General features: G+C 50.4%; 2 protein-coding genes across 2 annotated transcripts; one reads left to right on the plus strand and one right to left on the minus strand.

The window, feature by feature from the left end:
• Positions 1–1577: 1577 nt before the first annotated feature.
• On the plus strand, positions 1578–39019 carry MYOC (myocilin). Its single transcript, XM_050963273.1, has 4 exons — positions 1578–1669; positions 21446–22398; positions 33963–34091; positions 36419–39019. Exons 2-4 carry the CDS (start codon positions 21807–21809, stop codon positions 37201–37203), a joined length of 1506 nt encoding a protein of 501 aa, XP_050819230.1. The 5' UTR covers positions 1578–1669; positions 21446–21806; the 3' UTR covers positions 37204–39019.
• Positions 39020–42045: 3026 nt separating this feature from the next.
• On the minus strand, positions 42046–50438 carry LOC127055896 (allograft inflammatory factor 1-like). The gene is made up of 6 exons (XM_050963438.1): positions 50399–50438; positions 50260–50315; positions 45727–45793; positions 44805–44846; positions 43463–43625; positions 42046–42217 (listed from the first exon to the last, which is right to left on the minus strand). The coding sequence occupies exons 1-6, from the start codon at positions 50436–50438 to the stop codon at positions 42046–42048; spliced, it is 540 nt and encodes a 179-aa protein (XP_050819395.1).
• Between the last annotated feature and the right edge of the window lie 948 nt (positions 50439–51386).

A 51386-nucleotide genomic window follows, 5' to 3' on the forward strand; every position in this document is an offset into this window, starting at 1 on the left:
ATCAGATCCAGTATCTCCTGTATGGTCCATGCTGGAGCTCCTTTTTGGTTTTGGGACTGCATCGCCACCCGTGCTGATCAGAGGTCCATGCTGGGCAAACAGGAAATGCAATTCAAAAGTTCGCGGGGCTTTTCCCGTCTACTTGGCCAGTGCATCCGAGTTCAGATTGCTTTCCAGACTGGTCACAATGGTGCACTGTGGGATACCACCTGGAGGCCAATACCGTCGATTTGCGGCCACACTATAATTCAACATGGCAATACCGATTTCAGCGCTACTCCTTTCGTCGGGGAGGAGTACAGAAACCCGTTTAAAGAGCCCTTTTTATCGATATTAAGGGCCTCGTTGTGTGGACGGGTGCAGTGTTAAATTGGTTTAATGCTGCTAAATTCGGTTTAAACACGTAGTGTAGACCAGGCCTCAGAGAACCACTCCAGCAGGAAAAGGACTCTGGCTTTAGCTGAAAGAGCCAGCTATTGCTCCAATGGAGTTTTCAGAGCAGAGGACTGAAGCTGTGGAAGACCTTGTTGCTTGAATTATGACCATTTTTTATAATACCTCTTGAGCCTGCAGTTACCCAGGGGCAGACACTGGGCTGCTTTGCTATATCAATTATCTAACTCCTAAGGTATGTGAGGCTGCCAGACTGCAGTGAGTTTGTGACCAACAGGCTTTCACAGATCCCTGGCGGCCGCCAGGAACTGGTCCTCCAGTAAACGTACCATGGAATGCAGAACACTACATGGTACTTGGCAAAAGCCTGGCTCAGCAAACAATGGGCAGGCTGCATTCTGTGTGAGGAAGGTAGGAATGTCAGAAGTCACCAAGCCTGATCTCTGCCCCTACTGTCATGATAGAAAACCTGCAGTCTTGCAACAAGCTTCTGGGCCGCATCTCGTCCTCCGCACAAGAGTGGTAATAATGTATAGGATGTTCAAGATCTCCGCTCCTGCTGAGCAACTCGGACTGATAACAGATGAGTGAGACAAGGTCCTGACTGATGATCTGAAGCTCACGGCATGCTAACCATCCCCCCTCATTTCCCCCACCAATTCCTGGTGAGTCCAGATCCAATCCCCTTGGATCTTAAAACAAGGAAAAATCAGGTTCTTAAAAAGAAGGCGTTTAATTAAAGAAAAGAAAGGTTAAAAAAAAAAAAACCTCTGGAAGACAGCATATCAGCTAATCTCACAGACAATAGATTGAAAACACAGGATGTTCCCCTGGGCAAAAACCATAATACACACAAGAATACCCAATTTGATAATTCCCTTAATGGGAAGTTACAAAGAAAATAAACATAAACCTATTTATTCCTTTCTAAAACTTACTACTCTGATAAGAGGCTGGTTCCTTGATCTTTTTCACTCCGGCTGAAACTGAAACTGACTAAACAAAGGAAACTTCCCTCCTTCCTTTTGAAACATCTTGTTCCCCCATTGGTTCCTCTGGTCAGGTGTCAGCTAGGCTAGGTAAACTTCTTAACCCTTTACAGGTAAAAGAGGCATTAACCCTTAGCTATCTGTTTATGACAGGGTGCCTCCACCAATACGGTCATTACAAAGGCATGGCCAGTACTGGAACCCAGTGCCAGTCTGCTTTTAATGCTGGAAGGAGAAGCTGCCAGTGTGGTGACTGCTCGGGGAGAGCCAGCATGGCCAGCCAGGAGGTACTTATCGGCATTTTAACATATTGCTTTCTTCTGCGTCTACAAATCCTCCCATAACTGGCCTGCACAGCTGAAGGCTAAGGCGGCTTATCATAAGTTACAGGCTTTGGGGAAATATTTATTTAGAAAGAGGGCTAAAGGATTGATTGGTTTATTGTGGACAGGAGGTCACTTTAGAAGTGGAGATCTCATAAAAAGCCACTTCACTGTATGCCAACCCCACCAAGGGCATTGCAATGCAGTTGCAGCATGTTTACGGACCTGTGGTTATACAGAACTTGCAGCATGGTAAACGTGAGAATGGCTGCTATTTCAAACAGAGTGTACCTGCTTCCTACACTCATTTGGTTTGATTATGTATTTGAGCTGGCTGGTCTTTTCTGTCAAAATATTTTTTTCAGTGGAAAATGGGATTTCCAGACAATCGAATTGTTCCACAGAAAAAAGCTGATTAGACCAAAATTTTTCCAGTGGCAAACTGAAATGATGGTTTTGGGGGGTGCAGGGAGAGACTAGGTCACCCCCAAATGTTTGTTTGAAAAATGGAATTGAACTGGATCCACTTGAACTGCCACAGTGCCTCATGGGATTTGTAGTTTGAGTGTGCTAGGCTGCCTGTATGGCCTACGTTTCCTATGATGCATTGTGGTCTGCCCTCTGGCTGAGCCATCCCAGTGCATCATGGGAGTTCCAGGTCTGCAGTGCATGAGTACCCCACTGTGCTCTGCTTTGTGCATGGTGAGACAGTTCCTGACTCAAAGACTTTCTAATCTAAGGCAACAGGACAGAGCCAAGGGTGGGCAGACAGAAGTGTTGTTATCCCCATTGTATAGTTGGGGAACTGAGGCACACAGAGATTAAGGCCAGATTTTCAAAAAGAGGTAAGCACCCACTTTGGTCAGCAGAGCCCCTTTGAAAATTGCACCTCCTGGGCCTTGCCTACAGTAACAGAGCATGTTGTGGGTACTGCCAGAAAGCAAACACATCCCTCTTGAGTTCCAGTCCAGTTCCATATGACGCTCCCTGCTGGAAAGGCTCTGGGGATTCCAAACTGAATATGAGACAACAGTGTGATGTAGTTGCAAAACCAAAAGGTACCATCACTCGGGGGTGTACAAGCAGGGCTGTTGTACGTAAAACTGGGGAAGTAATTGTCCCGCTCTACTCGGCACTGGGGAGACTCAGCTGGCGCACTGTGTCCAGTTCTAGGTGCCATGCTTTAAGAAAGATGTGGACAAATTGGAGAGAGTCCAGAGGAGAGCAACAAAAATGATGGATAGAAGGTTTAGAAAACCTGACTTATGAGGAAAAGTTAAAGAAACTGGGCATGTTTACTCTTGGGACAAGAAGCCTGAGGGGGCACTTGGTAACAGCCTTTGACTATGCTAAGCATTGTTATAAAGAAGATGGTAATCATTTGGTCTCTGTGGCCATGAATGCGAAGACAAGAAATCATGGACTTAATCTGTCACCCCATTTCTAATCTAGCACAACCCCAGCCCCATACAAGCCTGACCCCTAGAATCCTGCATATATCCGCAGCCTCTTATGAAGCCCCAGCCATAATCCCCCCAACCCCTTATACATCCTTGGTTCCCCCATGGAACCCCTGCCCCCCCCAATGCCTAGAACTCCCCCACAAATACTCTAGGATCCCTCATCTACCTCAGTTCCACCTCGCCCCACCCCCACCCCAGGACTCCTTGGCTGGCTAGGTTTTCACCCAGCACTCCCCTGTTTTGGGCCGTAACTTCTACACACCCTGCTGTGCCCTAGCTCTTAAATAGACCCCCCTCCCAGACCCTCCATGTATTTGTATGTTCCCGCAGGCTGCAGGATCCCCCTCCATCAAGCCCCCTCCAGAGTTCCCAAGCACCCAGGCCCCCTGGACCTGGCCATACATCATACCTGGGCTACCTACATTATTCCCCTCCCCCAAACCAGGAGATTCCCCTACCTCCTTGTGCAACCCCCACCTCCACTTCCACAGGCCCCCTATCCAGCCCCCCATGTACCTTGGTGTCCTTCCAATCTTCTCAGCTCTTCCCCCCACAACCGCACCTTGGCTCTTCAGCCTCCCCTACACTCCCTGGCGCCATGTCCCCCCCCCCCCACCCCCCCGCTTCATCCCTGCTCCCCAAGGCAGGTCACCTTGCCATTCTAGTGTTGCTCAGGTTTGGCCTGCCCCACCCCTGCAGCGTGAGGGAGGGGCCGCCAGGGCAAATAGAAGGGAGTGGCTTTGTAACCTGGTGCATGGGTTGCAATATTGTGAGAAATTTTGGCCAAATCAAAATGTGTGTGAAAACATGGCAGTGGTGTCAAGCCAACCTTTCCATGACAAGTTTCCAGTTGAAAAGCTTTAACCAGCCCTACTGTTGAGCCGCAAGGAAGAAAGAAACACTACTGAGGGTTTTAAATAAATATTGGCACAAGAGAACAGGAGGTGATGTAAATGCTCCTCTTGAAGTCTTTGCTTATCTAAAGCATGTGAGAAAGGCCCCCAGCTCCCGATTTCTCACCCTGGTCACTGCTTCATAGACATGTAAACACAGCTACATTGATTTCTGTGGCTGCAAGGTAGGAAAGTGGTGCGGCTGCTTGCTAGGTTAGCCAGTAGGATGAGGCTATCTGTGGCTATTTCTAGCACGATGAGAGAGGAGCAGATGCCTTGATGTGCTTGAGGCATGACTTTCCCATGGGGCAGGCGTCCCTTTAAGGGGAGAATATACGCAGTTCTAAAGGGCTCTTTAAATCTAGCCGCAAAAGGCATAACAAGCAATAATGGCTGGAAGTTAAAGCCATTCTAATTAGAACTAACACATTTTTAACAATGAGGGTGTTTAACCTTTGGCACAAGCTACCAAGGGAAGTGGTGACATCTCCATTGCTTGGTCTTCAATGTAAGACAGGACAAATTGCTGGAAGTTGCTTTAGCCAAATTATTGGGCTTGATACAGGCGTCATTGGGTGAGGTTCTCTGGCCTGTGTTATTCAAGAGGGCAGGTGAGATCTGCTAGGGCTCCCTTCTGGCCTTGACATTGATCACGCCAAACAACCAAAATGATGAGCCCTACAGCGTGAGATGGGGCAGGGCACCACCACCACGTTAACGTCTGTAGGTGTGACCCTAAAGACTGCTCAGGCCCCAAGTGAAATGCATTTGACAGGAGTCACTGGGTCGCTGTGTGACTAGTGGTCCATGCCCCATTTTGGCACAGTTCACAGGCGTGGCTCAGGGCTGGAATAGCAGGTGAGGCAGGAGGTACCGTAGCAGAGCTGTGTAGGGGAATGCCTGGAAGAGCAGGGTTGCAGGTCAGGACTTATTTGCATCACCAAAGCACTGATCAAATACATCAGTAGCAGCAGAGAATGTGCATGGAAGTGCCCAGGGACTGAGGGTTGAGGCGGGTCCTGTTGACATGCAGCAGTGATAGGAGCTGAGCGTGATTATACAGAGCCTGTGTGACATGGATCATCTGGGCCAACGGCAGCCCTGCTGTACTGTACATGAAAGTGAGCCCTTCCAGGCAAAGATGCGTAAGCCGTACGAATAACATGCTGAGCCCAGATTTAGACTGATTGCCTGTCAAATGCAGAGCCCGTCAGCTCCAGTCTTTCTAACCCTATCCCTCTCCCACCTGGGGGCCATACTTTTCTCCTTGCCAAGCAAAAGTATTTACAGGCAGGGAGCTCTGTGGGGCTGGAGCCCTGCTGTGGCATCGGCAAGACACAGGCACATCTGTGTACATTAATGGGGTCCTACATGCACCGTAGGCAAATTGTACATAGACCCAGGCAGGACGTAGACAAGTGAGGCTACTTGTGGGGACTGCAGACAAGCTAAGGGCAGCGTTGTCTGTAACCACATTTTGTCCTCCCCTGAATCCTTGCTGCTCCATGCAGCTTCTATATGTAAGCTTGGCCATCTGCACACTTTGACAGAGTGCCACCTCTGGCTTTGGGCCTGCCTTGTCGAGCTGGTTTAAACCTTTGGAGTTGGTGACAAAGTGGGCAAATTGCCAACCAGAGTAGCCTTGGAAAGGGTTAAAGCTGAATTTGCTTCAGCAGAGTCCAGCTAGCATGCCCCCCAACCTGGCATTGTTACCAGTCCTGCCCCTTTGAAAGGCCCCTGACTGTTAAAGTTTGGAAGGGTTAAGGTTTCCCAGGCCCTGGTCCCACTACCCATGTTAGATCCCAGAGAGCCAGTATGACAGCCCCTAAGCCAACTGCTGAGAGATGAGGAGTAGACATGTCGTGCCACCCTTGAACAGTGGCTCATCTCCATCCACTGGCTCTCTCAGACCCCACCTGTGCCAAGGAGCAAGCCAGCAACAGCTCCTTCCCCTGGGGTAACTTGGCTTTGAGGCACAGCGTCTCAGTCGTCTGGGGAACTTTATTTCAGGCTCAGAGTGGCTTGGGATGCATGCGTGCGGGTTTGTCACTGCAGGCACCTGAGGGCCCAGAAATACACCCGAGGGAGAGGCAGGTGGGGGGGGGGTGTGCTGATGACATTCTGTAGCTACAGATGGGCTGCTCTGGGCACAGAGTCGGACATTAGCTACGTTGGCTCAGATCCTTAGCTGACTGCTCTGGGCCAAAGCAGTCTCGTTGCAGTACTGAGCATGCACATGTCCATCCCTGTCTATGTGTCCTCTCCCCCCCCCCCCCCCCCCCCGCTCTCTCTCATCCCCTGGGTTCATGAGACAGATTTAATTGCATTTAAAAAAAATATTAATTTTGCTAGCAGCTGTGCTAATGTAAGTGCTGTCAATCTCACACAGCACCTTCCCCATGGCTTTAGCTGGCGCCACTGCAAGGAGTGGGATGTTCTCTGTGCAGCAGGGCTAGCCAGAGAGGAAATGAAGAGATTAAAGCACACGAACTCTTAACAGATTTGAAACCATGGTATTTCTTAGTAATAAGGTTTAACATGCACAAGGCTGACAAAGGGAAGCATAAGTCCTTTACTTAACACATCTTCAACTAGCAGATGCAGATGAGAGGATAGGTTTGTCCGTGACTTGGTGCATGGCCTTGGGGGAAGTCAGTTTCCTCAGCTTTACAATGCTGCTGCTGATACTCACACACCCCTAATAAAATGCTTTGAGTGCTAGGGAAATGCAGGGTATTTATTCATAAATCGCGCTTCACTCTCACAGCTTCTGCAGTCTCCACATGGGTGAAATTAGAAAACATGCCTTAAACTCAAAGAGCTCAAGCTAGTTAGTTTACCAAAGAGGTGACTTGATCACAGTCTAAAAGTATTTATACAGGGAACAAATATTTAATTTTGGGCTCTTCAGTCTAGCAGAGAAAGGTCTAACACAATCTGACTGCAAGTTGAAACTAGACAAATGCATGCTGGAAATAAGGTGTAAATGTTTAACAGTGAGAGTAATTAGCCATTGGAGCAATGTACCAAGGGTTGATTCTCCATCACTGACAATTTAAAAATCAAAATTGGATGATTTTCTAACAGATTTGCTCTAGAAATTGTTTAGGGGCAGTTCTCTGGCCTGTGTTATACAGGGGGGTCGACTAGATGATCACAAAGGCTCTTTCTGGCCTAGGAATCTGAATATCAATCTATAAATATGAATCTGACAGCTAGGGAAGGGCAGGATTAGATTTCCAAGATTACTCTGCTCAGCTACCATGTAGGCACCTAATGGAAAAAGCCAATGGGAGTAGGAAAAAAAAAAAGCAAGCAAGCAAACAAAAACAATGTTAATGTTCTATCCTGTTGCTCACTACCACAGTATCAGAGCACCTTTCATGTGAAATCCATGGCAATAACTATGGTCCTAGTAGATTTCATGGAGTCTCTAGCACTGCCACCTTCATACAGTTGGGAAAATTTGCCCCCAAAATCAGTGACACCAAATACAATTGTTTGCTAGAAGGTATAAACCCAGAAACTTCAGTTTGGCCTAGACAGTACCATGGAGAAGATTTTATGACTTGGCGTCACCAGACAAACTGGATGAACGTTAACCATGTGACATTTGGGACAAAAAGCCATGTCATGCTGCAACATTGTCAATCCCCCGCATTCAAGAGTCATGGGTCAGGTCCCCATAAATCAGGAATTTGACTTAATTTTGGGCTTGACTCTTTAGTGTGGACATTGTCACATTTCGATGTAACCGTGAGAGCTAGAGACTTTCTTTAAAAAAAAGATGGGTCAGCCTGTGGCCCTGGGGCTAAGGAAAAAGAAAAAAAACCACACCTAATATCATAAGTCTTGCAATAAAGTCATGAGAGTTGGCAATACGGCTGCTGGGAGATATTAATGAGACGATGGTGTGTAAGATGAGCAAAGTAATTAATTAGGTAGTGCAATCGGATCAGTTTTTGAGAGCACATTATTAAAAAAAATATGGTCCACACAGGCGAGAAAGTGGCACTAAAATGAATGTGGTGTCAGAGGTTGGATATGTTGAGGCTAAAGAACTAAAGGAGGGAGAGGATAACTCACAGAGAACATTGGTGGAGGTTATGAAGAGGGCAGGGAGAGATTATTCACTTGTTAAGAAAAGAACAAGAAGAAATAAGCTTACGCTGCAGAAGGGAAAATTAAATAATAGGTTGGAGCGCAGGAAAATAGGAACAGTTAATCAATGGAACGAACTGCCAAGGGAGACTGTGGACTCAGCATTACTGGAGCGATTGCAGGCTGAGCCCCTGTGCCAGCAATAGGGCTGAGTCTGTTGTCTCAACATCCCACCATGCAGAAAGGGGGATTTGAACACATCACCAAAGCCTGCAGACCTTAAAAAGCCGGTGCTGCAGGGCAATGGATCAGCTTTTCCAGAGGCATCAGGGTGTGAGCTTTAATGCAGCACCACTTGTCCAGCTGACTGGCTGCTGGAACACCAGTGCTGCTCCTCAGTCATTGTCTCTGGCTTATGCTTTACACCAGATTAACACGAACTGATTCAATCATCCTCTTATCCATCTCTCTCAGGGCTGGTCTACACTACACAGTTAGGTCAAGATAAGGCAGGTCTTGTCAATCTAACTATGTCAGTGTCTCTCCTACAGACTTGCCCCACTACACCAACATAAAAATTCCACCTCCATGAGACGCATAGGGCTTATATTGGTGTAGTTAAGGTGACGCAGGACCTGTGGAATTGACAACAAAACTCCTCCCTGCCCTGGCTCCCTTGAAGAAGCCCAAGAGTCCCCCTGCCCACTCCCTGCTGGGAGCCAGGCAATCTTGAGCTGTGAAATTGACAAGGCTGGCCAGCTCCCTGTGGGGAGCAGGCAGGGGTGAGGAAGGGAGGCGAGAAGCCCTAGGTGGCTTCCCCAGGCTCCCAGTAGGGAACAATGGGGGGCAAGAAGCCCCAGGCAGCTTCCCCCCACTCCCTGCAGGCAACGGGGAGCAGCGGAGGCAGCCCACCATTAGCCCTGGAGCCTGTGGGGCAGCCAGGCTCCTGGTAGGGAGCTGCCAGTGGAGCTGAGAGATGGGGCTCCCAGCCACTCCCTGCCCCTTTTAGGTCGGTGGAAGCATCCCTGGTGAGGATGCACACCACTGACCCAAGGAGTATAGACATGAACCACCGCAATAATTACTGTGTTGGCTAAAAGTTGACCTAATATAGGTCAACTTACATTTGTGGTGCAGACATACTCTCAGTCTCTGCTATGTTCTCTGAATTCCAAGCGGTCATGGACCACAGTGCCACTGCGTTAGTGCTGTACAAACAAAGAACAAAGAGATGGCCCTGCCCCAAAGAGCTTCCAGTCCATATTCTGGCACCATTATCTTCAGGCATTTACCAAGTCACCGAGGGACAGCTTCCTTTGTGAAAAATCCACCCCTCTGAGCGACGTAGTTACACCGACCTAACCCCCCATGTAGATAGCGCTATGTCAGGGGGAGAGCTTCTCCCATCAACATAGGTACTGCCTCTTGGGGAGGTGGATTAACTGTGTCAACAGGAGAGCTCTCGCCCGTCAGCTAGGAGCATCTTCATTAAAGCACTACAGATGCATCAGTGCTGCTGCACCAAGTGTAGACTTGCCCTCAGGCAAAGAGGCATAGCGAACACCTCTACAGTCACTGCAAATTCTGAGGGAGCTAGTCTTAATAAATCCCCTATAGGAACATTGCTCCAATACTGTAAAGAACAAAAATGGAAGGTTTTCGATATTTTGGCCATACGTGGACTTGGAAGGAGCAGGTTTTCAGTCAGTGAGTGTTGGTTAATTGAAATGTACAGCTAGGCAAAGTAAGAGAAATGCTGCTTAAGAACTTAGAGTTTGCCCAGTTCTTAAATCAATGAGGCACAAGACCATGTAAGTGACTTGCCCATGGTCACACTGGAGGTCTGGCTAATCTGAGAGTTGAACCCAAATCCCCGGCCACTAAACTCTCCTACTTACAAGGATGCCCATTCTATACTCAGGCCAGCTGTCTCAGCCACACTTACTTACCTGGCTTCTCCTCATAAGTAGACTCTACATCTCTGTAGTCCATTGGGGGGAGTGGCTCCTCCCCCTCTGGGTTTGTGGGCAGCCAAGCTGCCCCACTATCTCTCTGGGGTGGGGGGGGGGTCAGGGTCACCTGACGTGGGGAATCAGTGGGGTGATGGGAGATGTGAGCTCGGGCCTGTGATCAGGGCCAAACAACAAACACAGTTACGGAGCCCCAGCCCCTGGTCAGGGTGGGGCAGCAGAGTCTCTGGCTCAGGCCTGCACTCAGGTTAAGTGGCAAACAGTTGGGCCTCCTAGCTCTGGCAGAGGGCCAACAAGCGCAGGCTTCTTGCCTAAGAGATGAGGAGACTGCCACCCACGGCTTGGGGTGGCAGGGAGGATGTCAGCCCACCCACTCCTCTGCATCCCGGCCCAGGGCCCTAGCAGCGGTGGAGCGGTTTGCCACTGGGTCAGCGGGGATCCTGACCGCAACACACTGACTCACTCACTGTCAACACTGCAGCCAGACAGGGGTCGGCTCCCTCGGGCCACTGCCTAACTGCCTCTCGGTGTACTTGGCTCTGTAGAGGGTGGTCTGGGAAGAAGGCCTCTGTCAGCACTTCAGCTCCTCCGTGCTCGGGTCTGTAAATGGCCCTGGCCAGTCCTGCAGCAGCCTCCCAGCTCAGGAGCTCACAGGAGGCATCTGGCTTCTCTGGCAGCTACCTCCCAACTGAGTGCTCCAGCCCGCCTTTTGTACTTCCGGTCCTGCCCACTAACTTCCGGTGGGAGGGTTAGCATAGTGTGGCTCCACCCACCAGGGTTCAATGAAAGGCTCCTCCCCCTCCAGGTCTATGGGCGGCCAATCCACCCTGCTACAATCTCCCAGACAATGCTGCAATGTCAATCATCTTTCACACATCTGCTGGGCTGACATTGCCCTTAACTCCAGTATCTATTCAGAGAGTCACTCTGTGTTTATTTATTTCCAGTATCAAACCAATTTGTTGTACACAACCACTTGGCTGTGTAAGTGTACCATGACCAAGCAAAGAGCTCTGTTTCTGCACCACTGCTTTCTTCTCCAACTATATGCTTTTATATGGGGGTACCTATATATTTGCAATGTGCATACAAAGCAACACACCTTTGCAATATGGTTGCATTTAATGGCTCTTTGGCGACTGCTAGTGGCAAAAATCCTCAACTGCTAGAGACGGGACACTAGATGGGGAGGACTCTAAGTTACTACAGAGATTTCTTTCCCAGGTGTCTGGACAGTGGGTCTTGCTCATGTACTCAGGGTCTAACTGATCACCAGATTTGGAGTCCGGAAGGAATTTTCCCATAGGTCAGATTGGCAGAGACCCTGGGGGTTTTTTACCTTCCTCTGCAGCATGGGGTACAGGTCACTTGCAGGTTTAAACTAGAGTAAATGGTGGATTCTGTGTAACTTGAAGTCTTTAAACCAGGGATCAGCAACCTTTCAGAAGCAGCGTGCCGAGTCTTCATTTGTTCACTCTAATTTAAGGTTTCGCATGCCGGTAATACATTTTAATGTTTTTTAGAAGGTCTCTCTCTACAAGTCTATATATTATATAACTAAACTAGTGTTATATTGTAAAATAAACAAGGTTTTCAAAATGTTTAAGAAGCTTCATTTAAAATTAAATTAAAATGTTGATCTTACACTGCCAGCCCACTCAGCCCACTGCTGGTCTCGGGTTCTGTTCATCTAGGCTGGCAGTGGGCTGAGTGGGGCCTGCGGCTGGGACCCCAGCTGGGAAGGATCTGGCACCCAGAACCCCAGACCGGCAGCGGGCTGTGTGGGGCTAGCAGCTGGGACCCCAGACCGGCAGTGGGGTGAGCAGCTCAGTCCACTGCCATTCAGGGGTTCCATCTGCTGGCTCCTGCCAGCCGGGATCATGGCTGCCGGATCCGCTAAGCCTGCTGCTGGTCTGGGGTCCCAGCCCTGCCCACATACAGTGGTTACCTACCTTCTCCCTGGTTCTGGCCCATTCTCTTCCTCTCTCTGCACTGAGCTAAGGGTGGGAGTGGACCGAGCACAGGGCTGGGGGTGAAGGGTCTGGCCAGGAGCTAGAATGAGAGAGAGGGCTCAGGGTTGGGGCAGGAGGTTTGGGTGTGGGGGCACTTACCTGGTGTGAGGGGTGCAGGTGGGAATGTGAGTGGGGGTGCAGGAGCTCCCGTTTGGTGCTCAGGGTGGGGATGGGCATGTGTGGGGTGCATGGGATATGGGGGGGGCTGGGGATGTGTGGGGTGCAAGAGTCAGGGCAGAGGGCTAGGCACATGTGTGGGGGGGTGCAGGTGTCAGGGTAGGGGGGCTGGGTATGTGTGGAGGTGCCAGAGTCAGGGCTGGGGTCATGTGGGGGGGGGGGTGAAGGAGTCAACAGAGGGCTGGAGGGTACAGGGCTCAGGGCAGGGGCCGGGGGGGGGGTTGTGGGGGTGCAGGGCTCAGGACAGGGCTGGGTGTGTGTGTGTGTGGGGGGGGGGGATCAGGGCAGAGGGCTGGGTGACTGCCCCCCCCCGAACCCCCAACACCCCCTGCTCCTTGTCCTGACTACCCCCTCCTGGGACCCCACTCCCTATCTAAGCGTTCCTGCCCCTTGTCCCCTGACTGCCCCACTAGGACTCTACCTGTCCCCTAACTGCCCCAATGCTTATCCACACCCCCGCACCCAGACAGAACGCCCTGGACTCCCATGCCTATCTAACTGCTTCCCACCCCGACAGGCCCCCCAGAACTCTGGACCTATACAACAATGCCTCCCTGCTTGCCCAACCCCTCTCCACACCCCTATCTCCTGACAGTCCCCCTGAACTCCCAACCCCCCCCAGCTCCTTGTCCCCTGACCATCACCTCCAGAGACCCCCCCCCACCTAACTGCCTCCCCAGGGCCCTCCTTGCTCCCTGTCCCGATTGCCCTGACCGCTATCCACCCCCCACTCCCTAACAGACCCCGGGACTCCCATGCCCCATCCAAGTCCCTCTGCTCCCTGACTGTCCCCTCCAGAGACCCCCACGCCCTAACCACCCCCCTGGGATCCCACCCCCTACATCCAACCCCCCCTGCTCTCTGTCCCCTGACTGCCCCCACTCCTTATCCAACCCCACCCCCCGGACTCGGACTCCTTACCATGAGGTTTCCCACCGATCTGGATCCCTGCCGCCACATGTGCAGCGCTCTGAGGGGCGGAGTGGGGCTGCACGCGGCGGCGGGGCTCTGGATGAGCGGGGAGCATCTTGCCCTCCCCACGGAGCCAAACGCTGCCCTGCGGGAGTGCGCAGCCCCAGCTCCCAGAGCACTGTGCGCGGTGACATGGCTCATGAGGAAGGAGGGGAAGGCGGTGGAGAGGACGGCGGCTCGCTGTGCTCGCCCGGCGCTCCAGCCCGGGTGCATGGACCTTGCAGCTTGTTGCGTCAGCAGGATTTTTAATGGCACACTGGGGTGCCGGCAGGCCCCAGCGTGCCATTAAAAATTGGCTCGCGTGCCATCTTTGGCACGTGTACCATAGGTTGCTGACCCCTGCTTTAAACCATGATTTGAGGACTTCACTAACTCAGCCAAAGCTTAGGGGGCTATTTACTCCTGCGCCAAAAAATTAAAAATTCTGCACCAAAAAAAAAAATTCTACACACACTATTTTAAAATTCTGCAAATTGTATTTGTCAAATAAATGTGGAGGCTCCAGCATGGCACCGGAGAGCACAGGCCACTGGCTGCACAGACGTAGGAGATCACTGTGCAGCTCCGACTCCCCAGGACATGGACTCAGCAGTGAGGCTGCACCCAACCCTGACACAGCGCAAGGACGGGCCTGCCCCAGAAACACCCTAGGGCTTCTCGAAGCCAGGTGCACCAGGTGTGGACAGGCAGGCTCAGCAAGGCAGGATCCAAGTGTGGAGGGGCTTTGTGTGGGGGGGATCTAGGTGTGGATGAGAGGGTTTTGTGTGGGGAAATCTGGGTGTGGGCAGCTCAGTGGGGGATCCGAGTGCAGGGGGGATCTGGATGCACAGAGGCTTGTTGGGGGCGTGGTTCTGGGTGCAACAGTGATGGGACTCTGCAGGGGGGTCCAGGTGAAGGTGGTTGAGGCTCAGTGGGGGGGAGTCTGGAGGGCTAGAGCTCAGCTGAGGGGGTTTGGTGTGGGGGAGCACAGTGGGGGGTCCAGCTGCAGCTGGTTGGGGCTCGGTGGGGTGGGGATCTGGGTACCAGTGGCTTGTCTGGGTGGCCCAGGTGCCTGGGGAGTGGGAGTCATGGGCGGGATTCTGAGTGTGGGGGGCTGAGGCTCGGCAGGAGGGTCTGGATGCATGGGAGTTGGGTGAATGGGGGAGCAGCTACCTGTACAGGGACCTCTCCCCCTGCAGCTGAGGAGCGATGGATGCAGGAAGGGGGCAGGGGAGAGTTTGCAGAGCTTCCTGCATCCAGTGGGTCTGACTCGGCTCTGGATGCTCTGCAGGGGAAGAGGAAGTCCCGTCCTCTCCAGCCCAGACGGGACTAGCAGCTGAGCCTGGTGCAGAATAGGAGCCACCAGCCGGGTCTTCCCCAGTCCCGCCTCCTGCCCCACAGTGATTTACCGCTCTGCTGACTATCCTGGGCCTCTGAAACATTGTCATAACCTAGTCCCAGATTTGGACCTTAGCATCCAAAATATGGGGGTTAGCATGAAAACCTCCAAGCTTAGTTACCAGCTTGGACCTGGTAAAGCTGCCACCACCCAAAAAATTAGAGTGTTTTGGGGCACTCTGGTCCCCCTAAGCCTTCCCTGGGGACCCCAAGACCCAAATCCCTTGAGTCTCACAACAAAGGGAAATAAACCTTTTCCCTTCCCCCCCTCCAGGTGTTCCTGGAGAGATGCACAGAAGCAAGCTCCGTGAATCTAAACAGAGGGATTCCACCCGCCCCGTTTCCAGCCTTGGAAAACAGAAGTACCGAGAGCTAATCTCTCTTCCCCCCCTCACCCAGAGGGAATGCAAAGTCAGGCTAGTAAATCTAACACACACAGATTTCCCCCTGACTTCTTCCTCCCACCAATTCCCTGGTGAGCACAGACTCAATTCCCTGGAGTTCCCCACTAAAGAAAAACTCCAAGAGGTCTTAAAAAGAAAGCTTTACATAAAAAGAAAGAAAAAGTACATAAAAATGGTCTCTCTGTATTAAGGTGACAAATACAGGGTCAATTGCTTAAAAGAAATATGAATAAACAGCCTTATTAAAAAAGAATACAATTCAAAGTACTCCAGCAACTACACACATGTAACTACAAAAAAAAAACCAAAACACCTATCTTTTGTACTTACAACTGGGAAACAGAAGATTAGAAGCAGGAAATAGAAAAATCCTTCCCATAGCCGAGAGGGACAGATACAAGACCAAGAACAAAGGACCCACACACAAACTTCCCTCCACCCAGATTTGAAAAAGTCTTGTTTCCTGATTGGTCCTCTGGTCAGGTGTTTCAGGTTACGTCTTTCCAGGTGAAAGAGACATTAACCCTTAGCTATCTGTTTATGACAAACATACTGCTGGGGAGGGTGGCATGACAACTCTTGTAGCTTCCCTTTGCTTCCCCATCAAAGTCATTTTGCTGCAGGAAAGCAAAAAATCTGTGGAGGACATAAATTCTGTGCATGTGCAGTGGAACAGAATTCCCCCAGGAATATCTGTTACAGGAGTGGAAAAGTTCTGTGCCCTGCAATGTGCAGGAGGTCAGACTTGATGAAGTCTGTGAATCTATAATGCATCTATAAAACGCTGCAGACCTATGGCTGGACACCTTTGTGTTGATTGCTTCCACATTTCCTGCAAACAAGTCTCTAGTCTCTGCTGTTTACTGGTGTGGTCTAGTGGACAAAGCACTGGATTGGAACTACATCACTCAGGGATGTGGATTTTTCACCCTCCCCCACCCGGCTTTCATTCCCTGCTCTGCCACTAGCCTGGCTGGGTGACCTTGGGCAAGTCACTTCCCCACTCTGTCCCTCAGTTTCCCTATCTGTAAAACTGGGATAATGAAACCAACCTTCATAAAGTATGTTGAGATCTGCTGATGAAAAGCACCGTACATGAGCGAGGTATCATTATTCCATCGCTATGCTTTGGTGTGCATTTTTACTTGGAGGTACTTTTTTCTGCTTTCTAATACTCACTTGGGAAACAAGGGAGCCCTGAAGCTGTCCACTGGCCTTCAGGGTCCAGCCTATTTTTCCTAATACCCCTGCTGTGAGCTGGTTATTGGTCATGCCACAAACAACATGGTCCACAGTTAGTCTACTATTGACTATTCAGGAGCTGCTAACAGGGAGTTTTGCAAGGGAGTTCTCCAGGTGAAGGAGGAGCACATACAGCATCTGTGGGGTAAGTGACTGTCTGCAGTGTTTGTGTTTGTGTTTGGGGGTTACTGGCTGTGTGCTGAGCTTGTGTTTGTCAGTCTGTTTGGTTTGTTTGTTTGAAGGACCGTGTGCTGTAGCTGGCAGTTGGAGGCAGAGCTACCAGGAAGGTTTGAAAGCTAGAAGCCTCTGGTAATTGGCTGAGCCTTAACCAGTAGGCGGGGCATTCACTCAGGCCAGGGCTTTATAAAGCTGCGCACAAGCGACCAGGGAGCTTAGCGAAACAGGAGCTGCTAACAGGGAGTTTTGCAAGGGAGTTTTGGAAGGGGAGTAGGAAGGGGGGGGGGTCCCTTGTCGGTCTCATCTGTGACCCATTGGTCCCCTGAACCTATAAACTGAGCCACATCCAAAACCTTTCAGTTTACAGCAGAGCAGAGCGGACAGGGAGCTGCAGACAGGAATTTGAGAGAGTTTGACAGAGGGAGGCTTACAATGGTGAGGAGGACCCGCAACACCTGTGCCAGCACTGCTTCTGTCTCCTCCACCTGCGCCTGTAGCCAGACAGAGCACCAAAGCATGGATGCTTCTACCCAGATTCTGGTGTGGGCTTGCAAAGACTTCGGCTCTATGAGCTAAGATCATTTGCAATTTCCACTTACTGATATCCAGGCTGGTGGTGGCATCCAATGTGAAAGGTGCCTACTGATGGAATCTCTCAGGCAGCAGGTGGGAGAGCTGCAGGAGGAGGTGGCTAGGCTGAGGAACATCCATACCCATGAGCAATTCCTGGACAGTATCCATGTGGAGACAGCTGACGTAGCTGTCCCAGTTCACAGGACTACCGACACATCAGTGGAGGAGGAGATGCCTCGGGGTGTATCTGACACACCAGTGGAGGAGGAGGCTCAGGGTGGACACAGCCAGCTGGTTACTTCTAGCAGGAGGCAGTGCTCCACCGCTGCTGCAAACCCTCCTGCTGTGGTAAAAGATAACCGTTATGCTCTTCTTGATACAGGAGAGAAAGAATCACCCCCAACAGTTAAGGAGGTGAAGCCTCGTACCCCTAAGGCTGGGAGGTCTGCTGCCACCACTGATAAGAAACGTAGGGTAGTGGTGGTTGGATACTCTCTGCTGAGGGGGACGGAGACACCCATCTGTCACCCTGACCGTTCATCCTGGGAGGTATGCTGCCTGCCAGGGGCCCGTATCCGAGATGTTACAGAGGCATTGTCGAGGATTATCCGGCCTTCTGACTACTACCCCATGCTACTCATCCATGTGGGCACAAATGATACTGCGAGGTGTGACACTGAGCAGATCAAGAGTGACTACAGGGCTCTGGGAGTACGGGTTAAGGAGTTTGCAGCGCAGGTGGTATTCTCTTCGATTCTTCCTGTTGAAGGTAGGGGGCCGGGCAGAGACAGATGCATCGTGGAGGTGAATGCCTGGCTGCGAAGATGGTGTCGCCAGGAGGGCTTTGGCTTCCTCGACCATGGGATGCTATTCGAGAAAGGACTGCTAGGAACAGATGGCGTTCACCTTTCGAAGAGGGAAAAGGCCTTATTTGCGCACAGACTAGTAAGGAGGGCTTTAAACTAGGTTCGACGGGGACAGGTGAGCAAAGCCCACAGGTAAGTGGGGAACAAGACCTGGGAGATGGGTTGGAAACAGGAGGGAGCACGGGCTATAATGGCAGAGAGGAAGGAGGGTCAGGGCAAAGCTGGGAGGCAAGATCAAACCAGTATCTTAGATGCCTCTATACAAATGCAAGAAGTATGGGTAATAAGCAGGAAGAACTGGAAGTGCTAATAAATAAATACAACTATGACATTATTGGCATTACTGAAACTTGGTGGGATAATACACACGACTGGAATGTTGGTGTGGATGGGTATAGTTTGCTCAGGAAGGATAGACAGGGGAAAAAGGGAGGAGGTTTTGCCTTATATATTAAAAATGTACACACTTGGACTGAGGTGGAGATGGACATAGGAGACGGAAGTGTGGAGAGTCTCTGGGTTAGGCTAAAAGGGGTAAAAAAACACGGGTGATGTCGTGCTGGGAGTATACTACAGGCCACCTAATCAGGTGGAAGAGGTGGATGAGGCTTTTTTCAAACAACTAACAAAATCATCCAAAGCCCAAGATTTGGTGGTGATGGGGGACTTCAACTATCCAGATATATGTTGGGAAAATAACACCGCGGGGCACAGACTATCTAATAAGTTCCTGGATTGCATTGCAGACAACTTTTTATTTCAGAAAGTTGAAAAAGCTACTAGGGGGGAAGCTGTTCTAGACTTGATTTTAACAAATAGGGAGGAACTTGTTGAGAATTTGAAAGTAGAAGGAAGCTTGGGTGAAAGTGATCATGAAATCATAGAATTTGCAATTCTAAGGAAGGGTAGAAGGGAGTACAGCAGAATAGAGACAGTGGATTTCAGGAAGGCGGATTTTGGTAAGCTCAGTTAGTTTAACCTCTGTGCCAGGGAAGATAATGGAGCAGGTAATCAAAGAAATCATCTGCAAACACTTGGAAGGTGATAGGGAATAGCCAGCATGGATTTGTAAAGAACAAATCGTGTCAAACTAATCTGATAGCGTTCTTTGATAGGATAACGAGCCTTGTGGATAAGGGAGAAGCGGTGGATGTGTTATACCTAGACTTTAGTAAGGCATTTGATACAGTCTCGCATGATATTCTTATAGATAAACTAGGAAAGTACAATTTAGATGGGGCTACTATAAGGTGGGTGCATAACTGGCTGGATAACTGTACTCAGAGAGTAGTTGTTAATGGCTCCCAATCCTGCTGGAAAGGTATAACAAGTGGGGTTCCGCAGGGGTCTGTTTTGGGACCGGTTCTGTTCAATATCTTCATCAAGGATTTAGATGTTGGCATAGAAAGTACGCTTATTAAGTTTGCGGACGATACCAAACTGGGAGGGATTGCAACTGCTTTGGAGGACAGGGTCAAAATTCAAAATGATCTGGACAAATTGGAGAAATGGTCTGAAGTAAACAGGATGAAGTTCAATAAAGATAAATGCAAAGTGCTCCACCTAGGAAGGAACAATCAGTTTCACACATACAGAATGGGAAGAGACTGTCTAGGAAGGAGTATGGCAGAAAGAGATCTAGGGGTCATAGTAGACCACAAGCTTAATATGAGTCAACAGTGTGATACTGTTGCAAAAAAAGCAAACGTGATTCTGGGATGCATTAACAGGTGTGTTGTAAACAAGACACGAGAAGTCATTCTTCCGCTTTACTCTGCGCTGGTTAGGCCTCAACTGGAGTATTGTGTCCAGTTCTGGGCACCGCATTTCAAGCAAGATGTGGAGAAATTGGAGAGGGTCCAGAGAAGAGCAACAAGAATGATTAAAGGTCTTGAGAACATGACCTATGAAGAAAGGCTGAAGGAATTGGGTTTGTTTAGTTTGGAAAAGAGAAGACTGAGAGGGGACATGATAGCAGTTTTCAGGTATCTAAAAGGGTGTCATCAGGAGGAGGGAGAAAACCTGTTCACCTTAGCCTCCAATGATAGAAGAAGCAGCAATGGGCTTAAACTGCAGCAAGGGAGATTTAGGTTGGACATTAGGAAAAAGTTCCTAACTGTCAGGGTAGTTAAACACTGGAATAGATTGCCTAGGGAAGTTGTGGAATCTCCATCTGTGGAGATATTTAAGAGTAAGTTAGATAAATGTCTATTAGGGATGGTCTAGACAGTATTTGGTCCTGCCATGAGGGCAGGGGACTGGACTCGATGACCTCTCGAGGTCCCTTCCAGTCCTAGAGTCTATGAGTCTATTCCGCTTCACAGCCCTTTGCTTTATGATGCAGGTCTGTAACGTGATGCTCAATGGTCTCACCTGGCATGAGTGCCTTTCAGTAAAGACCTGGCACAGAGAAGTGCAGGGTGATGCAGCTCATGGAGATAAACCTGAGCTAGCTTGAAGTGAGCTAACTTTGCTACCAGAGCGGTGAAGCTGCCAAGAAGCCTGGGTGATTATTCATGCAGCCAGCCTGCATCAAAGCACGGGCTGCTGCAGCTTCATTACTACCCATACCCAAGCCAGCTAAATCCAGGATAGCTTGGGTACGTCTACATGTGCTCCAGTCACACCCTCTGGCTGCTGCCTCTTGAGATGCAGTGGTGTTACAAAAGGTTAATATCCCCAGTCACCCAACAGGGGGCAGTACCACTAACTGTGGTCAGAACTCACTAATTCAACACTTGGTGGATTTTCTCCAGATCATGCGTGGTCTCCTTGCTGGGGCAGTGACCCAGGTGCTTGGGGGAAGATGGAACAGATTTTTATTCTGAGCAGTTAAAAAAACAAATTGTCTTGTTAAAAAACATGCTGAGCTTCACACACCTGCCCCGGACTGGAGAAAGGCTGGTGCTGGTCAAGATTGAGCAAGCCCATCCCTTCAGCAAAGGGTTCGGAAACATCCTAACCCACCCGAGTCCTCCAATGAATGCTCTAGCAGAACCAGGGGTGGGCAGATTTGACACTTGTAGAAGTGCAAAAGGGTAAAAGAAGCTACATTTCTCCCAGCCTCTGTCTCTTGGGGTAGGTCTTCACCGCAATCAGGGTGTGTGACTGCAGCACAGAGACCCATACCTGAGCTAGTTTTGATGTAGCTAGAATGGATACCAATAGTAGTGAAGCCACAGCAGCATGGATTTCAGCGTATGGGGAACATTGTATGGGCATGTACTGAGGTGACTAGCTAGCTACCTCCCCTTACACAGATTTTTTTAAACTCAGGCCTTACAAGTGTAGAGCTCGGAGATTTAACCAAACTCAGACTGCAACTGCCTGCATGACCCAACTCTCTGCTTGCCAGCCCGTCAGCCCATCCTCTCTTACAGACAGCAATCTAGTGTGAATCCCTCCCCCACATCCCTAAATACACTGATTCTGTGGGCTGGCAAGCGTGACAGGTTATCATTGGAAAGAAAACCCTAGTGCTCTGTTCCCCTCTCACTCATGCCGATTTTACAGCAGCGTCACTCCATTGCATTCAGCAGATCAACTCTTGATTTACACCCAAAGACCCCAGCCTAACGTGGAACCTTTGGCTCATGTATGAACACGACCGCACTCTTTGCTAAAAGTCCGGCTGCGAGCAGGAGGGAAGGTGGGGATCGGAGATGCTGTTCCTTTAAGAAATTCTAAAGCCAGCTCTCGAAGGTTCCTGTTATTCCATGGCTCTGGCGCAGCAACCCTCTCCCTCCGCCTACCCCGAGTCCCAGCTGTATAAATGAAGCTCCAGTGAGCTGGCAGGCGTCCCTCACTCAGTAGCCAGCAGCTCAGGAAGCAGCTCTCCTCTCCCAGGCACTGACGGGTACCGTGTGCAGTGCTGATGGGGGCAGCATCCATAACAAAGACGCTCGTGGTTTGGCTGTTGCTGTCAGTGGGCCTGGCCCGGGTGGCTCTGGGGAGTACGGTCCATCTCAGGAGAGCCAATGACAGGAACGGTAGATGCATCTACTCATTTGCCGTCCCCAGCCCGAATGAAGCCAGCTGTCCAGAACTGGGCCAGGCAACATCAGCCATCCGGGAGCTCCAGAGGGGGAGCAACGTGCAGCGCTCAGAGCTGGAGTCAGCCAAGGCCAGGCTGAGTCTCCTGGAGAACTTGGTGACCCAGCTGCATGTGGCGCTGGGTGCAGGGGGCTCCCCCGCTTCCACTGCGGAGCTCCAGAGAGAGCTGGATAGGCTGAAGATGGAAAGAGCCCAGCAGGAGTCTCAAATCAGCAGACTGGAGGCTGCCTACAGCACCCTGGGGCAGGAGAAGTCCTTTCTGGAAGAGGAGAAGAGCCGACTGGAGCAGGATAAAGCTGAGCTGGGAAGGAGGTTGGAGAGCAGCACTCAGGAGATAGCTCGGCTGAGGGCCAGCCAGCGTCACCAGGTCAGCGAGGCACCCTCCCAGGACTCCCAGCAAGGCTCCCAAGAAGGTAAGGTTCATGAGAACTTAGCCAGTCTCTCACTGAGTTTCCCTTACACCTGGTTCAGCCCTTTGAGCCCCACTAGGCCACACGGCCTCGCTGTCTCCTTTGCAGCAGAGGATGCCCATGCAGAGTCTGCACCTGGATATGTGTGGCTGTCCCTTGGAGCGTACAGTTGGGGCGTGGGAAATAAGTTTCCCTTGCCTCGATTTCTGTCCTTAGACCATTGTCTGCAGGGCCGGCTCCAGGCACCAACTTATCAAGCAGGTACTTGGGGCGGCAACTCTGGAGCGGGATGGCACTTTCAGGTATTCGACGGCAATTCGGCGGAGGATCCCTCCCTCCTGCTCAGAGCGAAGGACCTCCCGCTGAATTGCCACAGATCACGATCGCGTTTTTTTTTGGCTGCTGGGCAGCAAAAGCCCTGGAGCCAACCCTGATTGTCTGGAAGGGAAAGGATGGTCGTTAATGCACTGGACTGGGAGCCAGGAGACCTGACATCAAATACCAGCTCTGCCACAGACTCTCTGGCACATCACTTAATCTGTCTCCCATTCTTTTTCTCGTCCTCTGGGATGGTAGACTTTCTGGGGCAGGGGCCGTCTCGCTGCGTGTAACTAACCCAATGGGGTTGTGATCCCCTTTGGAGCTTCCAGCTGCTTCAGTAGCAACAATCAACAGCAAGAGACTCCAGGGAGCCACCTCCCCAAGAGAGCTGAGGCTCTAGCTAGAGATAGGCTCAAGCCCAGGCGCCCTCATAGTTCGAGGGAGTTCAGACCCAGATCTGAACTTAGTGGCCAGAGCCCAGCTCCCGCAGCAGAAGAGGGAAAGAGTTACAATACGCACACACAGTCCCTTGGCTGCAGCCAAGCCCACCGACAAGCTGCTCCAACAGATAGATGCCCAGAAGTGCCTTTATTTGGCATTCCCTCTGCTGTGCCTTTGTGCAGGTGTCCCTCTATCTGTCCCTGCCCCAGGGACTATAGCCTAAGCTGTACTGTTGCTTTCTCCCCCATCTCTTTCTCCCCAACGTGCTTAGTTCACTGTTGCCCTTCCAATTCCTTTCCCCTTCTCCACCAGCCCACTGGCAGGAGAGGACCCATTCCTGTGCTATGCAGCCTGGGACACGTGGGATTAATGGAGTTGGGAGCCAGTAGGCTACAGCTCTTACCCGAGATGGGAGCAATAGGACAGACACTGCAAGTGCAAACATCTCGGGCATTAAACAGAGCTTCCCGCCGGGGAAGAACCTAGAAACCCTGCTGCTGGGCAGAGGACCTTGCAACCTCAGTGAGACCCTGATTCCTCCCTGTGAACACACTGAGCCTCCCCTGGCACAGCCACCGCCTCCCTGCTGCCAGACACCTGGGCCGTGGTGGCCCCGCTTCTTTCCCTCCCTGCTGGGAAGGGTTTCCGCTGAAGTTTTTGCTTATTTTGCAGTTTCCCCAGGCAGCTGAGGAGGCGCTATCTGCTACTCAGCTACCGGGGTCCCTTGGACTCCCCAGGGAGATTATGGGTGAACCCAGACACTAAGTAGCAGATATCACCTTCTCAGCCGCCCAGAAACCTGCATGGCGTATATAAAGCTGAGTGTTTTTCACCCGCCACTGCCTGGCTGCTCCTCTCCAGCACTTCACCCTCCACTCTGGAGGTCCCCGCCACTGCTCGCTGGTTCCTCCTAGGGTGACCAGATGTCCCAATATTTGGGGATTTTTCTTATATAGCACCTATTTACCCCCCGCCCTCTGTCCCAATTTTTCACACTTGCTATCTAGTCATCCCAGTTCCTCCTCTCCTCACCCACTGACCCTCTCCCCACTCGGCCTGGCCGCTGCTGCTTGCTGCGTCCTCTCCCCACTGCCCTGCTTGGCTGCTGCTCGAGTGGGGAGGTGCAGGGAGGAGAGGAGGGAGGGATGCATGTAGCGAGCAGTGGTGGGGGATCCGAGCGTGGAGGAGGGAGGAGGAATGCACATGATGAGTGGGGAGGGCGGAGTGTGGGTGGGGCTGCAAGTGGATGAGGAGGGACAGGGAGCTAGCCTCCCCCAGGGGAAGCTTCACCTGCCGCCCATAGAGTCTTGGGATGGGACCAGTGACTTCCCAGTTCCCAGACACCCCCAAAGGGGAAGTGCTGGACCTGCAGTGCAGGTCGGAGCAGCCCTACGGGGGCCCTAACTAGCATCCCAGCTGTAGCAACTCTCCTGCAGGTTGTGTCTCCTGATGATAACTGGGGCATAGGAAAGCCCACAGGTGCTGACTTGTGTTTTTGCTGGTGGGTGTGCCTCTCCACCCCCTCCCTGCCCCTGAAAGTGGTGGGCAGGGCCTCAGGAGGGTTTCCAGCTTTCTATTGGCACAAAACTGAACACCCTAGCCCTGCCCCTGAGCCGAGGCCCCACCCCTTCCCAGAGGCCCCACTCCCGCTCACTACATTTCCCCTCCCTCAGTGGCTTATTCTCCCTCATCGTCACTCACTTTCACTGGGCTGGGGCAGGGGTGCAGGAGAAGGTGAGGGGTCTAAATGGGGGTGCAGGCTCTGGGGTGGGAACAGAAATGAGGGGTTCAGGGTGTGAGAGGGGGCTCCGGGCTGGGGCAGGGAGTTGGGGTGTGGGAGGAGGTGAGGGCTCCAGCTGAGGGTGCTGGCTCTGGTATGGGATGGGGGATGAGGGGTTTGGGGTGCAGGAGGGGGCTCCAGGCTTGGGATGAGGGATTCAGAGTGAAGGAGAGAGCTCAGGTTGAGGCAGGGGTTGGGGTGCAGGAGGGAGTGAGGGCTCTAGGGTGGAGCTGGGGATGAGGGGTTCAGGATGTGGGAGGAGGCTCTGGTTTCCGGCCAGTGGGATTGAAGAGCCGGTGCTCAGGGCAGGGACAGCGCGCGGAGCCCCATGGCTCCCTCACCTAGGAGTCGAACCTATTGGCCGCTTCTGGGGTGCAGCACGGTGTCCCAGCACAGGTAGGGACTAGCCTGCCTTAGCACTGTAGCACCGCTGACCAGAATTTTAATGGCCCAGTCGGCAGTGCTGACCGGAGCCACCACAGACCCTTTTCGACCGGTGTTCTGGTTGAAATCCAGACACCTGGTCACCCTAGGCCTCGGGGAGGAAGAAGCTAAGCGGGGACGGGACCTCGGGGTGGAGGGACCTTGGGCAAAGAGGCTAAGCAGGGGTGGGGCCTCAGGGCGGAGAGGCTCAGTGTGGGTGGAGCCTCAGGGTGGAAAGAGGCTGAGCGAGGACAAGGGCTTGGGACAGAGTACAGGTGGAACAGGAGGAAGAGCCACAGTCCAGGCATTGGGGCGCACAGAAAATTAATCCAGCCCGGCAAGTGCTGAGCACCCCCTATTTTTTTTAAGTGGGTGCTTGAGCCTGGAGCACCCACAGAGTCAGTGCCTATGGGAAAGCCTCAGCCATGCCATCCCCCCCCCAACCCCTAACATGCCTCCCACACCAGTGGACCCTGTGGGAGGGATGCACATAGCCGGCCACAGCAGCTATGCCCTCCCCTATGCAGGGATATTCCCAGGGGGAGCCCTTAGGCTGCTTTGCAGCCTCTGCACAAAAGGGCTGAATCACCTCGAGAGCAAGTCCTGTCCCTCTGAGGACTCAGATCCTGCTGCACCTGTCCCACTGCCGGTATCTGAGATGCTCAGCACCGTTCGAGCTCCATCCAGTGAACCCAGTCCTGCTCAGCCGCACTTTCCACCCCATGACATCATGCCCAGACCACTAGGCACTTTAGTGGGTCAACCATAGATGAGGAGCTGCCGCGCGCTGCCCTTCCTGACCAGGGGCGCACAGGACTCCCACACAGACAAAGGCCAACACAAACTCAGTGGCCAGTTCTGAAGATATGACTAGAACCTTAACACAAATCAGTAGGGCACTGGGAATATAGCTGTCCTTGAGGGGCAGCTGTCATTTTGTGTTTCTGTTCAGCAGAGTGTTACTGAATAGACTTCTGTGTGCTCTCCCTCTCCCCTGGAGATCTTGTTTGTTTCCTTAATCTGAATAAGAGAGTCCTCAAGGCTGAGAAAAGCACACATTGTTTTGTGGCTAGGAAAATGCAGGGGGCTAGCCTCTCAGCTGGGATAAATCCAAGGAGCTTGGTTGATTTACACCAGCTCACGGTCCAGCTCCCTCTATTTCCCCTCATCCAGCGGTGTCCACAGAAGTGCCACCTAAGTCACCAATCCACCACTTTGCTGTCACAGGAACCATTGTAAAGTGTCTCATCTTCAGCTCATCTGGGCAAATACAGAATTGCTGCTTCATCTCAGGAGCCCTGAGATGTCAAACACCCACACACAAGCCATAGGCACCTTAAGGTGAAGTTATACCATAATGTCCATTTCTAGCTTAGAACTTGGCCAAGCCAGGAGGGGATAATCAAGAGCAGCCCCGATGGATTCCTGGTTGCCAAGTAGAAACTACCCAGCAAGAAAGAGGATCATAGTGCCCTGTCCAGTGATTAAAGTGTTCTGACACTTGACTGGCCCATTGTCCTGCTACACCTACCTCTGGGGCGCTGTTCTAAGGGTTTCCCTTATAACCAGGCCTGAACAGAAGCCTTGAATCCCAATTCCACCTCTAAAGCTTTGGGAGAGGGACACTTAAAATCTGCCCCTGCCCCTGATCAGAACAGAGCAAAGTGCTGAGGGTTTCTTATCATCTCTGTTCTGGCCAGTGGAGTTAATTCATTCTGGGAAGGAGACTGGCCACAGGGCTGGGTGGCTGTGGGACCTGTGGGTCCATCAGGCTCCATTAACCTCTCCGCATAGCACAAGGAAGTGCAACCACAGTCCAGAGCGATCACGTCCTGCGGGTCAGCTGCACCAGCCTGGGCACCCCCTAGCACTGTACTCAGCCATGTGACCTGACAGCAGCCCCCAGGGCCAGTGCAAGGATGTTTCGCACTCTAGGAGAAACTTCCATCTTGCACCCTCCCCCATCCCCGAGCCCCTACCCTGAGGTGCCCCCCCCGACCCATGGCAGCTCTCCCCCTACCATGAGGCGCCCTCCCCCCTGCACCCCAGCTCACCCCTGCTCCACCTCCACCCCGAGCACGCCAACGCCGCTTCACTTCTCCCACCTCCCAGGCTTGCGGCGCCTAGGCTGATTGGCGCCACAAGCCTGGGATGCAAGAGAAGTGAAGCAGCTCACACCTGCTCCGCCTCCTCCCCGAGCACGCCGTGGCTGCTTCACTTCTCTCACCTCCCAGGCTTGCGGCACCAATCAGCTTAGGTGCCACAAGCCTGGGAGGTGGGAGAAGTGAAGCAGGCACAGCGTGCTCAGTGAGCTGGGGCAGGGAGTTCCCTTGCGTGCTGCTCCCCCCGATTACTTGCTGCAGGTGGTCCTCCCCATGACCCCCTGCTCCAGCTCCCTCCGCCTAAATGCCGGCGGTGACCAGGGCAGCTGAAGATCTGGCCACCGTGGTTGCTGCCGAAGAAAATGCTGCCCCCCAAAACCTAGTGCCCTAGGCGACCGCCTAGGTCGCCTAATAGGTTGCACTGGCCCTGGCAGCCCCTCACAGCCCTTCTGCCCCTTGGAGTCATTCCAGTCAGTGACTTGACTGTATTGGGAGTGAGGCAGGGGAAGGAGGCAGCGAATCCCTGGGGAACTCCTTTACTCCAAGCTGTTTGCAACCTGTTTCCTCTCGTGGCTTAGACACACCCCAGGACAGGACACCTTTCTTCCTCTCCTTCGGACCTGGCTGAGGTTCAATGCCCATACCTTTCCAGCCAGCTATCACTGCTGTTTGCACATATACCATCCCAATAACTCAGCCCAGCAGGTGTGTCAAGTGGATTTAGGGAGCCCCTGAGCTGGCATGGTCCGTGAAGGCAGAGAACTCCACACACACCAGGAGGCAAAGTATGACAAAGCCCTCCCCACTGCCACAGAAGAAGGCCCCACTCCTGCTCCACTACTGCAGACAGGTGTCTGCAACACCCCTGCTCTCTTATCAAACCACACACCCTGAACTGTTTCTAGTGCTCCTGGCACCATGCACAACAGGAGGCTGCTCGCCTTGCCTTGCTTTCACACTGAGCGCCTGGTGCAATGCCGCCTGCCTGCCCACAGGAGGCGCTCTTCTCCAGAGTGACAGCTCCCATGGGCTCAGAGGGGTGAAACCTGCACACCAGGGTGACTTTAGTTCAGAACATTAGTAGGTGTGCAGGAGTCTGGCTTACCTCTCTGGCGTGGCCTCAGAGGACAGTCTCCATCTCCCTTTCCACAGCGCACCCAGCAGCTCTTTGCACTCCCTGAGCTCTTTTCTTGAAAAAAGTCTTAGGCCTTTGTCCTCCCCTAGGGTCTGCCCTGGCTTCCCACCTCAATACAGGAGAGCAAAGGAGGGGCTTCCTCTCCCCCTCTCTGGAAGCCCCTAGATCAGCTGCACACACTAGGCCTCAAACTCACCCCACTTCTCTAGCTCAGGCTCTTTCCTTCTCTTGCTTTCATCCCTCCCTCTTTACAGCCCCCATCCTCTAGACCAGGGTTTCTCAAACTTCATTGCATCATGACCCCCTTCTGACAACAAAAATTACTCCATGACCCCAGGAAGGGGGATTGAAGCCTGAGCCCTGCTACCCTCAGCAGCAGGGCCAAAGCCCAACCCCCAGCACCCTGCAGGGGAGGGGGCAAAGCTTGAGGGCTGTAGCCCTGGACAGGGAGGCTAGAAACTGAGCCCCACCACCCAGGGCTGAAGCAGAAGCCTGAACCCCACTGCCCAGGGCTGAAACAGTTTGGCTTCAACTTCCACCCTGGGCGGTGGGGCTCAGACTTCTGCTTCAGGCCCAGGCCCAAGCCCCAGCAAGTCTAACACCAGCCCTGGTGACTCCATTAAAACAGGGTCACAACCCACAGTTTGAGAACCGCTGCTCTAGGCCTTCTTTTCCGGCCCTTTCCACTCATTTTCCAACACACCCCCTTCCCGGACTGGCCACACAGCCCCTGCTGACCCCTGTCAGGGCACTTCTTGCCCAAAACACCCACTACATCCAACAACTATCCCCACTCTCAAACTCCCACTGCCTGAGCAGAAGAAAGTTCTTTTATAGCCTCATCCCATTTCCCAGCAGGCCTTGCTGTTGCCTAGCATCCCATACTTCCTGTGAGAACTATAAGCCCCAGAATTCCCTTGGCCTGGGCTGACTCAGACAGCTAGGCTGTAACTGATCTGAGTTTCCCTTAAGGACCTGCTAACAGCAGCAAAATAAATAAACTTCATTTCCACTTTATCCTCCTCTTAACTGTTCCTGCACCATCTGAAAACCAAACATATATTGGCCTTGCTGGGCTAGCAGTTAGGCACCTTGCATCCTCTACTGTTGTTCTGGGGCTGTGCCTGCATGCCTCCCCAACTCTCAGGGTGGGGGCAGATAATTGAGAGTGGAGATTGAACCCAGGGGGCCTTAGGAACTGCAAACCGCAACCCTTGACTACCTGAGCTAAAGCCCCAGCTCTATTAGCTCAAAGCTAGTAGCTGATTCCTAAACCCCTATGTAGTCCAGCCACTAGAGGGGGATGAAGAGCTGGAAAGATGGGCTCCACCCACAATGGAGAGCAATGGTGTTGGTTTCTGGTGCTGATGGACACAGGATACTGAGAATCAGCATCCATGCAGTGGCCACAAAGCCCAGCTATACCCTGCGGGGGTGGGGTGGGGTGGAGAAGGCCTCCTACACCTTCGGTGGGTGGGGAAGGATTATCACTTAGCACATTGAACCCTGCTGCAAAGTGAGCTCTGTTCAGCTTTTCACACTGGTGCTGGTGAGATATCCATTTTCTCCTGTGCTATCATAGCTCAGGGCTGAATGGGCTGATCTGTGGCCTGAGGAGTAACCAGCAAAGATGGCCCCCTGGCCTATAACACCACCACCACTTGTCAGACTAAACCTTTGGGTGAGTCCAATTAGCCTGCAGTTCTCTTTCAACACTGTAAGAGGCACTGTGGTCAAGAGGGAAATGCCAATATTTTGCTGGCCAAAAGTACTGGCAAACCTGAGCCAGCCCCTGAAAGCAGATTTCTGTTCTGTGGGTCTTTTCAGGACCTGCAGAATTGAGTTTGACTCATTTATAGGGAGGGTCCAACTGTAAAACTGAGATCCATGTTCACAGGCATGCACACGCACACTTTGGTGATATATAGTCCCTTCTCTAATACCCCTCTGTAAAATTATTCTCCATGGCCGCAAATCACTTAAGTACAGGCCTAATTTCGAACACACAGGTAGACTCATTGATCTCAATGGATTACTCACATGCTTAAAGTTAGGCACGCTTTTGTGCCCTGCGTACTTGGGGCTCACATGGTCAAAAGAATGAGAAATCCAGGCTCTTTGGCTGCACTTTGTAGAGAGCCTGTGGAATGATCACTTTTAAAACTACAGGGCAAGTGTATTTCCCCTCCCTGCTGCAAGGCTGGGTTCATTTTCTGGAAAGGCAGCTGCTGGTCAGCTTGTCCGAGGGCCAATTTTGAAATACTTGCGGCTGGAGTCAGCTACTGCTAACGAGCCCCTAGGGAGGTTTTCCGGCCCTAAAGCAGTGCCAGGCATAAAGCAGGAGGGTGCACTATGCAGAAATGAGTTAGTTGTAAGGTTTTCCCTTCAGGGGAAGCTGAAAGTACAACTGTGACGCATGGCCAGAAAGGGTTAAACATCCTGCATATTAAATAACCCTCAAAGGACATGTGGGGAGATAATGTTTGTGTTTTTGTATATTTACATATATATATGCATAGGGTCCACAACATAATCAACAGTCGCTGTCTACACTGTATTTTGATAGTTCAGTGATCAAAAGAACATCCTAGCATTTAAATGAATTGTAAACACAGGATCTCGGTATTCCTGTCTTTGAAATGTACTGTGAATGGTGGAGGAACAAGCAAATTGCCTTATGTTAATTCTATAGTTAAGTACTGGTGATGGACCGCCTTTAAAGTCATCCTAATTACCTTTTGTTCCTGGAGGAACTCCCAATTTGTCAAAGAGGACATGAAATTATATAAAAATGCCTTGAGTCCTGATTCTGTTGTCTCAGAACTGCTTAAGCTTCATCTGGAGAAGTTTGAGTCACAAGACTGAGATCCCAATTATGCTGTAAAAGCAGCAAAGAATCCTGTGGCACCTTATAAACTAACAGATGAAAGCTCATGCTCCAAAACATCTGTTAGTCTATAAGGTGCCACAGGACTCTTTGCTGCTTTTACAGATCCAGACTAACACGGCTACCCCTCTGATACTTGACACTAATTATGCTGGTACACCCTGAATATGATGTTTGGACATTGGACTATAATCTGTGAACTGATTTCTAAAGGAACTCTTTGCAATTGAAGTTCACCATCTCTGCTATCAATCTAAACCTCAATGTATAATGATTTTTTAACCATTCTCTCTATCTTTTGTTTTTTAATAAATTTTAGGTTAGTTAATAAGAATTGGCTGTAGAGTGCATTTGGATAAGATCTGGACTATTCAGTAACCTAGGAGGTAATGTGTCCAATCCTTTGGGATTAGTAGAATCTTTTCTTTTGTATGATGAAATAAGATTTACAGAAATTTTCATCATATTTGACGTGGGTAGCTGGATGGAAGCTAGATCACTTTAAAGGAACTGTGGTGTTTGGACTTCTGAGTAACCAGTACGGTAATAAAGAAGCCGTTTTATGCTGGCTTGGTAAATTTAAATATTGGAATATCCACCAGCTTTTGGGGGTTTGCCCCATTTTTTGCAGTTCACCCTCACTGAGTGACCATAACTGGCCCTCACTAGGATCCTGGTCACAACACTTTGCCAAGCATTAGAATTAAACAGGGAATTGTGAGAAGTTATGACCGTCAAGCTCATAACTACGGTGTCTTACATTTATACTGCATAACTCCTTTCGTCGCACCACTGGGCAGACATCCGATGCTAAAAGCCCTCAGCGATGGCCTAACTTTGCTCCAGAGTTTTAAAATCCACCCCTGGAACTGGTCAGATCTCTGTTTGAAATCTCATCGTATGCTGAGCAGGCCCCACCCCCGGCACTGGGACCGGAAGTGATTGGTTCAAAAGACCAAGTAGCCTGTGGGAGTTTGCCATTGCTTTCTCCACCCTTTGGATTTCCAGCATGACTAAGTTACAACAGTTTATGATGTGTAATAAATAGCTGGACCTGACCTGTCGGTTGGAATTCTCCACGTAATGCTGGGACATTATCCAAGTTGTTAGTCTCCCAGTGTTACCTGTATTAAAGATAATTTATTTTCTATAACAACATTCATCCAGAGGGGAACAAGAGTCACTGCAACATGCTTACAATTAGAATCACATTCCTCTGGGATCCTGTAAGAGGAACCCCAAAGCACTAGATTTTGCTACAGCTACTACAGCTGTACAGCCTTGCTCCTTTCCCTACTGCCCCTCCTCACTGAGTCTGCCTTGAGTCCCCTGGCACCAATTCAGCCAGCAAGACACCAGTTAGCGCCAATGCACTGCCTTGTCTGACACATGGAACAGACAAGCTCAGTGGACAGAATGAAAGAGGACAGTGCTGGTGGTGTGCAGTGAGTTAGATTTATATTGCTAACAAGCCTTGAACTTGTCCTGACAGTGACTTTCCAAAGGAAAGACAGACCTTTCCTGCCCACTGCCGTGCCCCAGTACCCGCTGACATTAAGCAGGGATCTGAAGAGAGTTGATGCTTGTTTTCCACACAAGCAAAGGCTCCAGGGATGGTCCCTTTTGAAGCCACTGCATGTTCATTCTCTACCAGCAAGCAGAAATAGGGGAGCTATCTGATACTCCTGCCAGTAGCTGGTACGGATTTTCAGACACTGCATCTAGACCTCAGCAGCAGCGTAAAACCATAACAAGCATTCACAAAACCAGAGACGCCTGTGACACACATGCCGTCCTGGCAGCTGCAAGCGGAACTTTCACTGCAAAGGACAGGAGCCCTACTGTAATATCCAATGTACAGCACCTAGCACAGGGGGATGCTGGTCAATGACTGGCACTCCTAGGTGCTACCATACAGTTCCTATCACACATGCAGCCTTGAGGTGGGACTGGGACTCCTAGGTGCTAGGATAAAAAGAAAAGACTAAATGATTATTGCTCATTATCCCAGGATAGGGCAGATCTTGGCATGATGGAGAGAGGCCATTTTGGCCAGCCAAGTGTGAGTTGGGATGGATGAGGAGATCTCTATGGGGATAGATTGCCCCCCACCCTCCCCTGCCTACTATGGGGTTCTGACATCAGCACCCACTGCTGATGTTGCTATGAAGGAGCAGGGAGGAGCAGTGTGTGGATTCAAAGAAAGGTTGCTCCCCAGCTCTCAGGACACAAGGCAGAAACATGCTCTGACCCATGTACATTACCATGCTAGTGGCAGGGCTAGTGGATTGCTGAGTGTGTGTGAAAGAGATTGCGCGTAATCATGTGTGCAACTGCGCTTGTGTGTGTGCCCAGCTGAGAGGGCAGGTCCAACCATGCTCAGGAGTGTGTACACACCCTTCTACGCTCCACCAAGCCGCGCCCTCACCATGTTCCTGTCATTACCCTCACAGTGTCTATTCCCATCCCGCCCTGCAGTTTCCAAGTGGGATCTGGAGAGTTTTGACTATCAGGAGCTGAAATCTGAGCTGACAGAGGTGCCCGCTTCCAGCAACTTCGAGGAGCGCCTCTCCCCCAGCCACCCTGCCACTGGGGCCATGGCCACTGGTACAAAGATCACCTTAATGCCTTTCCTTCCTTGGGGGTTCACACAGCTAGGCCTCATCCTTCTAGCACCATCGCTGCAGTCACTTTTCTTCTTCTCCTCCCCCACCCTCTCTCCTAATACTGTCGCCCTCACTGCCAGCAGCTGGGAAGAACCTAGCTGGGGAATATCAGCTTCTCAGCTCCTTTATCTGGTTCTATTTCATCATTGCTTCTTATTCTGTCTCCTCCTTTTGTCCCACTTCCCCACGTTACCTTGGCCAGCCTGTCTGTCCTGTCCTTTGCTGAATCCCAAGCAATCCAGGCAAGGATATGGCCACTTGGTGCCAGACCTAAGAATGGAGTTCAAACCCCTGCTCCAGCAGCCAGACTCACTGTGCGCACCTTCAGAGCATGAGCCCAGGCTGGAATCTGGCTAGCCCCAGGTCTTCCCCATGGCAGAGAAGGGAGCAGGGCTGAACTTGCCCCCTGGAAAATGACTCAGTTGGCCAAAAGAGACTCTCAGGCACTCACTGACACTGTCCTTAAGCAGTCCCTGAACAACTCCATCAGAGAGGACTCCAAATACAAAATTCAGAGCAGGGTCTGCATGTCCACCAGTCTGCAATTCAGGATCACTCAGTACCCAGGGATCAGGCCCATCTCTAAGTAATAAAGCACAACACTTGGTACAGAACTTATGGGGATTTCCCCCTAGCTGTAAGTTAATAGAATGAGGAGGCTGCTCTTAAAATGAGGTCAGTGGTGCCATGCTATGTTTCCTTCTGTTATTATTGGTTAAGCAACAACCTGAACTCGAATCACTTTTCTTGGATTAGCACATCCCTGCTGTGCTGCCAGCTTTTGTCACTTTGCACACGCTTTGGTGTTTTCCCAAAGTCCCAGCGCCTGTAGGCATGAGCAGCTCAGCTTTACTTTAAATAAATAAGGTTCTAGCCTGCATGACAGTGGAGAAAAGCTTGAAAAGGTGAAGCGAGAGCCCACAAAAGGCCAAAAAACTCCAAGGCAAAGAGAAAGCAGCCACAAAAGTTATTTAAAACCATAACTTCATGATTATGGAGGGTCAGACTCAGGATTTTGGAATCTGCTGGGTTGGCAATACCAAAAATGTCCTTATGGCCCATGCACGATGGAAACAAGCCATGGATTCAGCTTTGGTGTGACACCACAATGGGCCTCCACCAAGACAAGTCTGGCACTGTCCACAGCTATGTCAGCACCATTGCTGGAAGGGGTCACTGACCTGATTCTTAATCCCAGAGGTAGAGCAATGGAAGAGGTGGTGCTGGTTGAGTGGCCTGTAGCTAAGCACTCTGGGGTCCATTCCCAGTCCACCTACCTGTGCCTGGTGCTGTTAGACGGATTATGACAGAAGAAGAGGGAAGGCCTCCTACTGCTTTGGCCATCGAAAGGAACACCCCTGGTGAAGTCCAACTACGGAAGGGTGGTAGCAGATGGTGGAGAGGAGAATTGTTAAATCACCCTCTGAGCTTGCCTTTCATTGACGTTGTTCATTGCGGCCAAAGACTTTTACTCTTCTGGGCTGGTTTCCTGTAACAGTTTTCCTCCATGCTGCTGCTTTATACATTGTCCATCTCAGCCCTGCAACCCAGCCTCTGCCTTTCAGAAATAAAGTCAGTCCCTAGGACATTCCTACCCTTGGCTTCTGACTTCCACTGGCTGGAAGTCAGGAGCCATTTTTAAAACTAGGATTCAACGGTTGAGACTCTTTGTAGCTGCCACATCAGATCAGAGTTCATACTGCAGATGCTCCCCTGTCCTACCTGAAATGTTACTAGGAAACCCAAGTGTATCTATTAAAACAGAGTGCCTGGGCTATTGCAGTTGAAGTCCCACTTGCGGGGCGGGGGGAAGAAAGAAAGAAAGATGAACATCTTGGTCTTTCATCTTAACCACATCATTAAAACCTTTAAATATCACCTGAGCAAGAAAGTCCATGCTGTGAAATCCCCTTCCAAACTATTCACCTCTTCCCTCCCCCCTACCACTGTCTCTCTTCATAGACTATCATTCCTGCTTCTTTTCTCCTTGTCCTCTCCTCTTTTTTCTGTCTGCCTGCACTGCTCAGGAGCATAGCCTAGGCAATGCCGGTGTGTTTACGAGTGCTGGAAGGTGGCTGTTTGTAAATTGAAGGGGGTATCTCCATCAGCTTCATGGAATTATTTACTTACTTAGAATCCAGTAAATGATCTTTCCTGCTAGTTATTGCTGGGTTAAGTGTGGCTTTTGTGGATTTTAGCCTTTCAGTAGGAAATCTGCCACTGATGACAGACAGAATAACTGAAGGTCTCTTTTTCTTCCTTGAGCAGGGTGTGGAGAGCTGGTCTGGGTGGGGGAACCTGTGACCTTCCGCAGGGCTGAGACTATTGCTGGCAAGTATGGCGTGTGGATGAAGGACCCAGAGCCTGTTCCCCCCTACACCCGCGAGACCACCTGGAGAGTCTATGCCATTGGCACTGACATCCGCCAGGTCTTTGAATACGACAATGCTGATCAGTTCATGAAGGGCTATCCCTCCAAGGTCCACGTCCTGCCCCAGTCCATGGAGAGCACCGGAGCCATCATATACAGGGGCTCTCTGTACTTCCAGCAGCACAAGTCCAGGACAGTGGCCAAGTACGACCTGAAGAGAGAAACGATCACAGTCCAAAAGGACATCCCCAGTGCTGGCTACCATGGCCAATTCCCCTATTCCTGGGGTGGGTACACAGACATTGACTTAGCTGTTGATGAGATGGGGCTCTGGGTGACGTACAGCACAGACAAGGCCAAAGGGGCCATCGTCCTCTCCAAACTGGATCCAGAGACCCTGGAGGTTGAGCAGACCTGGGAAACCAACATCCGCAAGCAAGCCGTGGCCAACTCCTTTATGATCTGTGGCACCTTGTACACCATCAGTAGCTACTCAGCCCCAGATGCAACAGTCAACTTTGCCTATCACACGGCTACCAGCACCAGTGAGTCGCTGAGCATCCACTTCGAGAACCGCTATGGGTACAGCAGCATGGTGGACTACAACCCCACAGAGAGAAAACTCTTCGCTTGGGACAATTTCAATATGGTCACCTATGACATCAGACTCTCTACAATATGAGGAGCCTGAGGGCAGGAGGAGGACACACCACGCTCATTGCTAACTAGCAGCTTGTGGGCTAGGGGCAAGTCTAGCCAGCTGTCAGTCTCATACACTCGCTCTTCCTAAGCTTTCCATGGACTCGGTCATGAGCCCCTTACTAAGGCAGAGCGCTCATTGAGCTGAGCACAGACTCCAGGCCTTACCCTAGCATGGAGGTTCATATTCTGAGTGTGCCAGTAGGGCTCAAATAACAATAGAGTGGGAATAACTTTGTGCCACTTGAGAACATACGTGCATAGGCATTTACAGCCTGGGCGTCCTTCCCCTTGCCTCTCTCTGAATTACATACGGGATGAATTTGGACAACGTAGAAAAAAAAGCAACAAGTTGTTCAGGGTTATGCAACATTTGGAGTGTGTGGGCCAATTGCACAAGGCTAGATTTAGAATGACTAAACCTGCCTGTGCCCTTGGCTAAAAGACACTGTGATTCTAGCCAAGCAGACTAAACTCGTTCACAGCAGGAGGGAAATATTTTAGGGGAGGGAGGTGGCTGGGTACCACCTTCACAGAATGGCTAACAAAAACCCAGCGCCCATCAGCCAACCATATTCCTGCCCAGCATCAGCTGAGACAAGGGGAATGTGCTATGCAGTCAACACTGACACTAGCCAAGGTGGCATTGACAGGAGGCGATTCTGCAAAGTTGTGTCTCACTCAGATTCAGTAGGAGACCATCAAGGCCTAAAGACCTAGCTCTAACATCCAAATAAGCTAATGGAAAGACTCCAACTGATTTCACTGGGCTTTGGATTAGGTCCTTAGTGGGTTGACTTGGCGGGGGCATCTCAGAAATGTGCTGCAGAAGTTAAAAATGACTAGACATCCCAGGCAGTGGGCACTCTGCAAGATAGCTTTCAGCTGCTGCGTATAAACACTTCCATTGCCAGTCTCTCTCCTCCTAAGCACAGTGTACACTTTGTCAGGACCAAGCTTCCCTTGGGAGCCAACCAGCCACATCTACAGATTATCATGAGCCAGAGAACGGGGGAGGAGAAGACAGGAACTCACCCAGCTTGGTATTTCTGCAGTGTAAGCAACTGCTCTGTAGTGGCAATTGGCCAGTAATTAAAGCAGGAGTCAAAGATGGGCCCAAGCTGCAGGGAGGCCAGGTCCAATGATCCACACCTCACCTAAGCATAGGGCCATTCCGCTGTAGGGGCTTTGAGTCTGTTCAGCGTCTCACAATAGCCATTGAGCATGCAGGTAGGTGGCTAGGTCAGCCAGCGCCCTGCAAGAAACATGGCTGCCTCAGCTCCCCTTCCATTAAAGACAAAAATGAAGCATTACTTGTTTAACACAATTCTGTTAAGTCATTAGACGTTTTAGCAAAATAGAAGTAAGGAGGATTGTTCATGAAAAACGGGATTCTAGAATTTAAGGCATGATCTCAAATCCACCGAAGTCAATGGAAAGTCTCCCATTGATTCCAGTGAGCAATAGAACAGATCTCTATTTATCCCAGATTATGGTTATTAACTCAGAAAGAGCAGCAACATCTAACTGTTCTTGCTGTTTCTAGCTCTTAATCCAGATAACTCTCCTGATTACACTGTAGTTTAGACACTCTTTGGGATAGGCAGAGCATTAGAGCAGGTATGGCTAAGCATACAGCTGTTCTTAAGAATACACACATTTGAAGTATTTAGTGTGTAAATCCTGTAGCTGGCTTGGTTTTTCTGTTGCATTGAAGCTTCCTGGATGAAAGCGAAGGTCCAATGTGCTGATGATTATGTGGAAGTAGTCTGTGATAAGAATCGATAATAAACCCTCCTCCCCCACAACAATCCACCATGGCAGCTTCTTGTTGGCAGATTTCTTGTTACACTGCAACATGCTGGAGGGAATTCCAGGCTACAAGCCACCTTTACAGGAGAGTTCAGTCCCTGCAAACAGGCTCGATTTTCAGGAGCTCAGCTCCCATTAGGCACCAAAATAAGGGGTCTGGATTCTAATTTGAGCTCTTCCACAGGTTTGCGTGATGATTTTGCCGAGTCATGTCCTGGCTCCATGCCTCAGTTTCCCCATCTGGAAAACAGGGATGATGATACTGACCTCCTTCATAAAAGTCAGTAGATAAGAGCTAGGTATTACTATTACTAAAGCCAAGGGGAACTTTGTCATTGACTTAAATGGAGACAGGATTTCATCTACTGAACGAATATCACCGTGACTACAACAACAAATGCCACTGTAGAATAAGAGAAGGCAGAGAAATGGAAAGATATAAAGCCTGCAGTAGAGAGAGCTGACTGATTACAGGAAAGCTGGGAAACTAACATTAGCTGGTTTAAAAATATCTAAAACTGATTACTTTTTACAGCCAGTAGAATATATGTTAGCTGTAACCCCTAACTGATGGAGCCTCAGATCATCTGTATTTGATTATCTTGAAGGGACCTCCGGTATTGGGGAGGTAAAGAAATAACTTGTGTCAGCCCTTTCAGTATAAAAAGCAACTAAAAAGGTCTAAATCAGCATTAAATCTTGGAAAGTTGCACGTTAACACACCTCTCTCTACATCATCTGGGAGCAAACGGCCCCTTTGAGCAGGGGAGCTAAACCCAGCATTTCTGGACAGCCTCTGGCCAAGAGCAAGACTGACAGAATCTTGTTTTGCATCTATGAAAATAACCTCACTGCAGCGTTAGCCCAGGTGATGGCATGCAGGAGATGGGCACGTGGCTTAGCCCAGCCCAGCCCAGCCGTGAGCAACTCCCAATGCAAAGCCACACCCAGTTACTTAGGGTGACTAGATCGCAAGTGTAAATATCAGGACACATTGGGCGAGTAGGGGTGGGGTGGAGACCAGACAGACACACAGAGATGCACAGCCCCGACCGGAGCCAGAGGCACACTGGTCCGCCTGGCCCTGTGCTACCAGCATGCCCCTTCCTGTTGAGGGTGGGCCCATGCTGCGCCACAGCTCCCCTGCCCAGCACCCCCTGGATCCTATGCCCAGAGCCCCCCTACAACCCTTATACCACAAATGCACAGTGCTGTGCAACCCCCACCCAGCACCCCCTGCCCACAGCTGCTCATCACCCCATGCAGAACCCCCCCACTCACTAGTTTCCCCAAACACACAGATTTCCCCTCTCCCTTCCATCCTCCCTCCCAATGCCCTTCCCCACAGCCACAACTACACAATGCCCCACACAGACCCGCACTGCCCAGTGCCCTGACACTCACAAACCTCCTCCACTGCCCAGCACCCTCCACACCCTCACAGCCCAGCGCCCTCCACACACACCCCTCCCAGACACAAACCCCATCACACCCTGCCTCCTTCCCTGGCTGCACTTACCAGCCCTGCTGGGAGGTCTCTGGCTCCAGGGGGAGAGCGGCAAGGGGAGTCTCCAGACTCTCCATGTGCTGCGCCTGCCATTGGCCAGCAAAAGGCACCAACAGCACGCAGAGCCCCCCTCACCCTAAGAGCCAGAGGGACCTGCCAGGGGCCAAGGTGGGGAGTTCCAGCAGTGCTCACCTGGGGCGGCGCCCGCCCTGGGAAGCATCCGGCAGGCTGGTCCCTCTGGCTCTAGGGTCACGGGTTGGGTCTGGTCCGGTCGAGTGTGTGTGGGGGGTTGGAGGGCTCTGCGCCCACTTCCATTGACTGCAAGCCCCACCCCTGCAGCACGTGGCACTCCTGCCAGTGGGCAGGCGCCAGGAGCTGCTCCAGGAAGTGGTGAGTGGTGGCACCACGGCTGCAGTGCCGCAGCTGCATTCCAAATGGTCCCCATAATCGGGACAAAGGGAATGCCGATTGATGTAAGGTCAGGACATGGGACAAATCCCCTAAAATTGGAATGTCTGGTCACCCTACAGTTACCGCATCCTCAGTGCAACTACATTCCCCTGGGCATGGCGCTAGGGCCTCTAGGGTACATCCCATGACTCTTTGTGCTGCATTAAGTGGGCTGCTATTTGTCTTGGGGAATTGTGGGAGAACTTGTCTGCCCTTCGTGTGGTTTTAAGCTCCCCTTGATCTGAGTAGGCCAAAGAAGAGGCCATGCTGAAGCCTATCTGTCTGACACCCCTTCATGGAAGAGAAATGCTGTGGCCCAGCTGCTCTAGGCCCCCAGGACCTATACTGCCCCCCCCAAGACACTCCAGTAATGTAAGCACACCATTTGCCTGAGCTCCATCCAACTCTGGTTTACTGTTTACCCCTTTAGGGACACACTGTAGCTGAAGCAAATAGCGCCAGGCTTGGCCTAAGGACCTCTCACCCAAATGCCCACTTCACTCACAGAGGGCACAGACTATCTAGAAACCACCACACACCTGAATTCCCTGCCCCACATTCTAGCTCCTGCACTTCCCTTGGGAGACTAGGGGGAGGAGGGGAGTCAAACCCAGTCTGGACATTAGGCTCTTGAACAACCTAAGAACAATGGACAAATACAATTCTAGGTGCTAACCTGGAAGAGCTCAGGTTAATACCAGGCTCTACCACTGACCTGCTGAGAGCTGGGACACGTAACCTCACTTCCCTCTGGCTGTTTCCCTTGCCACCTGTCTGATTATGTTTAGACAATAGGCTCTTTGGGACAGAGCCTGTTTTATGTTCCTACAGCACCTTCCACAACAGACCCTTAGGTGCAGCTATAATGCCAGCAATCAGCAGTTCTGCTTTTCTGCTGCAGCAGCTCCGCCGTGCTACAGTGCGCTGTTGCTAGGCAGCTCTTTATTGAGGAAGGACTGAGCTGGATGCACTCTACCACAATACATTTGGTTTGCCTTCTCAGCAGGTTCTCCAGCCTATGAAATGAGTCAGTCTCCACATTTCTCAGGCAGCCGGCTAGGTTTCAGAGCAGCCATCAGCTGGAGATGGGGGAGGTGGTGGCGGAAGAGTGGTAAGAGGAGAGGGGACTCCGGAAAGAGTGCATTCCAAGTAGGTTATATAGGGGCCAGCATCCATCAGGCTGGGCCTCTTCACTGCTCCTCCTCCTTTCCCATCGTAGTGCATGATCCTGGCAGCAGAAAGAGTGAACAGCAGGTCTCATGACAACAGCCAGGGGAACCATGACTGACACATCCTAGCTCTTATCTTTATCCCCAGGTTACAGCTGGGGAAATTGAGCACAGAAGGGTAGTGACCCAACAGAGCACTGCCTTCAATACCCCTTATGAACAATTAGTTCTGGCCTAAGTCCAACTTCCCCCACAAAACTCTTCTGAAAAGACTCTCCCAGAACAGGAAGGTTTGCTTTACCTGTGAAGGTCTTTGCATGACTAGCTAGACAGCCTCCCCATACTTTCTCTCCGCCCCTGATCTTTCCACTCAGGCAGGCCAGCTAAGTTGGAGTGACTGGTGTCATCTTCAGCTAGACTGCACCAGGGGGCTGGGGTCAGAACATCAGCTGCAAAGTCAGCAGGGGAATGTTCACACCTCAAGTGAGTGGTGAAGAGTCTCATGGAGACACATCACTGTGTAGTGTGAAGCTGGAAATATCCCTGATGCCTCCACCCTTAGAACCTCAAGTTTGGGACCAAATGACTAGAGCTGGGCAGAGTCTGATTTTCAGCTATCATTCCATGGTGTTGGGCTGATTCAATGGAGACCAGCTTCTGGTCCAGTTCATACTGCCAAGGAGCCACAGTGCTGCCCTCAGACATGGCCCCCAAGTGCCACTCCCATTGGAGTCCAGATACCAGGACAGACTGTGGCCCAGGTTGTGTCCTTCTGTACTCTGAAAATGGCCCCTCTGACTTCAGTGGAGTTGTGTGGGATGCTGGTTGTGGTAGAACATGACCTGCAATCTTTAGTCCTCCAGCCCATTGGTAAATGTGGCTAACCAGTGACCTCAAATGGATGAGGGAGATCTGATTCCTTAGTCAGAATAAGTTGTTTTGCCTTGGTAGCACAGAGATGCTAAAGTTTCCCTATCAGAGTGGGGCCCCTAGCTTCCTGGGTAGCTAACCAGCTAAAGGAACAGGCCCAGGGATCACCAAATGGACAGAAACGCAAGTTTTGCACTAGGTCAGCTCTTCCACCCTCTCTACAACAGCTGTACCATGCTAGTGCCCAGATACTGCAGCGACGGGCAGGTTACAAATAGCTGCAGATCAGCCAATAACTTCTCTTGCCCTTTGTTGGAAGGCAAGTGTCACCCAGGGAACAACCAAAACCACAAATCTAATCCTTTTGACCATTAGCACATTCAGCTCCTTCCCCAGGTCCAAACCTGGAGATCCAAGTATGCTTTCATACCTACCTTTGGCACATGGTTGATCTGCGGCCCAGCATAACCATAGTGAAATCCTTGTAAGGGACAGTGCTGCCTGTGTTCCCTGTGATTTCCTGGACCAGTGTCTTGAGCTCCAAGGGGTTTTGGAAAACCCCAAACTCCTGCAGTATCCTGCTCATTGTTGGATAGTCTGAAACAACACCAGGCTCAGATATGGTCTGTATCACATGATCACAGGGGTTAGAGATGGAAGAGACCTATTTGGTCATTTATCACATCCGCCTCCCCATTGCTGCTCCAGAACTAGTTCTGCATTACTCAGATGTGGGCCTGGAGAGTTTTAAGCAGCATCTGCACTGAGGATAAACCCAGTAGAAACAGCTGGGGTGGTTTTAGGTAGGTGCTTTACAATGAAGGAGAGAGCACTACAGAGTAGCATAGGTGCTACTGGATTCCTTAGTCTAAGGAATCTGATATAGTCTAATTTGGGTAGCCCCCTAAAGGCCTTTAAGCAAATAGAGTGCAACTTGAACTCCGAGGTGCAGCCATGCTCTCAGTCATCCAGGATTAGTCAACTGAAATGCAAAAGCACCATGGGCAGTGCAGGGGTGGGGAAATTTCAGATTCACCAACAGGAAGTTGTATAAGTGTGCAGCTGTAGCAGAGACTGGCTACATCTCAGAGAGGCATACAAACCTCATGTGTTGAGACAAAGGCAGCACACTGCCACGCCCTCAAGAGTTCCCACCTACTTTCTAGAGGCAATGACTCATTACCCATAGTCTTGCATCAGCTAGTCAAGAAAGCCGCACAGCAAACACTTGAGCATGGCTTCAAAGTTCTCCCCATCTCAGGGCATCAGGCATTTTTCTCCCTTGTTAAGAAGTATTAAGGGACCCACTGGCACAGGAGAGCTGTGGGACCCACCTTTGTTCCCCTAGGATGGTAGCTGCCAGCCTCACCACTCAGTCACCATCAGCATGAATGCTAAGCCCTCAGCACCAGAGACCTGATTCTCTTGTACCAAGGGAGATCTAGTTCCAGGGGAGGGAGAAGACTGCAACAGGCAGTGGGGTAGATTCAAGGTGCCAATGGGCACAAGTAACTAGCATTGGAATGTTTTGCTTCCGCACAGGGGAGTGAGTGGGGGGGGGGGAGGTGGGAGAGGGATCTTCTTGTGAAGGTGCAATGAGCTGCCTAGGGCCTCCACCCTGTAAATATGGGGATGCTCACTATGCTCAGATTCCACCAAGATATGGACACATCAAACCCCAATAGGTTGGTGCAGCAGATAGGCCTTCAGATCTGCTCTGGTAGAGGAGAAGGAGCGAAGCAGCTGTTACAAGCAAAGATTTAAGCAACAATTTACCAATTTCTCCTGTGCGTGTGGCATCATATCCCATAAACATGCCTAGGAAAGAGAGGGGAGAGAGTGTCATCACTCTGCCTACCAAGGCTGAGTGCAGCATCGACTCATTGATTTACAGCAATAGCCATTCTGCACGCACTTCCACGGTGACTGCCTCGCCACCTGCACCGCCAACGTCCCCCCACGCTCTGCAGGTGCCTCGCAGAAGAATGGGAGCTGTTTTCCAATGCTAGAATCACTTAGTTCAAAGTTCCTCAAGGGATTTTTTTTTGGGGACAAAAAAGGGGGTTTTGTCCCCCCCTTCTTTCTCTTGCGACTGAAAGAAGAATGGAGAAGCCTGGCTTCACACACACTATTTTCATTCTTAAAGGCTAGATTTGACCCAGCAGCATCTGTCGTTCATGTGTCAATCCGCACATTTCCCAATGGGCATACATAGCTCTTCAGGAGCATTCCCTCAGATTAGCTGGCTTCGCTCTCAGGTATTTGATGGTTTCATCTGAGCCTCTTTGATATCAAGAGCCAGATCCTGGGCTGGGTAAGCCAGCAATCAGCAGAACGGTGCCAGTTCACAGCAGATGAGGATCTGGCCCAAAGGCTGTGATGCCCCCACACCACTAGCACATGCCAACTCAGTGAAGTTATTTTAACCCGGGGATAAAGTCATGGGCTGCATTTGGCTTGTTCACCCCAAGTCACTAGTTCACCAGAGAGCAGGACATGGCACTGGTGGCCAGTCTCAACATAGGGTCTGTATGTATTGACTAGTTCTTGGGGGGCGGGGGGAAGAGCATTTTGCACAAATCATTACACCTGCTGCTTTAGCAATGTTCTCCTCTCCCCTAAGCCCAAACACTCAGTTGCATTTTTAGGGCACTAAACCATTTCCTTCTCAGCTCCATTCTCCCTGGGACAGACTCACCCTTCAGCTGATCAAGCTTTGCCTGTAGATTTGGAATGTCTCGGAATGGTTCATCAGCCAGGTACTCCTGTCCAGGCAAGAATGGGGAGTTGGTCACCAGGCCTGGCAATAGCTCATGTTAAGCAATGAGCAAATATCAGTACTCATGTAGGAGGACATGGTGAGAACCTATCCAGGTGTCCTCTGGATCAGTCTATTTCAGCCCTGGGTATGCCCTCTGCCAAGACTCCTTCAGCCTGAACTCCAGCACATCCTGGTATGCCAGGCTAGCTGTGAAATGCCATGGGTTGTAAAAAAGTTTAGCCATGAAAAGACGCCACACAAATACCTGGACTTACTATGAGGAATAATGACAAATTAAAAAAAAAACAAAAACACCTCTTCCTCGTGTTCTCCTGCTCAAGCCACTGGAAGCTAACCACCACATGCTTTCCAGTTCTCATTGGCTCAGAGTTCTCTCAAACCTCCCAGTGGCTGGTCAAAGTTCAGTGCCCCCCCACCTCCCAAGGGCATTCCAGAGGCAAACAGAAATTGAGTCTGGCATTTTCTTGGATACAATCTAGTTTATTTACAAGGAATGTACAAAGTCCTGCTTCTCTAAATGCAGGAGGAACCAAAATCAGGGGCAAGCTTCTTTGCTTACAGGCCAACTCTCTTTAGCCAGCCCCAGACTCAGAAGCTCTCTAGCCTCTTCCAGGGTCATTCACTGTGCTTGTCCCTCTGTCTCCCCCAGGGGTCAGACCCAGCTGGTCCTGCAGAGTGTGTCACTGTCTCTCAGGCTGAGATGGGGGAACCGAACCTGGGTATCCCACATTCCAGGTGAGTGCTCTAATCCCTAAAAGTTGGATTCCTCTTATAGCCAGATTCTGACCAGCACCCGATGGATTAGGTGGCCTCTGAGCACACCTATCAGATTGGGTACCACAGGTGAGAGAAGCAGAGGAACATCTACCTGTGACAGGTTTGGTCACAGAGACTCCCTTGGGACTGTCACCTGACATGCAGAGACTACCTCTGAGCCCATTTTTCCTGCCATCTTGTAACTCCAAAACCCTGTCTTGTTAAGCCAAACACACCAGTCTGCTCCAACTCAGACCCAGGGTCTGAACCACGTGCCTCAAAGCTGCAGACTTAACTGAAAACAGCTTGAGAAGTGCTCCTGTCTCTAGCACCCAGACACCCAACTCCCAATGGGATCCAAACCCCAAATAAATCCACTTTACTCTGTATAAAGCTTATATAGGGAAAACTCCCAAACTGTCCGCCCTCTATGACACTGATAGAGAGATATGCACAGCTGTTTGCTCCTCCATCTACTAGTTACTTACTCTGGGTTCAATAATAAACAAAAGTATAAAAAGTAGGATTTAAGTGGTTCCAAGTAATAACTCAGACTCAGACTCTAGGACTGGAAGGGACCTCGAGAGGTCATCGAGTCCAGTCCCCTGCCCTCATGGCAGGACCAAATACTGTCTAGACCATCCCTAATAGACATTTATCTAACCTAATCTTAAACAACAACCAGAACAAAGTAAGTTACCAAGCAAAATAAAACAAAAACATGCAAGTCTACGCTTAATACAGTAGGAAACTGAATACAGGTAAATATCATGCTCAGAGATGTCCCAATAACCTTCTTTCACAGACTAGACAACTTCCTAGTCTGGGCTCAATCCTTTTCAGACCAATGTTGTCACGTATGGCCTGGGTCCTGCAATCACTCACACCCCCGTAGTTACAGATCTTTGTTCCAGTTTCTTTCAGGCATGAGAGGCTCTCTTCTCTTGTAGGCAGAAACCCCTTTGTTCTTCTGTGCAAAGTCACAGCAACAAGATGGAGTTTGTAGCCACCTGGGCAAGTCACATGTCCATGAATGATTCAGCTTTTTGCAGGCTGATGCCATTGTTACATGTTAGTTTGAATGTTCCCAGGAAAGCTCAGATGTGGATTGGCATCTCCCAAAGTCCATTGTCAGTTGATGGTTTGTTGATTGGGCACTTACTGAGAATAGTCCTTCCTCAAGAAGCTGACCAAATGCTTCACTGAAGCTACTTAGAATCAAACACATTGAGACAAGTACATAGCCAATATTCATAACTTAAGATACACACACACCCAGAAAATTATAACCTTTCCATAGACACCTTACTTGACCTCCTTTGTACAAGATTTGGTGCAACTATAGGACCTTGGTTGCAACAGTCATCTATATGGTCACAGTTCATGTCAATCACATCACACTACTGTCTCTCAGTCTATGCCTCACACCAGTGCTCAAGGCATCCAGGTACCCACAGAGAGGCAGCAGCATTCATGCCCAGAGGCAGAAACATAGGCATCAAGGGAACTTCCACCCTGAAAATTTAGACATCAAGTGAGTTCAGGCACCTGCAGGGTTTGTCAGGAGCCACGTGGGAGTTTTGTGGGTTGCAGAGGCACTCAAGTACCTTTGTGGATCTCAACTTAAGTGACTTGCTCTAAACAGCACAGGAAGTCAGTGGCAGAGAAAGGGATTGAACCCAGGTCTCCCTAGTCCCAGCCTTGAGCCCTGCCCACTCAACTACCTTTCCTTTTAGGCCCCAGTTCCTACATCCTCCTTTATATCTTGCACTTGTGAGAGCTGAACATAAAAGGGGATCCATTAGACAGACTCAGCTTCATAAACCTTAGTATTTTACATGAGGAGAGCAGGGAGGTGATTTGACCTCTGTGCACATGGCATTGGTTAGAGCAGACCTGGAATACCATCTCTAGTTGTGGGAGAGGGCGGGCTGTCAAATTTTAAAGATGATGTGGAAGCATTGGAGAGGGTGCCAAAGAAAGCCACAAAAAAAATGAGTCAAGGGCTGAAGATGACACCTTTGCTTGAGCTCTTCGGTCTATCACAGCATTTAGCTGATCAAAATGATGATTAAGAGGTGACCTGATTACAGTGCCTAAATTCCTTTCTGGGGAGAAAACGCCAGGGACTATAGAGCATTTTAATTTAGCCAAAAAAGTCAGAACAAGACCCCGTGGCTGGCAGCTGGAGCCAGACTCTTCCTATTCAGAAATAGGGACACAGGTCTAATCATGAGGGTTAACAACCACTGGAACAAATTCCCAAGGGAATGGGTGGAGTCTCCACTTCTGGGTGTCTGGCTGCCTTTCTGGAGAAGATGCTGCAGCCAGACAAGTTAATGGATCAATATAGGGGGAACTGTGGGAAATTTAAGGGCCAGAATAGATGACCCAATGGTCCCTGCTGGCCTTGAGTGCTGTGAAATGGGAGAGAAGGCCTGTCACTTTAAGAAGCTGTGGAATGGGAAGACAGCTCATGGCCATGGGCCTGAAGCCACACCCCAGCCCTCTAGAAGGTCACCCACACTTTGAGAAGATCTGGATGCCTGTCTGAATGGCAGCACTTGGGCCCAACCCTTATTCCCAGCACACACCTCCACTGGTGTGTGTTTCCTCCACTATACAGAGAGACCAGCACAGCAGCAGAGCCTCATTTCATGTGCATGGAGAGTTCTTGCAGCTGCTGGCTCTGCTCATTTACTAGGCTCTCCACCAAAGTCACTTGGGGAGCAGGGCTTCCATGAACAATGTTGTTACAGAGGTAAAACCACACCAAGCTCACAGCTCCCAAACAGCTCGGTTTCTATTGCTGACCTCCTCACAGGTCAATAATGGAGCATGAAATGGTGTGAGCCAATTAGAGCGCATATGCAAATATCTGCATCCTGATTGGCTTAAAGTCAATTTTCTACTAGTGGCTAGCATTTCTAGTGCCTCCTCTACTAGAGTAGCTAATGTTAACTTTCTGAACCATGAATTTTGTCTCCTAATGCAGTGAAGAATGTGTTCAGAACCCATGTAATACAGAGAGACTTGATTCCTCATTTATACCAGCCAGAGTTACACCAGGGTAAGAGAAAGTAGAATCAAGTCTTTTCCTTGGCTTAGCTTCATGATTTGCTTTCCCTCAAGGTGTCTATTGACATTAGCCAATACATGTGGTTTTGTTTAATAAATCTTCAGGTATATTATTTTCAGAGTCAACACCTACCTCCTGGGCAAGTTGAGGAGAGAGACAATAATTAACAGAAATTGTGTCTAAATGGGACATCAGTGAGAATTCTACTAGCATATGGGAGAGCAGAAAAGGTTTTTTTTCAGTGCTAGGAGTTAGATGAAATCTCTTGGCAAGCAGTTAAGGGCTTTCTGCATGATCTAAAATGCATCTCATCATAAGAAGATTGCAGAGAAATTCCCTTGGGAAGATAATCTTAATGAAATAGGATTTTTTGTTTTGTTTTTGGAGAACTATCAGTCAATTTTTATTTTACCTTACTGGCACAAAGTTGATGACAAAAAGGGAATAGATAGACCATTTTATCATAGTCTGAAGAGACTCAGGAATCCTTGATTTCATTTTTTTTTGTTAAAAGTTAAAATTGAACATACTGAGACTTTTTTTTTTATAAATCTTGTGTTCTTTACATAAAGGAAATAATACATGGTAAGAGCTAGAAAATTTACTGCACCTACCTTATTAATTAGACAAAATTCTTTCTCCTGCTTCTCCTGCATTTCACGATCCTTTGCTACAATACAAATGAGAGAAAATTTAAAAAAGCCCTCAAACTAAAAATGTTAAAGCCCAGCAGAAAACTTAGTTTTTACCAGCCATTTTTTCCTTGCAAAAGAACAAACAGCTCTGTTAGCATAACTGAGCACTCTCCCCTTTATACACTTCAGCAGCTGGATTGACTTTGGCCTGGGCTAACTGGAGGGATTTGCCTAGTTAAAAGGCAGCTGTCACATTAAGCATGTCAGAGTTAAGCTGAGGCAACTGAGAATAACGGAAGAAGGGGGGAAAAGGTCTTTCACATGATGCATATCAGCTGATTGCTCTTCATGGGCAGCAGTTTTGCAGCTATGTGGGTCTCAAGATATTAGCGAGACAAGGGGGGTCACTTAACTCATATAATTGTGTGCTTGGTTATGAGAGAGAAACTAGCTCTGGTTAGTAGAGGGGCATCTGAACATCGTTAACAAGCTACTTTAAAAATATTGCAGGGGGTTTTATCACTTAAAGTGTGAGTGAAATGTTGAGACACAGCTGCGGTGTGTTTGGGCTGACAGAAGGCCAGGAGAGGACAGTGTTCAGTGGGCTGTTAGCAGAAAATTCCTTGCATGTCAGGCAGCAGAGCAGCTATTGCTTTGTCTGTTAAGCTCTGCCTTGGTTATGAGGACTGATTATATTTCAGAGGCCCCAGCCAAAGATCAAGGCAGCAGCATTGTGCTAGTTGCTATACAAATACATAGACAATTGCTGCCCTGGGGAGCTGCTGTAGACAGACATCACCAGCAGGAGGCAGGGCTGCACAGAGGGATTCTGGGGGCCCAGGGCAAAATCTGAACCTGAGAACCCCCACCCTTCCCAGAATATTACCACCAAGATGGGAGCTGGAGCTCTGTCATTAACACCCACCCACCTATCAGAATGATCATAAGGAACGTTGGTTGGATTTCGTTGGTGCGATCCCAGCTGCGCTGTGTTGGGAGCTGGCACAGGTGTGTGAGAGAGGCCCAGGCAAAAGGCATTTTTTGGCAAGTGGTGTGCAAAATCCCACAATGCAGGCTGGGGGCCAATTGCTGAAGGTTAAATCAGG

This window comes from Gopherus flavomarginatus, chromosome 7, assembly GCF_025201925.1.
Source record: "Gopherus flavomarginatus isolate rGopFla2 chromosome 7, rGopFla2.mat.asm, whole genome shotgun sequence".
Classification (NCBI taxonomy): Eukaryota; Metazoa; Chordata; order Testudines; family Testudinidae; genus Gopherus; species Gopherus flavomarginatus.

Coding starts and splice junctions, on each gene's coding strand:
- MYOC (XM_050963273.1), top strand. CDS start 21,807: ATGGGGGCAGCATCCATAACAAAGACGCTCGTGGTTTGGCTGTTGCTG. Junction 22,399..33,962: donor CCAGCAAGGCTCCCAAGAAG/GTAAGGTTCATG, acceptor CCCGCCCTGCAG/TTTCCAAGTGGGATCTGGAG. Junction 34,092..36,418: donor CACTGGGGCCATGGCCACTG/GTACAAAGATCA, acceptor TTCCTTGAGCAG/GGTGTGGAGAGCTGGTCTGG.
- LOC127055896 (XM_050963438.1), bottom strand. CDS start 50,438: ATGCTAACAGAGCTGTTTGTTCTTTTGCAAGGAAAAAATG. Junction 45,794..50,259: donor AATTTTGTCTAATTAATAAG/GTAGGTGCAGTA, acceptor TTGCCTGGACAG/GAGTACCTGGCTGATGAACC. Junction 44,847..45,726: donor AAAGCTTGATCAGCTGAAGG/GTGAGTCTGTCC, acceptor TCTCTTTCCTAG/GCATGTTTATGGGATATGAT.